At 37.8% G+C, this 72,089-nt stretch overlaps 2 protein-coding genes across 3 annotated transcripts; one reads left to right on the forward strand and one right to left on the reverse strand.

Moving 5' to 3' along the window:
* Positions 1-3,156: 3,156 nt before the first annotated feature.
* Positions 3,157-33,711, reverse strand: RDX (radixin). Of its 2 annotated transcripts, none has more exons than XM_081952461.1 (14): positions 33,436-33,711; positions 27,137-27,191; positions 21,869-21,952; positions 20,614-20,709; positions 17,229-17,503; positions 15,802-15,885; positions 15,225-15,371; positions 14,839-14,935; positions 12,789-12,952; positions 11,498-11,628; positions 8,702-8,862; positions 7,490-7,582; positions 6,892-7,134; positions 3,157-5,552 (listed from the first exon to the last, which is right to left on the reverse strand). In XM_081952461.1, exons 2-14 carry the CDS (start codon positions 27,146-27,148, stop codon positions 5,388-5,390), a joined length of 1,752 nt encoding a protein of 583 aa, XP_081808587.1. In that variant the 5' UTR covers positions 27,149-27,191; positions 33,436-33,711; the 3' UTR covers positions 3,157-5,387. The 2 variants fall into 2 exon arrangements, with proteins under 2 accessions (XP_081808587.1, XP_081808586.1); XM_081952460.1 differs by having other exon boundaries at positions 27,137-27,194.
* An 8,919-nt stretch (positions 33,712-42,630) lies between these two features.
* On the forward strand, positions 42,631-52,200 carry FDX1 (ferredoxin 1). Its single transcript, XM_081952463.1, has 4 exons — positions 42,631-42,984; positions 46,991-47,115; positions 49,522-49,651; positions 51,747-52,200. The coding sequence occupies exons 1-4, from the start codon at positions 42,701-42,703 to the stop codon at positions 51,859-51,861; spliced, it is 654 nt and encodes a 217-aa protein (XP_081808589.1). The 5' UTR covers positions 42,631-42,700; the 3' UTR covers positions 51,862-52,200.
* Positions 52,201-72,089: the final 19,889 nt, after the last annotated feature.

Raw genomic sequence — 72,089 nt, forward strand, 5'->3', positions numbered from 1 at the left:
GACAGAAGTTGTTGGCCTCGAGTCCCAACAGCCTTGATTAATTGTTAGGGAATAGTTGTAGATTGTTAAATTATAGGTCCCCTTCCCAAATGTAATAGTTAAAAGAATAAGAAAAGATGTTTCAGAAGACCTTTGAAATGGTATCTCTATAAATTTATCATAAGAATGAGGGGAGACATGGACATAATTTCTTCCTAAATTCGACTCATTTGGAAGTCACAATGAAATCAATATATATAATTGATTTGTCTGGTAATTCCAGGAATAGAGTCACTCTATGAATGAGATGGACAGTCTTTAAAGTGTGTGTGTATGGGGGAGGGATGGGGATGGGGAGAAAGACTAATTTCACTGGTACTGGTACATGCTGGCTCAATCTAGAATTGGATTGAATATAAGAACATAATCAAGTTTCTAGTCGAGAATCTTCAAGGGAATTGTAATCCCTTTTTTCCTGATCTGCCTTTCAACAGATTGAAGAGCTCTAAAGATGTTTCACCTTAATCCAGTTTTCTGCTCTCACAAGGCACTGCTTTCAAATAGCTTCCTCAGATTTTGTTGAGGTTTGACGCCATCAGCACACTGGTACCATTGAACTCCATACCACTTCTTCTAACAGTGTCACATATACAGTATGTTATATAGCATAGTCAACAAATCAAATCCTAAAGGATTATGGAGAGCAGTCTGAAAACTGCTTTGATCACTTCTATATGATTGTGTTAACAAAACACGCTTAAAATCTTTTTTATGCATCACATTTATATCCCACAATTGCATATTGACTCTCAGCAACCAACTGATATTAAGCAATATTAACCTTGAAACTGTATCCAGTAGCAAATAGGCACATTGTGCAAAGCCAACTCTCCCCCTCCCCCCCCCACTGCCAAATCTAATACTCACAGCTGTGGGTATGCAGTAACAGGATCCAGACTCTGGTGGCTGTCAGGATCTAAAATGAAACAAGCTGAGCCTGAACCCAAACAACTTTGTTCATTGAGTATTTCTGGTGTTGTCTGTGGAAAGACCTCTGAGAAATATAATGGCCATCATTTTGGAATTTGCCTGATTCCATCATTTTTTAGTAGACATGGGTAGATTTAATTTAATGATTTAAATCATACCATGGACATTTTATGATACTGATCTTTTTTATGGTTGTGAATTGCCAAGAATTGCCAATCTTTGGAAGCAGATTTAAATCCAATAACCTAACCTAAACCAAGGTATGGAAAAATGGAGAGGGAACATGAAATATACCTACAATGGGAAACTATTGAGATTTCAGGACAGAATCACAAAGTGGGGGCGTGTAAGGATGCATAATTATATAAATATAATGACAAGAATAGCTGGGAATTGTAACCAGGTCTACATCTCAGGCAAAATTAGGCTGGGGGGGGGGGTTAAAAGCACAATGACTATATATACATTTGTTTCCTCTCCTTTAAAAAAAGGAGGAAGATATATGTTAAAATTAAATATGTATATTGAAAAGGAATTATAAACACCATCAACATAAAATGGAGTTCACTCAGAAGCTGAAATACACCAAGTAAATGAAATGAAGAGTGTGAAGTAGAGCAGAGAGGTAAGGGGAAAAGAGAGGGATAGGAGAAAGGGCAAGGGGGGAAGAGGAGGAGAGAAAGAAGGAGTGGAAAGGGGAGAGAGGAGAAGGAGAGAGGAAGAGAAAGTAGAGAAGAGAAGGGTGACAGACGGAAGAAAGGAGGTAGGGAGGGGGAGGAGAGAGGGAGAAGAAAGTGATGGATAAGGTACAAATACGGTGTATGGAGAGCAGAAGAGCCAATAATTATTTTTGGGAGTTGATGGTAAGACGAATTGATGTAAATATTTAATAATACAATACGGTGTTGCCTATGTAATAGTATACATGTGGTTCTATGTTATGAAAATGAAAAAATAAATAAAAACATACACACACACACACACACACACACACACACATATACATACATACATAGTGTGTGTGTGGGGGTGTGTGTATTCGTAGATTTTCACGGGTTGTATTCGGGTCTTTTCCCGTGTAAGATTGAGATTGTCTTGGCAATGTTTCGGCAAGGTCTCACTCGCCATCTTCAGGCTGGTGTTTTGGCCCAAAACACCAGCCTGAAGATGGCGAGTGAGACCTTGCCGAAACGTTGCCAAGACAATCTCAATCTTACACGGGAAAAGACCCGAATACAACAAGACCAGCATATATATATATGTGTGTATGTATGTATGTATGTATGTGTGTGTGTGTGTGTGTGTGTATGTATGTGTATGTGTATATATGTATATGTATATGTGTGTGTGTGTATACCATATATACTGTGTGTGTGTGTGTGTGTGTATATATATATATATGTATACACACACACAAACACACACACACACTGTATATACTGTGTGGTGTGGTGTGTGTGTGTGTGTGTGTGTTCATACCCATATATTTGTTTTCATACTTTGCCTACCCAAAATAAATTTACTATGCAGGCACAACCTATCTGTGTGTGAAATCCTAACAAAAATGTCAACATTCCTTTGAAAAGCTCACAAGCTATTTAAGCCTTATAGTCATCCTGATTTAATTTCAACCTGTCTGCTTAAGATCATCCAAAATCTTCATAGTGTGATTTGTCCTGCTTGCCAACTTACAAAATTGGAATATAAGGTCAATTCATCTCATGGACTGTCTATAAATTATTTTAAGCAGGCTATACTGCTAAGCATATTGTCAGTTTCACAAAACTAGGAAGCTTTGAAATTAAAAAATTAAATTACTTTTTAGGTATAAATACTGAGATTGAAGTGAATTTCCTTTTAAATTGGCTCAAACATTGATATTTTACCCTATTTATATATGGCAAATCTGGATCAGATACCAATATGTCCCAAATTCAAACTTATCTACATACACCATCTTAGGTTAGGTCATGAAACTGAGAAAGAAAACAATTTAAAAACATTTATAATAGACTTTTGTCCATTCCAAAATGATTACTTTTCATTGCAATCCAATGCAATGTTCCTCTCCCTCCTTAATCTCATATTTTATTGTATTATCAAAGTGAATTGATCACATGTTTTCTTGCAATTTTTTCTTAGACCTAAGAACATTACAATTTTGTCAGGAATGATAAATTAAATAACCACAATGAACCTCACAAAAATTAGCTGTATTCTCTTTATTGTTAGCCAATGAATGTTATTCAAAATAATAGATGGTAAATAACTATAGCTTAATTTTACAACACAAAACATGATGCTAAAGAGAGGAGGAGGGAAAGCATACGAAAATATCTTCACCAAGTATTTCCTGAATGCCTCGACATGAATTAGTGTGTTCCCCCAACAGCAGGTAACAACCCATTACCACCAATTTAGACATGGTGAAAAGCCTTATTACAGATGTCAATTCCTAGAAAAATATTCACAGTTTTATAAATGGATTAGATCCATTTAAATACTAAACTATACACTGTAGATTATTGAACAGCAAATTTTACTGGTACTTCTCTTTCCCCTTCTTCCATAGTAATAGATTAACATGGCAATGCATGTGTATCTATTTCAGGGAAGAACCATACACAACATTCCACCTGTTATGGCAAAAGTATTGAACACTTTAGAAATCCATATCTCAGAATTCACTGCATGAAAAGATGCAAGGCATTTGCCCAATCCTGCAGGTGGAAGCAGAAGTATCCAGGGCAACCAGACGTTTGAGCACATGCACAATATTTGCACACCAGTCTATGCAAAATTGCTCAGCTATCATTCTTCCATAAAATAATGGGTATGTATGTAACTTTCACAGTGTCTTCCTTTTGATTCAGGGGAAAGCCCCTAACTTTCAGTGGGGTTTCTAAGGAACTTGTGCATGAATGATTAATAAAATGGCAATTTTCATAGATAAGTATAAAGTTGAGTGCATAATACCAAACATAACAGAGCTGAACCATCCTCAGAGAAAGCAGGACTTATTTCTGCCAACTCCTAAAGTTCACTAAATATGGTAAATAATTTCAGTGTCACTTCCACAAATATGGTATTCAAACACAAGGTGCCAATTAGCCATTCCATAGGTAAGAGTGATTCATATTGATTCCAACACACACGTTCAATATTCTTTGAGTGCATGTTGAACTTCAGCCTAAAGATCTGCTCATACCTCATTCTGCCACAATTCTTGTGACTACATTCTCTGAAAACACAAAGCATAGATATTCTCAGAATTAACATGGAAGAATGTGCAAGTGGGCCCTACAACTGAGCGCAAGAGAGCATTGTTTTATGCACTGATTTCATTAAATGTTTTGCAACAATGTTAATTCAGTACAAAGGTACTCAGAAAACATAACCAAACATTTCACACCTCTTATTGGATAATATACCAGTGACAGGTTAAAATTAAAAATACATGATTCAAAATTAAACTTGTCAAAAAGGCAGCTGAACACTTCTTGAATACTATAAATCTACATGTAATATAACAAAATATTAAAGAATAAAGGCTCCTAGATTCTTGTAGTGTTTAGCTATGCAGGACATAGTTTCACACTATTAGCATTTCAATGTGGTGTTTCAAGAACCAGTCATCATGTTTATTAGAGTGAGGTAGGCTTCTGTCCCCTTCTTGGGACTGATGTTTTCATATGCTCCCTTATCAGAAAGATCCAGGTTTCCCATACTACAATTTGTAATGACATCCAATGAATGCAAGGGAAGGACAAACTAAAGAATGTTCCCTGCTTTTATTTGAAGAACTAAAAACTTCGTTATAACAGACTTAACAAGCAAAAGACTAGAGGTCTTTACTTAACAAGGAGAAGGTTAAATGTTCATATATACATATGTAACATATATATGAATGAAAAAAGTACTGGAACAGCCACCTACCATCTAGACCTTTGTGAATAGGCAGGCAAAGAAAACCATCAATGATGACAGGACATGAAACACCAAAAAATCCTCCCCTACAAAGGAAAGCCCTTAAAAATTAGCAATATCAAAATCCTCACCAATTTGCTAAATGAAAACAAACAAGCCAAAGTGCACAAATGCCAAACTGAAGTCAGTTGTAAGGTAAATTATCAATATTTGAATTAACAGCTTTGCTACATGAGATTGCTGTTCCTTCAAAGGAGAAAGCATGAAAATATAAAAACATGGAAACCTCCTCATTCACCTCCAGAGAGCCACAGCTGATCGACTGCCTTATTGTTGAACTTTTTTTTTTTTTTTTTGAAATATGTTTTAACCACAAACTGGTATAAGTGCTTTGGCAAGGTGAGGTGTGATCCTTTCATCTGTGGAAATGCCTGTATTTCTCTGCTGGTGGTTCAACTTTAATGGAGAACATACATGCAAAGAAATGGCTCTCACATTGCTTCAAACTCATCAATCCGCTGCTTTGTATTGCCTTGGCGTATCTGTCGAAGAGTCTTGTATTTATCACGGCCTGCTTTAACGTTTTCAGCATGAAGTACGTCATTCTGGGTTTTCTTAGTTTCATCTCTGGCTTGCGCCAATTCAGAACTGAGAGCCTATTCAATACAATTATTGAAGGGTTAGATATCACCATAACATTTCTACCCATCAAATTCAACAATCATACAGGACTAACTTATTTTAGTCTTCTAATTAAACAAAGTTTATAGAAAAAGCAAGGAAGTGTCATTATATGGAAAGCTAAAAGTAGATGCATAGCCTTAGAGACAAATGACAAAATATTTTGTTACCAGTATTTTAAAAATACAGTATGACTCATTTATAGTCTGCATTTAGTCTAATGCAGGGGTGTCAAACTCGATTTCATTGAGAGCCACATCAGGGTTGTGTTTGACCTCGGGGGCCGGAGTGGGCGTGGCCAAATGGGCATGGCCAGCTTGATGTCACTTGTGTGAGGGGCGTCTGTGGTGGCCCGAGTGCTCTGCCAGCGAAAATGGACTCCCGAGCGCCATTTTCAGCTGACAGCCTCCTGCCTCCCTCTGCCAGTGAAAACGGAGCCTGGGAGGGTTACAAGCAGCAGAGGGACCACGGGTCGGTCCTTTGCTGCTTCTAGGACAACCCCCGCAGGCCAGATCTAAGCACCCCGAGGGGTGGATTCGGCCTCTGACCTTGAGTTTGACACCCCTGGTCTAATGTATTTGTTTGAAAATAGCTGGCAATGCACTGCAATGTTTGTTTTAACAGTATCCTTATTTGTTACTATTTTCAAATAATTGTCCAAAATTTATACATACAATTATAAAACTAAATGAGATTAGTTATTTACATGCCAAGAATTTGCCAAATCCATTGTTTAAACCATTAAAATACATACATGCTGGAAAGCAGAGGCATTTTATTTGTTCTTACTTTACCTGTTGAACTGCATTAAAATAATTTATTTGCCCATTTCAAAGATCCACTTCTCAGCACATTGTGTACATTTTTGTAGTTTAGAATGCTTATTCCTTGTACAATATTGTCAGGAATTCCACTTACCAGTTTTAATGTTTTTAAAAAGCAAACACTTCCTTTACCTCTATTACCTCTATTATAGATGTAAGGAGGAAGGAAGCTTAGCACAATAGGCTATTTCAACAGCATCAATAAAACTATAATCTAATTTTCAGAGTTTGTGGGAGTAGAAGAGTCAGGAGACTTCAACAGTCATTCTAGATGTTCCAGATTGGCTGCTGAGTATGGGAACTGAAATCAACACAACTATGTGTCCCATGTTGACCAAGAACATCTCATGCACGCTTAGATTTCGTATTCTAAGGGGGAGATTTCCAGAAGGACATCAATATAAAAGGCTCCTAATTGGAGGTTAAACTCAATTCCTAAGAAGTCTGTGGTTTTCAGCTTATATGACAGGTTTCTATCAGGCTTGTTTACCTGAAGTTGTTTCTTTACTCGTTCATTCTTCTGTGATTCTGTAATACGTTCTTCCTCACTTCTGTGATTCATGATACCTTCAGAAGCCAGTTCAGCACTTGCTTCAGCATTATTTTCATCTTGTTCATCATGTTCATTATCTGTGGGAGGAATTACTGGTGGGGGTGGAGGTGGGGGCGGAGCTGACATTACAGTTTTCAATTCTTCTTTGGTCTTTTCCAGATCTTCTTGAGCTGAAAAAGCCTAAAAAGTTGCAAATAAAAATAACTTTAATACTCATAAACTAGAGGCAGTGAAAACGTTTTTAATTAAGTTGGAGGGAAATTATTTGGGGATAAATGATAGACAGACCTATATACTGTATCAAATAATACTTGTTCTACCTGAGAAAAAGAAAATGGGCAAATATAAATGTGATATTGTTCTTCTGATGAGGATGGAATAGTATTAATACAAAATAAGGCTCCAGAATACTTAAAAATACATTTTTCAGTAGACCAAATTTGACAAACGATGTTAAAAATTGGGGGACTCCAACATAGAGTTTATAATCTTTTACTATCAAAAGAAATCTAGCAATAGTTTACAAAAGAATTACTTTATGTTGCCATTCTGAAGCTTCTTCTTCCTTCTTTTTCTTGGCTTCCTCCAAAAGTGCAATCTTTGCAGTAAACTCAGCAAGTTCTGCTGCCTATGAGGCAAGAAGAGGTTTTTTTAATTTTCTGAACAACTTCATAAAATTATCTAAAATACAAAAACATTCATAATTTTGGTATTACAATTTTATTCAACTTGTGAACTTAAACTTATTTAGACAACTTATTCTAAATGACAAAACTATATTCAAAGTAACACAGTATAATTCAGCAAAAATCCAGTAACAATTAAGAACATCCTTAAAAATAGTTTAAAATACAGAGAGCCGTTATATGAACACATACCAGAAACTAAAACAAATAATTCTGATAATTGTATTTTCTAAGACACAAATGCATATTAGTCATAAATAGTGAAGTAAAAGGCTCAAGATAATTAAAAAGGAATTTGCCTTGCACTGACTCACAAAATATTTGCCATGCAGTCCTTACATACGTTTTCTATAAATAAAGAGATGTTTTCTTCTTGGAGACATAATCCCAATTATGCTTCATACAAAGCAAAACAATCCCAATATAAAAATCACCATATTTTATTAAAATTTCCACTGATATACTAGTATAACGTAAGATAGCAGTTTATTCTCCTCATACAATTAGTCAGTCAACTAATTAATTAAATTATGGATTTTATTTCTCTTCGATGAGGTCTTGAATAAAAAGAGCCTTAGCATTGACCAACTTGGCATTCACCAGCAGAGGCTGAGAGTGAGCTCAAGGGGCTGGAACATAATGCTGCACATTGGATCATCTTTCCCTGTATCAGCCTGCTTGTTGGCTCCTGTGGCATCCCTTGCCTATCACCACTCTAATGCATTGTCCACTCTAGATTCCCCAAGGTGATCTTCCCTCTCCCGCTTTAACATTCCTATGATAACAGCAATAGTAATAGCACTTAGACTCATATACAGCTTCACAGTGCTTTGCAGCCCTCTCTAAGCGGTTTACAGAGTCAGCATATTGCCCCCAACAATCTGGGTCCTCATTTTACCAAAGTCGGAAGGCTGAGTCAACCTTGAGCTGGTCAGGATCGAACTCCTGGCAGTGCACAGAATCAGCCTGCAATACTGCATTCTAACCACTGTGCCACCATGGCATAACGACAACACCACATTTTAACCCAATCTAACACAGCTTTGTATGAGAAGTCTTACTAATTGTTCCTGATTCTTCATCTGATCTGCTGCCTGTTTTGCAAGAGCAGCTTTTGCCTCTTCAGCAACTCTTCGTTCTTTTTCCAAGCGCTCTGCTTCCTCTTTTGCTTTTTTTCGTTCCTGATCTAGCTCTAAAGCTCTTCTTGTTTGCTCTTCCAGTTCTGTATAAATATTCATTATGTCAAAGAAATAAAAATCAAGTTTTAGCAGTCCAGATTAGAAATACAGAATTAAATAATGCCTACAAAAACTACTGCTGGCAAATAAAGTTGTCTACGATGGCATGAAATCATCAGGTAGAATTTGTTTCCACTAGAAGTCCCATCAGTTTTACATTCAAAGAATCAATTCCAATGTTTTCTGAACTTTTCTCAATGAACTTGCTTTTTCTGAAATGAATAGGCATGTTTTAAATAAAATTTCAGAACTAGAAGAAGAAAAGCTATTTCACTATCTAGCCTGCAAACCATTTGCACCCATCCACTACGTATCTGAACATTCCACTGGAAAGGCAAACACTCCCAGTATTACAAGAAGTAAAAAACACTTCATCAATCTTTTCTTCACCATGGACCCCTTTTAAATATCTTTTGTTAGGTTTAGGTTTAGGTTTACTGGATTTATATGCCGCCCTTCTCCCAAAGGACTCAGGGCGGCATACAACATAAAAACACGTATTACAAAAGTTAAAAGAAAGATTAAATAGAATATCCAAAAAAAACCAATAGACATTTACAATGAGGTTTAGAAATTAAATTAAAATTAACAATTAAAATGAATAATTTATTTTATTCAGGCCAGGCCGGATTGCTGGAAAAGCCAACTTTTTAGGGCGCACCGGAAGGATCGGTGGTCGGGAATTATGTGAAGCTCTGGGGGCAGCTCATTCCAAAGGGAAGGTGCTCCCACAGAGAAGGCTCTCTCCCTGGGGCTCGCCAGCCAACACTGCCTGGCTGACAGCACCCTGAGGAGGCCAACTCTCTGGGATCGTACTGGACCGAGGGAGTCTACCGGTGGCAGTAGGTGGTCTCGCAAGTACCCTTGGCCTACGCCATGGAGCGCTTTAAAGATCATAATTAACACCTTGAATCGCACCTGGAAAACAACCGGCAACGAGTGCAGGCCTTCTAAAAGGGGTGTAACATGGGAACACCTAGGTACCCCCATGACAACCCACGCGGCCGCATTCTGGACCTCCGGGTGCTCTTTAAGGGCAGCCCCAATCCAGCTAACACATTTAGCAGCTCCGGCAGGGCCGATGAAACGTAGCAGGGAGACAGGTACGTAACAAAAAGGCCCACCTGCACTCCAAGGCCCCACTTCACAAAAAGGGACTCACACCCGCCTATCTGAGGGACAGTGACCTCCTGAGATCCAAGACTTTCCCTAATAACAACACACACCCCCTGCCCTGGGTTCTCGGCTGATGAAACGCCCGGAAGCCTGGTGGGCATAATTCAATGAGGGGAACACCCCCCTCATGGCCCAACCAGGTCTCCATAATACATCCAGGTCCACTCTCCCCTCTTGTATGAGGTCGTAAATGAGGGGAGCCTTATATACCACAGACCTGGCGTTAAGCGATACCAGCCGGAGACCTGGGTCCTGTAATCCCGAGCACCCAGGGGTGCGAGAGGGGCAATGAGGGTCGGAGCACGCTATTGCTCTTAAAACAGCAAACCCGCGTCCCCCGGACATAATTTGGCTCTAGGCCCCCACCGTATCTGCCCCTCCCACATACAGTAGAGATGGCAAACCCCCCAATGGAATGGTTTAATGTCTCGCCCGGAATCCCAACCCTTTCCAGCACTCCCGACCTGCACCCATTAGTTAGCTCTGGCCTGCATCCTGGCAGACTCCCCCCAAAGTCTGTCTGTGCCATCCAAATCAACCGCCCCCGCCCCCCCCTTAAAATTTGATTTAAAAAACCCTGTGGACTATGGCCACAGACCACCAAGACTTAACTCAATTTAAATAATGATGTTTCTTCAAACCTAGACCCTCTGATGTCACAGTCCCCCAGAGGTCCATGGACCACAGATTGAGAACCATTGCTCTATTGTAAAGTTTATGCTGTGCACACAGGCAGAATTCAGGCACAACATCCTGCACCTTCTGTTAACAACAATATATACTGTACTAAGTAATGAAAAACTCTTTGCCCAAATCCTGGCATGCCAAGCAAAAGTGGACAACCCTGGCCTAAATGGACAAGCTATCTGATTTGATATGCTTCAATGAATTGCAAAGGTATTTTAAATACTTCATCTAATTTTAAAGTCCTTCTGGTCATACTTGCAAATGAAAAATATATATATTTCAAAATTCCTTGGCAAGATTTTAAGAACGGGGAATTTTACCCATCTATACATTGTTAGATATTTAGCTCTTAATTATTATTCCAAGTATTCCAGTTTGATTTATGCAAAATATGTACTTTAGACTGATTCCCCAACTGGTTGGAACAAACCCAGAATTTGCCAATAAGTTACAAAGTATGGTTTGCATTTGTCTTCTGCGGGTGGGTACGCTGAGTTGCCAAGAGCCACTAATTATGCTGTTTATTTCTTGCAACACACTATCAGTTCTCATGCAGCAGTTAGGGGAATTGTTGCTTTCTAGTGTCTTAAGGCAAGCCATTAAAACAGATAAAAATTGCAAGAAAGCAGAATAAATATTTTTATAATAATTGGCTAATATTTTCTTCACTTGAATAATAAATGTTTTTAGAAGATGTGTAACAGCTTTTCAAATCATAACATAATGTCCTGTCATTAATATATAAAAGGTCTTCACCTTTTTGGGCCTTCATTGTCTGTTCTTCGATCTGTCTTAGTCGTTCTATCAATTCTTCTTTTTCACGCTCTATTCTTTCCTTTTCTTTTTCAGCTATTTCCCTTTTCTTTTTTTCATTCTCTAGTTGGGCTCTAAAGAAAATGAGATAGGTAAAAAGAAAGCATGTGAACAAACAGTATTCACCCCCCCCCCAATAAATCCATTTACTCAAACACACACAATTTATTCTAACATATGCTAAGTGATCTACTGATAAAATCCTACTTGCAGAAAAAAACAGGTTTTACAATGCTCATGTTGTTGCATTTAAAATGAATAATAATTGGCTGATATATCTCACAGTAGTGAGTAACCATGGCCTTCAACCATACTGGCTAGGAATTCATCAACCTGTGGTCCCATAATACCTGGATGACACCAGGCAGGCCTTTGCTGTTTTTTAAAAATAAGGTCCAAGTCGCAAACATTTCAGTCAGCTACCAAATGCAACAAAACATTTAGCTAACAATCACCATAATACAGTGAGTAGATGTTTTACTTCATTCCACTGAATAAGAGTTTACTATGCAATTAACACATGATTCTAGCATGCTGCACAAAAAACTTTTGAACTTGGACTAGAATATTACTGTACTGTATAGTACTGTTGCTGTATAATAGAACAATCACTGATCTCCCACGGGAAAACAGAAGTTTTACATTGTAATTGCTCAATCTGGCAACTTATGGTAGTAGCTAAGGCTAATATGAAAGTGACACTTACTGAAACTCCCCTTAATATCAGATCAATATATATTAAGATTCAGCCTACCTAGTACATAACAATCTGGTGTTACCTAAGAGAACATATAGTAAACAGGTCAGTACAAGCACTTTGTTTTTCCCAAAAGTATCAGGCTTCCAGAAGAGTCTAATTAAAATAAGCAAACTGTTTTCACTGTACTTTCTTGGAATTGGGCCACAATGCTGGAGAACCATATTTTTAGAGACATTAACAAAGTGTAAACCGTAGTACTATAAACACTTCTGCCTCAAGGACCAAGAATCACTCAGCACTGTACCCAGTCTGATAATATTGCTTAAAATGGTACAATGTGTAAGAGATCTCAGACACTACATTAATATGCTCTGTTTAATAAGTATTGTCCCCCATTGTTTTCAGATAATTCTGTCTCATACTCATTCTCATTCTTTGGTCATACTTTTCTTCAAGGAACTCTTCTAAAGATAGGACATGAAATTAATTTGCTACCAGAATCTCAACCTCCAAGATTAATTGCAAATATCCTACCTCTCCAATTGTTTTTGGTGTTTTTCTTCTCTAGCTTGGGCCTTCATTTGTTGCACTTCAATTGTATCTGGTTTTCTCCTTCTCATGTATAGCTCATGGTTTCCCATGCATAGTGCCAATATCCGCTTATTAATTCTCAGACGGGGTGCATAAAAAACAAAATCCTAATGAAAAATATTTAAGTTACCAAAATGGCCACGTTTTGAGTAACATAACTGTTTATTAATAAAAACAGTTTTCGCTTAAATCAGATTTCAGCACCAGTCTTTCACTAATTACTCTGTAACAGGACTAGTTAAAGCTGTTCTAAAACATATCAGTGATCTAGAATTAGCATGCTATTACTCAGAAACACAAACCCATTTACAGCAACGTAGTAAATTATAAGTGAAAAGTGTTTCAAAAAGAACTGGAATCATTATGCAACAAAATGGTGAAGAAAATTCAACTTGCACTTTAAAAATTATGAACAAAGAAAAAGAAAATATAATAACATACATAGATATAGGTCATCAGTTAAAACGTTTAGACAATAAGCTACAGCAATGAAAAAGTTTATTATTGAGAATAAAACATGAAGTTATCTATACTGTAGTTAAATTTTAAATCATTAATTGTGGGTCTAGTTAATTGCATTTTAGAAAAAATATTACAAAAGGTTACAATAGAAAAATTATGTAAAAATTAGGTAGTTGGGGCTTTTACTTAAGAAAGGCAAGAGAACCACAAATTCCCACGCACCCATACACAACTGAGTGTTTGACCATCATCAGATACCCAGAACTTTTTCCACAAATGTTGATTTCCATAAATCAGCAAGCTGCTAATATACGTATGTTATTTCCTGCTCTTTTTAGGCAGAAAACCAAATTAAAACTAGAGTATGCCATAATTTTGATTACGCACATGCAAATAATAGAAATATCTTAACTAGTAATTATTAGAGTTGACGTCAATCACATTTGGAGGTTATCAGATTAGGAAAGCTTCCCAAGAGCATCAGATGTTTCATATATAATATATTTCAAAGTTACTGTTATACTCCCAATACCATATTGATTGACTGAGCTAATTTATATACTTGGCCGAAGTCAATCATATGTTTATTATACCCTGAGGTTAGCACACTTAATATTAGTATTAATATTTGAGGCCTCAACTGATTAACTCTGATTTACAAGAATGCCATGTAAAATATACACATAGAAAAAAAGGAAAGCAGGGGGGAAAAGTTTTGATGCCAGTCAAGCATTCCTTAAAAAAAGGCTTTGAGTATTTTATGCAAGAGTCTTGTCTTCAAGACCTTCCTGAAACTTGCCAAGATTTGCTAAATCATTATGTGGGAAGACTATTTCACAACATATGGGCCATAATGGAAAAGCTCTGATTTTATATCTGTTGTGGGTGTGGAACAACCTAAGTCAAATGTTGTTATTTAGGCAGATGTTGCTATTTAGGCAGATGTTTTTGTTTAATAATATTAAAGGTATCATTGCAGGATGTAAACTGCTCCAAGTGTTGCCCTTTGCAATTGATGATGATTCTGTCAATGCTGACGGGGTTTCAAGGGTGCTCCAGATATTTTGGAATTGCACACAAAATACTTCTTAATATTGGTACTATTTTTGGTTTCTTTGTTCTTGTTCTACTTCTGTTTGCAGATCTTTTATATTTTGTGATAATTTTTTTAGTTCTTTTTCTTCTATTCTGCTGGCTCCCAATATTTAAATGTCCACTATCCAGATTTCTTTTGTCTTTCTTATAAATTCTTATCATTATTCTACTAGTCCAGTATTTACCATTCTAATGCATTAGTTTGTGATTAAAAACTCTGACTCAGAAAGAAATAAAAGGTAACAACATAGAATTAATTCCAACGTAACTAAAAAAGAATGGCATTGGCACCATAAATAAGTCAAACAGTAATTGAAAAACAAATCATGAATAAAGCAAAATAAATTTGTAAGTCAAAAAATACATTATTTGGAGATCTAAGAAACAGAAAGAAAAGAACAGATGTGCTGATTATACCTCAAGCACATTTACTTACAGGGGCCTTTTTGTCAATGGGCTTTATCACAAACTTTTTGTCATTAAATGATATATTCCTTATCTCACTCCAAGGAAAACCTATCTTCGGAGTCAACCTTTAGGAAAGAAGGAAAGAATCTTACTTATGGGAGAAAAACACAGAAACAGACATAGGTCTAGGCTTCAAAAGACAGACACAAAACACATCTGCATCTGTTAAAACAAAAGGATTTTTCCTTATTAGATTTCTCTGCTCCATCTTGCCTTCTGTAATAAGAAGTCTACTTCTGTCAGAAGAATTGTCTACTACAGTATTCTCAAGCATATTTTAAATATATATTAGAAAGCTATTGAAAATGTAATACTTGAAGCTGTACTACAACAGAATAGTATTATGCTACTTACTTGTCATCATGTTCATAAATATTCAAACCCAAAGCGTCAACACCAAGCCATAACTCAGTTCCTTTTTTGTTTTTAATTTCAAAATAGTTGACTCCATACATTTCCAAATCTTGTGCAATTTTGAGGTATTCCATCATAGAATCTTCCCTGACAATAAAAATAACATAATTTAAAACCATATAAAATGCATAATAATCATAGGCCTGCAAACATTAGTTTCTACTACCCTCCTTTATTCTCAATAGATGAAAAATACTTAAGTATTGTATTTACTAAATTCCATCTAACTTTAGTTGTAAATAAGTTCTAATTATTTCAGTAAGCACCAGTCCCAAAGATGATGTGGTCAAGGTTAATTATTGCCAGATTGAAAACATAAGAATATGCTGACTTAATATAAACAGGAACACTTATTAAAAATTAAATATTGTTCACCGGAGTAAATTAAAATAGCTCTCTGAATAACCTATTTCACGTATACACTCAAAAGTAACAGAGATTTTTTTAGGAGAAATATTACTATTAAACCAAAGGAAATTAATTTTCAAAAGATATACGAAAGTAATGTAGAAATTACCTTAACATCCCTCTGTGTTCTTCATGCCAATTTTGTATTCTTTCTTCCCACTGCTCTTTTGTCAGTTTATGTTGTTCTAAAACACTATCAAAACAAAATGCATTTATTTTTATTTCAAGTATTTGTAAGGCTGCCCCTCTCACAAAGAAACTTACCTGTTTGCAAAAGGATAGGAAAGACAGCAAAGACAATCTCCCTACCATTCTAGTTGGACTTCTCCACTATATCCCATAGCAAAAGATGTAAAAGATACAGTCAAATATGCCAGAAGAATATCAAGTAGCTTGCCAAACTTCCAGAAATCCCAACCTCCTATATTAGAAAGCCCTATACTTTCCCTCTAACTTCACAGCAATCAGGATGGGTTAAAGACAATCCAAATGAAAACAAACAGCAGAATCAAGCAATTCTTTGGATGAGGAGAGATAGCAGCACAATTACCCAAAAACTGATGTCTAATCATCAGTGGTATCTTACTCAATTTTAGAAATGCAATTTAATGGCACAGCTGTAATAAAGAGAATATTTAGCTGTGGAAACAGATAGCATCAGAAATTTGCTCCTAGCTCATTTTACCTTGATCTTATTTGTACTACAGCGTTTCAACTGTTCTATAAATAAAATATAAAGCAAAATCATACATTTTACTTTTCTTTATACTGTTGAATATTGCATATTCACACAAACATAAAGAGAGCACATTTAATAATTATCTGATGATGATGTTATCCACTCAATTATGTCTAACTCTTAGTGATTCTATGGACCAGGTCTCTCCACATCTTCTAATCCTATGCTAATTCTTTGAGGGCTATGCTCTGGATGATGCCAGCTTTGGTGGTGTCCAGGCACCATGTTCTTTAACAGCCTGGTTTCTTTTTATCACCAACTCCTCCTAACATAATTGCTTTTTCAGTGAATTCCACCGCATGACATGGTCAAAATAAGTGAGACACAGTTTCGTAATTTTGCCTTCTAGTGACATATCTGGTATTATACGCTCCGGTACTTGCTTATTGGTCATCTTTGCTGTCCAAAAAATACCCAGCAGCCTTCTCCAACAGCACAACTCAAATGAGAAGATTTTATTCCTGATTTGTTTTTTAGTTCGAACTTTCACAACCATAGATAGCTATGGGGAACCCAATAGATTGGTTACTGGCTGATCATGACCGGTCCAACCTACATTTGGTTGCCAGGTATCCTTGTTTTTCCATATTCAGCTTCTAATGATCTCCAAGCAATATATTATACGTGCAGCTACTTTACTTTAACACTGAGAAGATACATATTTAATAACACTGGCTTAATCACAAATTCAGATCACATTATGTGTTGCATTGTTCATAGTGTACATTACTTAAGACATATTATCAAACAGATATTCTAGATACAATTAAATTTTGATATAGCCAGAAATGTCTTACCGCTGAGGAAGAAGTCTGTCGTTGGCTAAATATCCTAGTTTATGTATTTCCTTATTGTAATCAGCATATTTTGCTTGAACAGCGTAGGAAGCTAGCAGAACTGCAGTTTCAGGTGGACAATAGATTTCATCATTCAAGATAGCTTCTTTGATTTGCAGAAAAAAGAGTCTCTGAGTTATTTCTTGAATCAATTCTTCGGAAACGTCCTCAGGAAAAAACTTTGCCCTAAATTTGAACTGAAATGGATTTTCTTTCCTTACATCTTGCTGTGTTACCTAAAATGAAATACATAAATTATAAAATATAAATATGTGCTATAATACAAAAATTCAAAGGATGAAGAGAACATTAAATATTGGGAAGAGTAATCTATCACCACTTGTCATGTTTTGCAATTTAATCTAAAAAATACAGCATTGAAGGACGCGTGATTTACAGAGAGACTTAAATAATTAGGGAAGCATGAGACCTTTCAGAATGTGTATTTCAAAAACATATTATAAGATCACAATAAGTAATGGAATTCTCCAACATTTATTAAAGAAACTGAACTCTGAGTTTATGTATAGATTGGCTATACATTTGATTTCAATAAATCAAACTTAAACATTGGAGAAATAGCTATATTTTTCCATCTCAACCGGTGGAAACTATATTTTGAATGCATCTCCCCTGTCCAATTGTGACCGACTCAAGGGAGTAGTACTCATCTCCAATTCTCAGCAGAGGGAGCCTGCATTATCTGAGAAAGGCTTCTGTCATCATGTGGCCAGCATGAAAATAAAGAACATTGTTTTCTTCTCACCAAAATACCTATTTATCTACTTGCATTTGCATACTTTCAAACTACTATGAGCCACGGTGGTGCAGTGGTTAGAGTACAGCACTGCTTCTGCTGACTGCCGGCTGACTGCAATTTGGCAGTTGAAATCTCATCAGGCTCAAGGTTGACTCAGTCTTCCATCCTTCCAAGGTGAGTAAAATGAGGACTCAGATTGTTGGGGGCAATATGCTGGCTCTGTAAACCGCTTATAAAGGGCTGTAAAGCACTATAAAGCAATATATAAGTGAAAGTGCTATTGCTATTGTTAGATTGGCAAGAACTGGGGCGAGTAATATGAACTAATTCAGTCATGTGACGCTTTGGTTTCAAGCCCAAGCTGTCAGTTTTCCAGCTTGACAAGCCGAGAGTTCTAACCACTGAGTCATTGTGCCGGCCCTAATAAGCATTATGCACATGAAATACCACTGAGAAGTTTAGCAAGAACTGAAATGAAAACATGTTTAAAAACCACTAAAGTAAAATATTGAGGAACATGAAATATTTTATTTATTTATTTTATTAGAACTTGTCAAATAAAAACGAGAACAAGAATAAAAGAAAAAAATACGATGACAGGGACGATAGGCACGTTAGTGCACGCCCCTATTTATACAGGTAGCTCTCGACTTACAATCATTTGTTTAGTGACAGCACTGGAAAAAGTGACAGGACTATTAACACTGACGACTGTTGCAGCATCCCATGATCAAAATTCGGATGCTTTGCAACTGGTTTATATTTATGACGGTTGCAGTATCCCAGGGTCATATGGACACTTTTTGTGACCTTCTGACAAACAAAGTCAATGGGAAAGCCAGATTCACTTAACAACCATGTTATTAACTTAATAACTGCAGCGATTCACTTAACTGTGGCAAGAAAGCTAAAAAAAATGGGGCAAAATTCACAAGTGTCTTGCTTAGCAACATAAATTTTGGGCTCAATTATGGTTGTAAGCTGAGGACTACCTGTAGTTAATATTGCCCAATTAAGACTACCCTAGGAAGAGTAAGTAATGCTGGCAGAAAAATGTTACGGCATATTATTCTCTTGTTTAAAGTCCTAGAAAATGTCCCATCCCTGATTTAATTATGTTTTGGTTTTTCTAATCCAGACAATCATGTTCTCAAGTTAGGAATAGTATGTCCTTACTTTTTTTCCCCTTACATACTTTTTATAGTTCTGTTATTCTTGAGAGTTTCCTGGAGCATACCAGTACAATCCTCTTGTTTCTCAATAGCCTCATTGTGCCACAATCTGATCAGCACTTACCAGCTTCCTTTACTACTAGGAGGAATGATTTATGATTCATGGGATGCAAGTATAATAATCTTCTCTTGCCTGTGTCTCAATGCCTCATCCCACAAAGAAATGTGAAAGCTAATAAGTTTAGTCAGCTGGAATGCTTGCCTTATAGTATATGAAAATAAAAACTCTACCACCCAGATGAGCCCAACAATTCTACTTACCCTACTTATTGAAACTTTAGCTCTCCTTAGATGCTGGATATTTATCAGGTATATATTAACCAAAAGCATCCCAATCCTCCCATGATTAGTTAGGAGTGGGAGAAAGAATTTTTTAAAAATGTAACAGGAGGAATATACATATCCATTTTATTATCTGCTTTCAGTGACATTCCATATTACCTGCTATCAGAGAACTGAATATGCCACAGCCTTTGAGAAACATGTCATTTAGATAGGAAGCAATTTTATTTTCTATAAAACTAGACTTACATGAAATAGGAAAAAAAAACCCTTAGAAATGGATTCACACATGCTCTAGAAATATATTTTACAGTTTACTCTTTTTTTCATTCATTAGGCAGCCATGTAGTATCAGCATTGGCTTGACTTTCAACATAATCTTCAGAATGTATCTTCTGTATTTTTTAGAGTATAAGACACACTTTCCCCCATCCCCAAAGAGGCTGAAAATTTGGGTACATCTTATACTCCAAATGCAGCCCTGCCGACCCCCACTCTTCGGACTCCGTGCATCCTCTTTCTGGCTGCAGATTGCCACAGGCAATGGCTTGCATTTTTGGGCTCCGTGTCTTGCGTTTTCAGCCTCTAAATGCTCCGTTTGAGACCCATTCAAAGATCTGTGATTGCTAGAGCACATCTCCATCGATCACCGCCTCTGCATGTCATGTTTTCAGGTGGTGATCAGTGTTTGGAGGCTGAAAATGTGAGGCGTGGAGCCCAAAATGGCAACCCAGAGCAGCTGCTGCCTTCTCTTATCTCTTCTGCACTTGGCCTGCTTTACTAATTGCAGCTCCCTGCAACGATCAGCTGTGCTTTAGAAGCTGCTATTCAGCCCCAACGAGGCGCATACGAGCGCACTCGCAACCAGCGAACTAATGTGCTGAAGCTGTGCTAAAGGATGCTAGCCAGATGAATACCTGGTAGGCAGAAATCCCCCCCCCCTATTTTCCTCTACAAAAACTAAGGTGCATCTTATAGTTCAGAGCATCTTATTCTCCGAAAAATACTACCTTTGATACTTTTGCTACACCAAACATATGAGTTATTTTAATTTTTTAAAGTAAAAAATTACCTTTTTGTTTAATTTCAACCAAGTTGAGTACCCTTTGCTGTCCACATACTGCAATCCGAAAAACCAGACTTCTCGTAAGCCAACTGTTTTTACTACCTAAAAAAGAAAATCATATCAATATCAAAGAATCACCTTGCCATGGATGTTTTGCTGCTACCTTTAACTGTTAGAAGTCCTTCCTTGATTTAGTGATATACAAATGCAATAAATAAATATGTATTCCCTCAAGAAAAACAGCAATCTGTATCAGCCTATCAAGAGAGAACTTTGAAATATTATAAACTACAATGAAAAAGAAGAGTACTGAAATAAAGATGGCCAGGTAGTTACAGAGCAATGCAGTTATTATTGAAAAAAATGCCAACCCATTTAAAATAAAGTCACATCAGCTGTGACTTTGTTTAAATTCACACCAAAATTACTATAGAAAATCTTCTCATATGGGATAATTTTGAAATGACAACTATTTTATTGGGTTATCAGAATCTAAGTGTGTCCTGCTAGCAGTTAAAACAGAGGTTAAGTATATAATGTGCTGCAGACTAATTTTGTGCCTGTGGTCACTGGTAAGCTGATTTAATTGAGAGAGATGCTAATCTCCCCCCCATCCCCACCCCAGCACACTCCTATGGAGCAAATAAAAATCAGTTCATGCTTCCCAAAGACAAATCATACATCTACAAGAAACGCACAAATAAGACAAGAATAGAAACTTCATCTTGCTATTATTTCTGAGCCTTTGGCATTCTAAGCATGTTGCTTCTATTTCTGGCATAACTAGGTATTCTGGTAAACTTCCCACAACATGAATCACAATGAAGTTATTCTTTGAACAGTTTCCTTTTTTTATGGGAAACTTTACACAATTATAGTGGATGTTGCCCTTTTTGGAATAAATACAAGAAAAACCACAGATCAAATCTTTCTCTTTGTTATCATGTTTTGCAATATAATTCCAATGCTAAATAGGATCTAAACAACTTAACTTTGCACAAATGCTATCTTTTTCACCTATGAGAAGAAAAGAGGAGCTTAAAATATTGCTTATATCTCATAACAGTTGTATGGATTTTTTAGAGTTTATTTTTTTACTTTATTTTTTTAGAATATAAAAAACTATATTCTATAGAATCAGGCTACTATTCCTAGATGTGTTAATAGATTTTTCCCCCAAAAAATATACCATATTATCATTTACACAAAATGTAAAATAAAAATTAAAAGATGGAGACATACATAAACTCAACATTTATACCTGATCAAAAAGCTGTTTCCCTGTTGTGTTTGGCTGAATGGCAAACTCTAGCTCTGCATCCATGGTGGTAACCCTTACATTAATCTGCAGATAACAAAAATATGTAATATAAAAACAACATTTTACTATATTAATTTAAACAATAATATAATCCCAAATGATATTGATATGGTCAGCTTCTCACAAACTCTAAAGAATATTAAAATTTAGAAGAATTTTTCTTATATATTAATATTTTATTCATCGTAACTAAAACTTTCGGGCAATGATTAAACACACAAACATTACATTTATTAAAAACATGTTGAATTTAAGATAATTAACCTTTCTCCAAAAGACATATATTTAGACAGCATTAAAGAGTTATAAATATGCAAGTCTTACTTCTCTACTTTCTCAATTATTATTGCCAGTGCCCACTGAAACTAGTCATGGAGATTTGCCCAAATGTGTGCATATGCAGTACATATACACACAAATTTTACCTAATTAATTAAATCACTGTAAAAATAATGCACTCAATGTGTACAATTATTTGATTCTTCCAGCTTCTCACACACACACACACACACATAGCTTACTTGCATATTTAATCTCTTATATATGGTCAAAGGGGTGAGGGGGCAAGATACAAAAATGTTCCCCCTGCAGAAAGTCCCACTATGCTGTATGACACTTACTACCAGGCTAAGTGTGCATAGGCTCTTGCCATGTCTATTTACCTCAGCATACTTATTTTTAAGATGGGATAGAAACTAGGGGGGGAGGGGGATCCTTGAGGTACTTTTCCCTTCTGATTCCAAAAAGGGTATATGTTGGTAAATGGCTTTCAGCTGAGCTGCATGCACAAGGAAAATGATGCAGTTTATTCCATAGCATGTTCCAAAGAGCTCTTAGTCCCAGATAAATTATGTTCAAGACGGTTGCTTTATTCAGTTAGTTTACTACTGGTATCATTACTTTTCCCTTGGCATCCACATCCAGTAAGATGCAATGGAGTCTCTCTCCCTCTTTTTTTCATCTTGTAAATCATCTTGTAAGTCAACCCTCCCCTTACCAAGAGGAGAGAGGGCAGAAAGAAAGAATTCATCTTTTTGAATAAATTCAGTAAGTAAATAGATAGCTAAACACTAATACTGAATGGAAAATTCTTCAGCTGGAGCATTCTACTTTCAGAATAGCTCTCTTCCTAATGACTGACATTTGCACTCAGAACTGTAGCATGCTGTATTTGTCAGCAACCTTGTGACAAATCCTCTTATAAAAACTACATTAGTAACAAATCTTAACTCTATAAATGCCAAATAAAACTGAAATCACCCCCTATAACATAATTTTAAAATGCTAACTTTACTAATCCTAATTAGTCCATGAAAAATCAATCCACTGCAAGATGAAGGAGCTTCACTGAAAGTTTGGAGTACAATTTACATAATTTCCATAAAACAAATTGTTTTCTTATATGTATGTATCTATATATTTTCCAAATTATTTTGTTCTAATGGTTGAAGTTCCTGTAGTTCTGTAGACATTGCTATAATTTGTTATTTAAATACGATTGTAAGAGCCCCTAAACAGTAATTAAGATAACATTCTAACAACCAAGTTTAGGAATAATATAATTAATAGTTGAATCATTGCACCTGTCCTGCAAGTCAATACAAAACACTCTTTGCCTTGAATCTCAATGTAACTTATGGAAATTTGTAGAAATTTTTCCACCTGCTACCTCAAGGCACTGTGGCACGCCTTGAATTATACTGAGACACATCCATGAGCAATATAAGAGAGGCTGCTGAGGAAAAATAATCCTTCCAAAATAAATTTCATATTTGTCAGTAGCCTCTATACATGATTCCCATACTGTATAGTAATCAGAAGGATTTTTCAACCTCCAAGGATACATTCTGAGACAATACTGTGATTATGGGGGTGAGAGAGACAGTATGAAAAAATTTCCTTCCATGAGATTTGTTAAATTAATTTATGACAGCATCCATGACTTTGTCTCTAGTCTCCAAAGAAGTTAGAAATGTGGATCAAGGGAAAAATGATGATACAATTGTGAGTTTTTCATATGAAGATTAAAGTCTGTACTGTAATCCACTGATTTTTCTTAATATAATGTGTATGTATTAATGCATTGGCACAGGGCAAAATTAATTCAAACTACTAAAAATGCATCACAGGTAGTCCTTGAATTACAACTAGTTATTTAACAACCATTCAAACCTACAACAGCATCAGATCTTTATGGCCTAAACCACTTCTGCCAAGCATAGAATGTCATGACAACTCCCCCAGTCACTTTGCAACCAGCTCACATTTATGACCAGTTACAGCATCTTACAACTGCAATTTGTGACATTTTTCCTGGTTTCTGGCAAAAAATGCCCATTTGTGGGAGTAAATTCAGACATACATCCATATGATTTGCTTAATAATTGACATAAAAAACAGTAAAAATGTTGAGTCTGGCCCCATGGTGCCTTACCTTACGATCTCAACAACTTACCGTCCCAGTTGTAGTTTTAAGTCAAGGACTATTTGTATAATACAATGCCTAATAATGATAATACTCTAATGATAAATTATACTGAACATGAAAGTTAACCCTCTGAATCAGCAAACCACACATTACCGTGTTTTTCAGAGTATAAGACACACCTTTTTCCCTCAAAAAAGAATCTGAAAATCTGGGTGCGTCTTATACACTGAATACAGCATTTGTTGCCTCCTGAAACCCTGCCCCTTTCACCAAAATGGCTGTGCATAGCTTGTAGGAAGCTTTCAGAGAGCTCCTGGAGGCTGGGAAGGGCAGAAATGAGCAAAAAAATGGGCTGTTTTTTGCTCAATTTTGTCCCTCCAGCCCCCATAATCACTCTATAAGCTTCCTAATGCCCTTTTTTTTTGACAAAAAACGGGCCATTTTTTGCTCACTTTTGCCCTTCCCACCCTCCCCAGGAACACTCTACAAGCCTCCTAAGGGATATTCATGCCCTTTTTTTGAAAAGAAAATGGGCCCGTTTTCGCAAAAAACAGGCCTTTTTTGGGTGGTTTGCAGAGTGCAAAACCTTTTTTTTTTTAATTTGCCTCTTCAAAACCTTGGTACGCCTTATACTCTGGTGCGTCTTATACTCCGAAAAATATGGTATATGCAGGCTATAAGGAGACATGTATGTTGCTGCATATCCACCATGCTCATGAAAGATGCAAATTCTAATGCCTTCTTAAAATACTAAAAATCTTTCTCTAACATATATTTTTAAAGCAAAAAACAAAAATCTGCATTATAGAGCCATGCATAAATATTAGATTTTATCAGCAAAATATATTATGTTACTTATTACCAAGTCTATATTCTAGTTTATTATTTTTGTACAGTATTTGTATTTAAACAAGATAAACACAACTGGATCACCTTTTTTCCTACCACAAAACTTATTTATTTCTAATTGACTTATATATACTATATTGCCAAAGGTATTCGCTCACAACTGATTCTGATTGGGTGGATGGGTGAGCGAATACTTTTGGCAATAAAGTGTATCTAAGCAACAATGTTCAATTGTTTTTTTAAAAATAATACAGAAAATGAAGGTACAGGTAACTGAATAATTCACGACAGTGATTAGTTCTTCAAAACAGACATAGTATTTGGAAGGATAAATACAAGTAACTAAAAAAAAATCAGAAACCCAAATATGTGGTGGAATCTAGAGTTTTGTCCAGGGGAAAAGTAAAAAGGCTGGCTAACCTTGAGTTGCAGATGGGAACAAAGTAGTTGAAAGGAGATCCTCCCTAAAACTTGTATCTGTAGTGTATATGTAGTACTTGTCTGGTGGGTGCTTTAGTCTGGCAAAATTAATGTCAGACGCAAGCAATCAAAAATGACACAAGAAGCTGATAAGAGTGGTATGTTTATTGTTACTCGCCTACGGATAGAAATCTTTTTACTCCTCCCCTCAACTAAGCTCCAAATTCTACCACAATCAGTGCAACAGAGAGAAACAAATCATACTAAGAATGGGAGAGTTAGAATTCTGTTTTTCATTAAGTTTTTTAAAAAATAAAGAAAACTGAAATTTATCTGAGGAAAATTTGATTTCCATTCCATAGAAAAAATTTTCATAAATTAATCAGTTTCCAAACAAGAATCCATATTTTTATTTTTGTTAAAGACTGCTGGGGATTGTAAAAGTTTCATACTCCAAAATCACTAGGTCTCAACTCTGCCTTCTACCGTTCCCCCACATAGACATTGAAACACTATAGGTAAAGCTCACTTACCAACCAAAAATGGGACTGCCAACTGTTGTTAAGCAACATAGCATCAAGTGACTAAGGCAGATTTAGCTCAGTCCCTTTTGGTCATTAAGGAAATCATCCATAATCATTGTGTGATATCACTGGACCACAACTAGCAACTTACTGCCAGTGTCTCAATTGACTTTGTCAGAATCTGACTGTGAAGCTTGCAAATGGTGATCATGTGACTGCAGGACGCTGAGAGGGTCATGAAAACCTGTTGGCAGCTGCAAAGCACCCAAATAGCAACTAGGTGATTGCAGGGACGTTGGGACAGTCATAAGTTCAAAGACTGTCACAAAGCTACTTTTTCAGCACTACTGCGAATTTGAACAGTTGCTAAGAAGAGCCATCATTAATAAAAAAATACCTGTATTAAATACTTTTAGAAAAATCCCCCAAATATTCAAAAATTTGTCAGGCCCAAGTCCAAAGATAACACAATGAAATTTAATCAAATCCGATCCTTACACCTAATGGACAGAATCTTAGCAAACTAAATCTATAATTCTCTACCCTAATATAGATCCTGAGAAATTTTAAGGTGCGGCTATCCTGAACCTCTTACCCCTCCTACAACCAGCTTGGGACTGCAGTCTCTTAATTTGTGCTTTTCTTTAGAATATACTGCTTTCTCCCTGGGAAAGTTCTGTGCTGCCAAACTCCCTCTACTGCCTCTGTAGGTGCACATTCCAACACAGAAATAGCTTTTTTTTTGAGGAGGAGGAGGAGACAAAAGAAACAGCACTAAACACACGGGAAAACACTATTCTATTTTATTTTAGCTGCTTTACCACTATTTGGGATCAAGGGAAGAATAGATCATTTGGGTATACTGAAATAGGAAAATATTCCTTCACTTTGTAAACTGTATTCCTTAGCGATTATTAGGGATAATTTACAGATTTTAGGAATTAAAAGTCTACCAAATACTAATAAGGTTCCATATGGATTACTTACTGGTTTCGGCATTTTCCTTTTCTTCTCTTTTTCTTGCTCACTCTTGTCTTTTTTTCTACTAAAACAAAATAATTATATATAGTTTATATTATATTACTCTATTGTGAAATATTCATACAGTAATTTTCCAAACTACAATAGTTCCTGTGAGTAAAAGAATATATATTCTTTTACTCACGTAAAACTATTTTCATCTAGTTCCTATGTTTTAATTGAAGAATAAGCTGAAAAGCAATATGACAGATTTCATACTGTAAGATGAATTTGAATTTTTAGAAGTTTTAATTATAAAAAGCTGGACTTTACAATTGCATTTTGATCATATATTTTTGCTTCATAGTTCCCGTTTTCGGGCAGTTCCAGGCGGCAGGGATCGGCAGCAGTGCCTGGAACTATCCAAAAACGCAATGTGCAGAGGCCAAAAATTGGGCATATGGAGGCCGAAACGCGACATGCGGAGGCCAAAAATGCAACGCGGAGAGGCAGCAATGTGTAGCCTTGAATGGGTCTAAAATGGAGCATTCAAGGGCCAAAAACACAATGCATGGAGGCCAAAAACACGAGGCACCGAGGCCAAAATCATGAAGCACCGAGGCTGCGATAGTCTGTGGCAATCCTGCAGCCTGGAACAGCTGATTGGAGGTATTCTGGGAGGCCGATCCACCCGCCAATCAGCTGCTCGTGCTGAATCAGGCTGCAATAATATTCTGAAGCTGATCAGGCTGTTTGCTATTTGCTGCAAGGACGCAGATGAATACCGATGGATGCTGGTAGGCAGAGGCAGAATTTTTTTATGGTAAGAAAGTTTGTAAAATGGGTGCAAAACTCAATTAAAAATTGTTTCACTTAGCAACAGAAATTTTGGGCTCAATTATGGTTGTAAGTCGAGGACTACCTGCATTTTCTTGGAAGTTTTTAACTTAATTCAGATTACTGTTCCCCAACCAACATGGTTCCCAGAACCATGGGAAGATCCTCTAAGCAGTCTTAATCTGTAATCAAAAAAAAATATTTGACCACCATTTTCAAGCCTAGTACATTATAGTGATTTCTTATCAAAAATATGTGTTATGCTACTTGTTGATCAGCTGTCTCATATACTTAGCAACTTGGATGGCAAAAACATCTAGTTATACTTTTGGAATTTATATTAAAATACCTAGTTTAAAAATTCAATATGCCTTATTCTTAAAAATCAATATTTATATAGATGAAAAAGAATCATTTGACCATCATTTTTACCTTTATCTATCACATGAAGTTTACCGAAAACATTAAGATATTTTTAAATATATAGTGTCATTCTCCAGATGTGATCTTCATGTAATCAAAGAGTAGCACTTATTTTATTTTCCATTATGTATTAATCATTATATTTTATTCCCAACTCTCCTTCAAACAAGTATCTTATAAGCCATAATTAGAAAAATGTTTTGCAATCCGCAATGTGAATTATAAACAAGGCTGAGAGTTCCAAATTCCAAAACACAGTCCTACGCCAATCTTTTAGATGTTAAAATGACACACATTTTCAACATCATAATAAACCATATAACAGAATTAGTAACTCACTACTCTCAGACACCACAAAATGCTATTAATGTTAAATTTACTATGTCACATTTTTACAAAAAAATAAAACTTGTGTAAATTAATCTGCATATCCATTTTTTTAGAGTACTTTAAAAGTGTGAATCTGTAATTAGAATAAGGGTTTTTAAAAAGTAATTCAGATATTCTAAACATACATCCCTAAATATGGGACAAGAACAGGCTTTGGGAGACAAACTGGTTAAAATTATGAATCATATATCTACAATGTGACTGAAAGAGGGGGAGGGGATTAACATATTTTTTTAAAAGACAGGTTAAAAATCTCATGGATTATCAAAAAGATATATACAAATTTGGATGATTAATCTATTCAGTATCAAATGAAATCCAATGAAAAATATAAAGTGATCAACTTTAGGATAAATCATCTCAAATATTTTAGTTCATTCACAAAGGGCCTAAACTGCAATCTTTGTGGGTAAATAAGTGAAAAAAAACCCAATAAAAAACAAAGATTCTTAATTTCATGTCTTAAAACAAATTGATGAACAAATTTGAAAATAATTGTGTAAAAATATTTGCCTTACCACAATACCATTGAGTTTGTCTTAACGTTAATACAGTATTAGTAATTTGTTTTTTATAAAGAAAAACCTGTTTTCTTCATTATTAGGCTCAAAGGCGTTCAGGGCAGATATCCACAACTTTTTCTGAGTTAGTAGATCAATTTTTACAGCATATTATATTGATTGCTACAAAAAGATTGCAACGGTGAATAGTTAGTTACAAAGCATGTACATGAAGAGGTGAGGTTACCTTCAACCTCACCTCAGGATGTAACTCAGGATGTTCCTATAAATACTAGTTTTCCTTGGATTTTTTTTTTTAGAAAGGAAAATAGCCTTCCAAAATAAGAATTGGGGTATAGTCATTACTGATGGCTTACACGCATTCTTCATGTATCAGGAGGCTGATACTTTGCTTTACAGCATTGTTCATATATTCATTTTTAAACATTTTAAATAGATATTAGAAAGTCAGGAGAGACAAGGATGCTGGCAGGTACAGTATCTGTTATACTATTATTTATAGTCAACATACTAGAAATCCGGATTCAGGGATGGAGAAAGTAACCCGCATATATCAAGATTTTATCAATATGATAAAAGAGTCAACAGATCCTTCATTCATACTAATATTAAAATACAAAGCTATCTCACCCCAAAAGGGAATAGTATTTTCAGTATATTTGTAAAGGAATCGCTTCTTCACAGACTGTATAATTAATTTTTTTTTTTAGCTTTTTAAAAATTATGTTCTTTTTTATGAATAACTCAAGATGGCAAACACACCAAATATTCCTTCCTTCTCCTATTTTTTCTGTAACAATCACCCTATGAGGTCAGTTGGGCTGAGACCTTAAACCTAATTATCAAAGGATAGTTTTAAAACATTATATCAGCATATTTAGGAAGACTATGCCTTGAATATCAATTGCCAGAACCAAATGTGAAGAGTATTGTTTTTATTTTCACCTTGTGATTTTCCTAAAGTAGGCATTTGATTGAAATCAATTAATTCTCGGGCTAAAGTAGAAGGTATATTGAATAAATTAGTGAAGTCAACATTATCTAAACATTACATTTAGTAACAGGCATGAGAAAAAGTAATTCCTCCTGTGATGAAGTCCACCCCTCAAAAATAACCTCTCTAGGAGCTACTATCTGCACTTTCTTTGACTTTCCCTCAAAGAAATAAAATATATGGGAAGTAATATAGATTTTTGTTAGGGGAATTGAACAAGAGAAAGTTTAAACATAGTCTTCATACCCATAAGTCCCCCTTCTACTATTTTACAAAAAATAAAGCAAGAGAGATATTTTTTAAATGCATTTCACAGACTATATTGTCATCCACTGCAGGTGCTCTTCTGTTCTTAAACCACAAAAGAATTATGGACTTAAAATACAATTATCTATGAAAGTTGCCTATATTACACATAGGTCAATGGGACTTGAACAAAAGGTATTGCAACCAATTTTTTCAATAAAATACTGTTTGTTTTCCACAACAGGCCATCTGTTTGGAACAGTTTCATACAAGGTTATCTTTATTAAACTATTTTTTCTGGTTTTAGCATGAACCCACAAGTGGACGCTCCTTGCCAAACTAAATGGAGCACTAACATTTTGTAAATGTAGAATTCTGCAAAACTATAGTTTTCACATCTGTGTCTATCTGTTATATGATTAGGACACCTGATTCAATTCTTGTAGTACTCCTGATGTTTTATTGAGGGGTAAAATTAAGATTTACTTTGGAATAAAAATTAGGGGTATGGTGGCCTAGCGGTTAAGATGTTAGGCTGGTCAACAGAAGGTTGGCATTTGAGACCAAGCACCAGGTGACAGGGTAAGTTCCTGTTCTTGCCCCAGTTCCTGCCAATCTAGCAGTTTGAAAGCATACAAATGCAATTAGATAAATAGGTACCACTTCAGTGGGAAGATAAGTGTATAATCATGCTGGCCACATGACCACAGAAGTGGCTTGCTTCCTTGGCTAGGAAAAGGAGATAAGCACCATCCCCTAGAGCCAAACACAACTGTGGATCAGTGGAAACCTAGACCTTTACTTTAAAATTCAGAACTCTTCATCTTTTTAATGCTGGATTGAAATAACTGAATCTAGTAAAACCAAGTAAGACAAAGGAAGTCAATTAGAACCTAGAGAAACATTTCTCTCTCCAATATTCTTGTTAGCAAATCTTCTAGACTTCTCCCTGGCTCCTAATATAGTGAATGACAGGAAACTGAGTACAGCTTTGGCAGAGTTGACCACAGGGATGCAACACAGTTTAACTGAAACATTTCAAACTCAAAAACGTAAAAGTGTTCCCAAGTTCAAAATAGGTTGCCCCAAATATACTGATGTCATTCTCACCATTCCATAAAAGTTCTAAGTTCAAATGTCCTTTTTTGAATGCAAAACATGGCTCTTTCAGGTAAGAAACACTTTCAGAATGCTTTAAAAAAATGTCAGAATACTTTTAGTAAGAAAGAAGTTTCTCAGATTTTTAAAATGTTTCCTTCAAGTTTGAAATGAGAGCATTGTAAACGCAGAATGTTTGAACTCTGAAACATTTGTTAATATGTTAATGTACTTGTCCCCATTTACAACTAGTCAAGGTATACGTGGGAAATATTTTAGCTCCCTTTTCTTTTTTATTAACCAGTTATGATTTTACTAGCAGCATGAAAAAAAAGAAAGAGTATCTAAACAATATATAGATCTTCCATGGGAACACAGATAAAATTGTTTGATGTAGATACTGTATATCCCAACTCCTTTCTTGTATAGAAACTTCAGTGCTAGAAATCTGGCAACTTCACTCCTTTGGTATTTATTCAGAAGTAATATGCAATGTGCTTCCTCATGGAGCTATCTAGAATTGCTGCCTTTACTAGATGTAATGGTGAATACACACTCCCAAGTAAGCACATATACGATTAATAATCAGAAGCTCTTCTTTTAGGAGCAAAACCTGCTATGTCTCAGAGCACTTATTCCATCTAACCTTGCCTTATAGGATTCATATTTAGCCCATTTCTTCTAACTTCAGGTACCCCCCCCCCAATCCACATCTATCTGCAAGAAAATAAGAAACAAGAAACAGTTAGAACAATTAATCAGTGGAACAGCTTGCCTCCAGAAGTTGTGAATGCCCCAACACTGGAAGTCTTTAAGAAGATGTTGGATAGCTATTTGTCTGAAACAGTATAGGGTTTCCTGCCTAGGCAGGGGATTGGACTAGAAGACCTCCAAGGTCCCTTCCAACTCTACTATTGTATTATTGTATTAAATTTACGGGGACCACCAGCGAAGAGCGAACAACACTGTGGTGGTTGTTGCTGTCCAGAAACCGAGTGGTCAATGCCTGGAATGCACTGCCCGACTCTGTTGTTACATCTTCAAATCCCCATAACTTTAACCTTAAACTGTCTCCTATTGACTCAGCACCATTCCTAAGAGGTCTGGAAGGGGCATGCATAAGCGCAGCATCCTGCCTACCGTCCCTGTCCTACTGTCCCCATTTATAGGTACCCATTTCATTCACACTCATGTTTATTCTTATACCCGTTATCTTGTAAACGGCTGACAAATCAAGTAAATAAGTGAAAATAAAATAAAGGAAAACCTACGATTTGAATATCCGTACTTTATTCGAGTTATGGATAAGTGATGCAAAATCTGCAGCGAACATATTAACCGCTCACACCCCCTTTTTTCTTTTAACCTGAGGGGCTAAAGGGAAAATGCGGGGAAGGGGAAGGGAGGGCGGGGGAAAATCCGGCGAAAGGAAGCTCTGGAATATGCTTCGCTGTCAGGTAAAGAGGAGGAGAAATCGCGGTAGGCAAAGGAAAAAGCAACGCTTCGCCGTCCTTCATAAATCGCCGGAGACAGCTAGCGCCGCTTTTTACACATCCCACTGCGACCTGCATGGCGGGAAGCCGCCTGCCCCAGAGCGGATTGGGGACCTCAGCTCCCCCTGAGCAAGCTGGCGTTGAGAACAGCCCTCAGTCCGCCACTTCTGGAGAGCGCCTGGTTCCAAGGCTTTTAGGGATACCGGCGGTAGAGAAACGTAGGGACAAGGCGAAGAGCGGCCTAGTGGTCGCCACGATAAACAAAAAAACAAAAAAAAACCACGAGCGCTTAACTTCTCTCCCCGCTCCGACTCGCCTCCTCACCTGCCGAACTGAGGCGCCGGGGGCGGCCAGCTCTCGTCGGATGCTTTGCTCCCGAAGGTCTCGACAACTGACTTAGAGTCGACCTGAAAGGGGGGACAAAGGCGGACGGGACACGTCGATTACACAGCTTGCCCGGCAGCGTTGCGGAAACTCTCCGAGGGCCGCGGCGGCGAGCTGTTGTTTCCCTCAGGGGGGCTCGCTAGATTTGCGGCAGCGCCGCGTCCGCTGACAGATCCGCAATATGGCGGCACCCTTTGAGATTTTTTTTTCTCCCTATCACAGCGGTTGGTGCCTCCGTCTCGCTACAGAGCATGCGCGGACAGAGAGGGAAGCATGCGTGCTTCGGCGGGATGAAGCTGCTTCTCCGAAGTATCTCTGGGGAAACGAGAATTGGAAAGTTGGGATGGGGGGGGGAGAGAAAGAGAGACGAGGCGGCGGGGTCGAGCGGCTTCAGAATCAAATGCGGGACCGACGCGGTCGGTTGTGTTGGTAACGGTCTCCGGTTAGCATTTTTGAATAAGCAGGGGATGCGATGAGCGCCAAGTCCCCGCTCCCTTTTGAGACTTTATTTTGGGCTGGCCAACAACAAGGCGTCGGTCCCGTTCGTTTTAGAGCGAGTTTTAAGAAAAAGAATCGTAAAGTCTCCCTTAACAGAGGCTTGGTTATCTACGCTTGTGCACGAAATCTTATGCATCTTTTCATGTATCTTATAATTTCTAATTAATGAGGTCAAAGGAAAATGAAATGCAGAAGCTACTGGTAATGGTTTTTTTCATTAACTTTTTTTTGGGAGGTCCTGAGTTTGTAATTTCTCTTATCACTAATAATAATTTTATATATAAGAATTATATATATAGACTAATATATAGCCTAAATCTAAGAAAGAACAATATATATAGTATACTATGAATTCCATAAACAGGACTTGTCTACACAGATATCATCTCTGATCTATCACCTGAGGACAGGCTGATACCTTTAAAAGAAAAAGAAAAAAAAGGAAACTAGTGAGTGTCTTCCTTCCATACAAGGAAGACAAGTTTTTTAAAATATATATCGATTTACAGTTCTCATTTCACTATATAGGTGGCATTGCTTGGGGCAAAGTTACCGTATTTTTTGGAGTATAAGATGCTCCGAAGTATAAGACATGCCTAGATTTTGGGGAGGAAAAAAAGGGAAAAATATCTGCCTCCCAGCAATTTGCCTTCTTACAGCAAACAGTATACACTGTTTGTAGTGTTATATTTCAGACTATACTTGCACAGATGGTGTTAAAATTGATGTGCTTTCTGAAAGTATAGTTATTTTCTGCTATTTAAAAGAATAGCACTTTTTAAAACAATATCACTTGGCCTCTTAACATCAAGCATTTATTTTAAAAAGTTCTTCATTTTGTTAAGTTGTTTAGAATAATAAAGCAGTCTTTAAAAAAGAAGTCTACTAATTTGAACATTCTATAGGCATTTATAGTTGTTGACTTACCTCCTTGTAGCAAACAGCCTGATTAGCACAAGAAAAAAAATCTGCCTCTGCCTCCCAGCAATTTGCCTTGTGGAGCAAACAGCTGACAATTTCTCCCGATCATCAGCTGTTTCAGGCTGCAGGGATTGCTTTAGCCTATTGCAGCCGCTGCAAGCCCCCAATTGCTGCAAAGGTAAATTGCTGGGAGGCAGAGGCCAAAGGGTTGGGGCCGATGGGTGGGGGGTTGGGGGGAAGTGGGGGGGGGGCTACATTCAGTGTATAAGATGCACCCAAATTTTCACCCTCTTAGGGGAAGGGGGAAGAGGCGTCTTATAGTCAGAAAAATACAGTAAGTGTATCATCAGTTTAGAGACATTACATTCCCACAAGCAGTCCAAGTCCAATCCCTCCTGAATTCTGTTGGCACCTATTTAGTGCTGAACTTTAGTTGGTCAGATTTTTGTACATAGGCTTGAATGAATATGTGCTTTATAAATGGACCTGATTCTTTGCACCTGATAATATATACTCTTTTGGAATAGAATGATACTAAAATATTTCCAAGTCACTGATCTGGTAAATGTTCCCAGACTTCTGTTTGTTCTCAATTTCTTTTAAATCAATATGGACTTTTAAGCAATTCTCTTGTTCAAAATAATAAGAACATTTTGTCTTTTGTTTATTATACATCATCATTTTCTAGACAGGTTTACAAGGTAATGCAACATATCAAAAAGTACCATTCATTTGTCATATAACTTTGGCTAGCCTGCTATTTAAAACAATATTTATCTACTCTCTCAGGCTAATCTAATCTCATAAATCAATATAACAGATTTACAACTGTGGAAATAGTAGATAATATAAATTGTCTTGTATGTTTCATAGGACTTTAAAATTACGGCCATATAAACACAATAATCTAAAGTCAATAAATGGTTGGGATAAGGAAATAAGTGGCACAACTGCAGCAGCAGTTTCATTCGCTATATGAACTAACATTGGCTGTGAAATGTAGAACATGTTCTAAAGTTAAAATGGGCAGATAGGATGACTGAAGAGAGCAAAGTTTTGTCCCTTTCCCTGTAAAACAGATGATTTTATTAGCTTGTTGTGAGCGTAAAACAATCCTACCTTGATTTCTGGATTCCTCCAAATATACACAAAAATAAGCAGATGATTCGTTTCTGTAGATATGTCAGAACAGCTCATGCTGTTTCGGAAATATAGGGGGATCAATATTTTCTAGCTCATAATGCTGAGTTTCTGGCATACATCATTTCCAGTGTCTAACCAATTACTTTCTTCAGAAAAAAATATTTGGTGATTTCTCTCATTCGGTGTAGGGATTTCAAATTAGGGGAATTCTGAAGAGCAGGGGTGAGAATTGACAAAAAGATGCCAATGTATTAGTTTTGAGGAGGGGGATTTCATCTGTCCTTAGGCCAGTGCTTCTCAAATAGTGGGGCGGGCTCCCCAGGGGGGGCGTGAGGCTCCGTAAACATGTCTTGACCTTCATTGGAAGCTTCTGGATGAAACATTCATTTTACTATAATTATGCCTGATTCAAAGAATTGTATAGTGGGCACTCAAAAACACTTTCCATTTCTAATACTCTTGTGTGTTTTTTTCCCCACAGGATGCAAGGGAAGTGGGAAGAATTGCCACAAGAAGGTAGACATAGAGAAGGTACAGAATGCTTTTGGATTGATAGAAGTCATCTATCTGGAAGCATTCCTAGTGCAGGTTCACTGGATATTGTAGTTGCTCACATGCAAACCATTTGACCAATAGGCACTGGTGTTAATTTTTTCCAACAAATAAAATCTCAAAAATTAACATAATAAGGCCTTTGCACGTCAGGAGCTGGATTCAAGGGTTAACCTAAATCACAGTTTTTATGAATCTTGGCTTTTACTCAGTCATGGAATTAACTCTGGTTTACAAGTCACTCTGGTTAAGTTCAAATGTTATATACTAAGTGCAAACCAAACAGACGGCATTATGTCTTAGCACAATGTTTCTACTAGCTTTAGCAAGCTGGAGAATTGTACAACTGCTAGCGCTGATATATTTAGCTAGGGCAAGATTGGGAAAGACTGGCTTACCCATTTTTTAAATTGTTGCTATTGTTGGCTTAATGCAATATATGGATACACACACACACAGAGCCATCAATTTTAAGGCACTTTGTATTATTTGTTTCTGTTTCTATTCTTCACAGCCAATTTTGGCTCCACTTCCATCAATAATTAGATTGATCTATTTTCACTTTCCCTTGCCTTTCTTCATTTGTTTGCCTGCTTAAATATCTTGGTTGAGGATGCCCACGTTTGTCTGGGGTCAGGCATTCTTCAACAAAACGTAGTTTCCTTTCTCTCAGCAGCAGACAGAAGGAAAATGGGGGGGGGGGGGGGTTCATTAGCTAACAATAACATCTCAGAAGATAGCAAATGGTGGACACTTGGCAACTGATTCTAAGTGCAAATAGGTTGTCAAGTATCTACCTCATGATTATGTGGAGGGGGTGAGGTCAGTGCAATGTTTTAAACAGGAAGTGCTTTACAGACCATAAAAAAACACTACCTGTATCTCCAAATAGTAGTTGTTGAAGAATGGTGGCCTTGTTTTATATTTGTGGATTTTCCTTCGGTAGTTGATTGTGAAGTAAACTGCCTTAAACTGAGATTTTGGACAGATTCTACAAGACATTTCTCAGTTAGGTATGAATGTATTGAACTGGGGGATGTATTTAATGTTTTAATGCTACCACAAAATAACTTTTATCCTGCTTCCAAGTAAATGCCAGTTGGAGAATAGTCAGTCACAAAATATTTTTCCAGAAATTTTAGCTCTTTCCTAGCTATCCGCCTTATTAGCCTTTGAGATATTATCACCCCAGTCTATCTTTGTGGAAGACAGAGCAAACAAATTAAGATGCAATCTAAAATATCCTAAAAACAATGCATAATTTGGTAGTCGCCCATGAAGGTATCTTAGGCATTTGGATGTTCATAAGCATCCCGTTTTTAAACATGATCTGCATGCCCCCCCCAATGTCCTTGGCAGTTGCTGAGTAAAATTGTGTGAAAATGTGGCACTAAAAGCTTTGCTTAGCCAAGCCCATAACTTGATTCCAAATCTACAAAGCAAAATGCAATGGTTCTGTCAGCTAGCCAGAGAAAAAGCTTTTGTAATCATGTTATATACATAATAGAGATTGTTGCAAAATAATGAACTGATAAATAGACCTCCCATGCACAAATAAAGTTAAGATATGTTAGCTAAACATACCAGCCTACTACTCACTAGTTCTTGACTTTTATTATTTGAATATGTATCAAGAATTTTATTACACCAAGTCAATAGGAAAACTGCAGATAGAAGCGAGACACACAATTGCTCTAATCTAGTGTGTAAGCTCACCCTAAATTGCATAGATTATGACAAATGCATTTGAATGTCCAAGCAATCTCTTTAGATATCTCTATTTGAAAAGGAGAGTTCTTGCACTCCTTCTGGATTGAGGTCTTCCACCTCACCCAATTTAGACAAGCTTCCCCTTCCAAAGTAAAAGACCACTTGCATATAAATTATGTATATAGACGCAAATTGGAAATTCTTGCCATAATTCAGTAATGAATTTTACTGAACTCCACCTCTAAGTAGCCCAGATAGCATGATTTCTTGTGAGGGATAATGGGTATTGCAGCACACCATCTGGAGTTGTTGCTAAATGTTCATGTAATTAAATACAATACTTGCTTGCGTCAGAATGGGAAAGATTGTTTCCAGATAACCTGTTCTGTTTGTTTCCCAAATTTGGATGAGCAAGTACGCTTTGTCTTTGAAACAGACTTGGACCGAATGGCTTTTTGAGCACGTGCTGCTAGTAACAGAGGACTGTCTTCAATTAAGCAGAACATAATCATTCATCAACAATGTAAGGATGTCAATGGAGATTCTCAGTCACCCAGGTCACAGTTGCCCCAAAGGTGCTTTTTTTCAAGAGGCAACTAGACTTTTTTTTCTTTGAAGATGTGTCACTTCTCATCCAAGAACCTTCTTCGGCTCTGACTGGATGGTGGGGAATGGAAGGATTTATTTTCCTTGCAGACAGCTGGTCATTTGCATTTGTTTAGAGCAGGGGTGGGTTGCTCTTACCGTCACTACCAGTACGCTGATCGTGGTCTGTTCGTGCACGTGCCTGATGTGCGCTGTACAAATCCACTGCCCCTGCGACAACCAGCTGCTTGTTGGGGCTCACGCAGGCACCGCACTCTGTGCGTGCATGCACACTTTGCCGTTTGCCATAAAAAAACCTAGAGCGCGGGCAAGCGGGTGGGCCAAATGAGCCACCGTACCGGTACGCTCTCAGCTGCTCCCAGCCACTACCGGTATGGCCGTACCGAGCTGTACCCGCAGCTACCCACCTCTGGTTTAGAGCATATCAAACTCACTTAGTCATGTTGCTGTCATATGATGTTTCACATTTTTCCCATTCATGAAGCTGGGGCGGGCATGGCCTGCACATGACACATCCGGCCCGCGGACCACCAGTTTGATACCCCTGGTTTGGAGAGTTGTTGATGCTACTTGATGGTTTGTCTGTGTCCTCAAGTTCACCTAAGTGATGCAAATGGGTGTGGAGCCTTCTTGGCTGCAGTCTGTGTCCACCAAGAAAACAGCCAAATTCCTTTAATTGAAATTGAGCTGGTAGCTCACAGAAACATCTGGAAGCCTACCAAGCAAGTTTGGTGGTTGATAGTCCTGAGAAGCAACATAGAATATGGACAGTGGCCATCATGTCATCATAATCCTATATCTACTGGATTATATGAAACCATACATTAGATTTTCTTTGGCTGATTGTCCTACCATAGGGGTCACGGTAGGCTATTAAAATGTTACTTCTGTTGAATTTTGTATATGTCTTGCCACCATTTTTTGAAATAAATAATTAGCTGGCTTAGGCTGAGTTAGGAGCACTAGTCAGGTCAATGGTTTATAGGCCTCCTTGAGCATTAGCAGAAAAATTTGACATTCCAATTTCCAGTAATTATTTTATCTATGACTAGCTGGATACCCGTGCTTCGCAACGAAACTATGTAATCGGCCATTGCAAGAGAAATCCGGTTCAATCCATTGGCTCAGTGGTGGTCGGCGATTGAAACACATAAGGGAATATCGCTCCTGCCGCCTTGAGTACGGAAGTAGTTCCATAGGTGGAAAACGTAGACATTGTGGTGACATTTAGTACTGTAAGGAGCCCCAGACAGCTCCTGAGTGAAAGAGTGGAACATCTGCAAGTTTGAACTGAGGTAATGGAATATGAAGCAACTGGCAGTTGGAACAGATTATTTTCAGGTGGGGAGGGGGAGTAGAATGTCTAACTCCTTAGCATCAGAGCGTGTTGATATACAGGTAGTCCTCAACTTACAACAGTTCATTTAGTAACTGTTCAAAGTTACAATGGCAATTGGCAGTTGTGGCAGAGTTTTTTTCAGGTGGGGAGGGAGAGTAGAACTTCTCAGCATCAGAGCGTATTAATTACAAGAAATACAAATGATCTGATAGTCATTTTGAAAAATTCTTCCTTAGCGAACACCTGGAAGCCAAGAGGAACATACATGCCAAATTTCAAGTTTGTAGGCTTTGGAGATTTCGTGATGAGTGAGTGATATTTGGCTTTTATATATATATAGATTTATTATCTTCAGAAAAAAAAGCCTATGAACTAATTGTGCATGGATCTGAATAGGGAAAAGCTGGTGTTTCCAAAATTCTGTTCTACACATCCCAAAAGCAGTCCTCAGCATAGATTGCTGGGTGGGCTGACCGTTGTGCCTTTTCATCAGAGGCCTTAATACAGGTCATAATTGCATTCTTCTATCACAGTATAGTGGGGTTCCTGAACCACAGGTTGAAAAGCTTCTCCTTCCCAAGTAGCAGTGGTACTGATCCAGGATACATAGATTCTAAAGAGCATACCCTCCTTGCCACTTGACAGGTATAGACATTCATACATCTCAGTCATCCTCAATAAACATGACAAATATCAAACAGATGCAGATAAATACCTATAGCTGCTTTGCTGAAAACAGGGAAATTAAGAATATTTTAAAAATCAAGCAAAAATTGCTGGAAGGAGACTGGAAAATAAGCACGGTCTATTATCTTCCCCATTCTCTGATATACAGCTGGGAGCTTCAGAATTCTGTGGGGAAGTGAAAATATGAAAAGCAGAGGGAGTATCTATTTAAGAGTCCTCTATTTCTGTAGAGATAGGTAAAGACAAATTTGATCTAGTGGTCAAGGCACCAAGCTTAGAAACTCAGAGACCACAAGTTCTAGTACAGGTAGTCCTCAACTTACAACACTTTGTTTAGTAACTGTTCAAAGTTACAATGGCACTAAAAAAAAATGACCTATGACCATTTTTCACAATGAATTACCTTTGTAGCACCCTAGGATCATGTGATCAAAATTCAACTGCTTGGCAACTGGTTCATACTTACGACTGTTGCTGTGTCCCGAGATCATGTGATCCCCTTTTGCAACCTTCTGACAAGCAAAGTCAATGGGGAAGCCAGATTCACTTAACTCTGTTACTAACTTATCAAGTGCATTGATTCACTTAACAACTGTGGCAAGAAAGGTCGTAAAATGAGGCAAAATGCACTTAACAAATGTCTCACTTAACATAAAAGTTTGGGCTCAATTGGCTCGTAAGTCGAGGACTACCTGTACTGCCTTAGCCATGAAAGCCATCTGGGTGACTCTCAGCGCAACTCGCCTCACAGGATTGTTGTGGGGGAAATAGAAGGAGAAAGACCCGCCGTGTCAGATATATTTGCCACTTTGAGTTATTTATAAAAATAATAAAGGCCGAATATAAGTAAACACTTACCCAGGAACTAACTTAGTTATGAAATTTATTTTTCCATAATTAACACAAGTTCCTGGCTAAATGCAAGTCTAATACTCTCTCTATATCCACACTTATTAATTTAAGCTAATGTAATTTAGCTTTTTACACGTCGTGCATGAGGTTTTTACTTTTCATAGGGTCTCTAGAATTAAACTTGTTATTCTCTCTCATTTGTGGAGGCATCAGGGTAGTAAATAAGGTAATTTTATGCTAGCATACGATGGTGAATTCACTGATGGGGAGAAGGGATTGTTGGGGCAATGTTGGAAAGGTATCTCTTTTTATATGACAAACGTTGAAGCAGGAGCATTTCACATTAAGTATTATGCATATACTTACACATCAACAACCCACATAATGTTGCTCCCTTCCTTGATTTGCTCTGCCCTCTACTGGTGTAAAATAGCCTATGCTAATTTTACGGAGATTTCAAAATGAAAAAAGTCCCTGCATTAAAATAGGTTGTTTAAATATCCAAAGCTACGAAGCAATGGACCTCGAACGGAAAACCAAATCTGTTAATCATTGCATTTAGACCACCTTTAGAAATTAAAAAAAACACCATATAAAATCCATTAAGTACCTAAGTTACACCTTTAAGACATGATTAGACATTTGCTTAAATATACTTAATAAAACAAGCCACTGTTGCGCTGTTATACATTCCGCAAATCCCTAAAAGGGAGCCGAGGATCAGCCGGGTAAGCAGAGCATGCGCGATTCCCAGCCCGGCCGCTCGCCCTCTCCGCATTCTTCCGGGCATGCGTGCGCCCGAAAGCTTCATTTCCGTAATTCGCGTAAGCCGTCTCCCAGGCGAGGGAACTCTTGCGCATTTCGCGCCCCCCCCTGACGTCGGCAGCGTAAACACCTATGAGAATAGCCTCCGTGCATTCCGGTTGGATAAACGGAGCGACCTTTGGATTTCGGGAAGTAATAAGCGGAAGTCGCTCGCGCTCGCCTTTTCTGCTGGCTGTGGGGATTCGGCGTCGCCCGCCGTTACAGATGGCCACCTCGGGCAGCTTCCGCCTTCTCTTTCGAGCCGCACCGTCTTCTTGCTGGCGGCTCCTGGAGGCTTCTTTCCGAGCCGGCAGTCGCTGGAACAACGCAGCCCGCCTTGGCTCTTGCCGGTCCTTCCACGCGGCGACGGGGCTCAGGTAGGAGCGTCGTCCTGTCTTCGCCAAATCAACCTTCCCGGCCTGAGTTTGGAAGTGGGGCGACGGGCAGCTCTCAGCTCGCTCGCCTCTCCTCTCGTTCCAAGGGAGTTTTAACAGCGCCAAGTGAGGGGTGAATACCTGGGCTGGGTGGCGGAAGAAAGGCGTAGAGCAGTACCTGGGCTAGGCTAGGTCAGCTCGGAGGTCACAGAATATGCCAGCCGTGACTTTGGTCACGGTCGCCGACCCACGCAATACTGTTGTACCTGGGCTGCGACAACGGCTTTTTGTAATATGACCCTGGTGTTGTGTGAATGCCGCGTTATAGTTAAGTGTATTGTTCGAGCCCAGAAGAACCTATAAACCGTGGTTCTATTAACCGTACAACTACTCTGTCAACTGTACTGTCTAATCTGGAAGAGGATCTTACCTGTTTGTGACTTTGGCTTTCCATAACATCCTTTCACTTAGATTTGTTAGTTTATGACTTAGCAAACTCTATAAGCATATAATATGAAAGCCTACTAACTCTGATGGTCAATCAGCTGTGATTAACTATGCCATAGCCTAAAGTTTCATAGGTGAAGACTTTTCATCTTAGGAAGTGCCCGCTACTTTCACAAGTTATGTGAAAGTTGATCATGTAAACCAAATAATTGCTTGTGTAAGACTGCTCCCCTTTATTTTTTGAGAGTTAAAGGGGGAAACGAAGCAATCCATGGTTTGAAGGGTCCTTGGTGCTCTCTGAGTTTGCTTATTTTTTTGGCTTGTTTCATTACCCAAACTAGGTAACATCATTGGTGCTAGTCACTGCTTCTGCGGGAAACAAGCAAGCTCAGAGAACACCTGAGCTACAAATATTCTCCTTATTGGTAATTATGGTTTCTCCATGTAAACACAATTCAATCAACAAATAGGAATCTCACATACACACACATACACAGACATACACACACGATATGAAACAAGCCTAGAAGTCTTCTGCTTACATGGGCGCAAGATCCATCTTGTTCTTTTAAACTAGATTGCTGAAATTGGACTTCAAATGAAAAAAGAGAAGATCAAGTAAGAACCTGTCACTATTGCAAAATAACTCCTATGCTTGTGTTATCATTCTCTGGCAGTTGTATTTTCTTTTTGCAAAGTAGAGAAAAACATTCTCTAAGCATTCCAGATCTGCTCTGGAATTTCCCACAGTCCTATACACATGGAAAGAATAACTCATACAAGTTTTGCATATTGGATTCTATCCATGTTGATATAGTAGTGCATATTTGTATTTGTGCAAGATTTCTGCTTCATTCAGCTTAGTTGGACTTAAAAAGAGCCTTGGTAGTTAGAATGCAGTATTGCAGGCTAACTAACTGCTCAGTACCAGGAGTTTGATTCTGACCTGCTCAAGGTTGACTCGGCCTTCCATCCTTCTGAGGTTGGTAAAATGAGGACCCAGATTGTAGGGGGCAATACGCTGACTCCGTAAACTGCTTAGAGAGGGTTGTAAAGTACTCTCAAGTGGTATATAAGTCTAAGTGCTATTGCTGTTATAGTTGTTTGATTATTTGAAGCGTCAAAACAGCAATAAGAAGGCAAAGGCCGGCATTCCAGAGAGCTTTAGTTCTCCCAGTTAGGTAGCTATTTAATCAACTGCTGGCATGATGCTGGGATACACTATTCACAATTTGACAATCAACCAATGACTGCTACTCTTCTGCCACTAATAATGACCTGGAAAGATGATGGGGAATTATCTGTCCACAGTCATGAATTTGAGATGGCTATCTGTCTACAATAACAAATTAAACATTATCAGCATATGCATTTGTGTGCACTTATCATATTTGAGATCAGAAAGGCTAAGTAAAATAAAGTATCCTTCAAGTTAAAACTTGAGCCTTGTTAACAGTGGAGGTGTATCTATGTGCTCCTGGGAACAACGCTATTGCTGTCTAAACTTTTTTTTCTTTTATTTTCTGATTTAGTCTTCATCCCTGAGATTTCTCATTTTTTCATTCAAATAGCATTCAATTTTCAGGCTATCTTGTCCTTTTCATGATGAGTCATTGTAAGCAGTTAAGTTCTTGTACATTCTATGAGCAAAAAAAAAAAGTTATCTAAATAGGCATTCAATAGCCTGAATCCAACATATCCAGAAAGAAAATCCAACCATTACTGGTCAAACTGGTTAGTTCAAACTAAGAGAAATGATCCCACATGAGATCATTATTCTTAGAGATTAGAGATTGTTTTCAGGAGATTAAAGAACTGAAGGAAGAACATGCAGCTTTTCATTGGCAGCAGAGATACTGTGGAACAAACTCCCAGGAATGATCACTCTAGCCCCTCCTTGTTGATGTTCTGAAAATTACTAAAAATAACCTTATGGATGTTCTAGAAATTATTAAAAGTTTCAAAGAAACACCTCCATCTCTAACTTCTGTTTTGTATTGTTTGTATTATGTCTTGTTTATGCTGTTTTTATTTTTAATAGTAGTTTGTACCAAGGATGTTTTAAATGGTTTTTATATTATGTAAATGCCTTTGATTGCTATAAGGATGAATATGAAAAATACATGATTATAGGTGCTTTGGAAATATTCAGTCTCTAACCTCTGAGCTGAGTGGTTTTTCTGATAGAGATTGTAGCAGAGAATTTAAATGATTCAACCATTTTAATGTTCACAATTGTGATATTTTCATTTTTGTTATTTTGCCTTATTGTTTCTTCAACTTAGTCCACCTACACAATAAATGCAGATATATAAATCTTGGCATTTCTGTGCCACTCTAAATGGTCATAGTGCATATCAATCTGTATCTAACATAAATTATATTTGTTATTGTGATGAGATGAAATCCGGAGTGACATCTTGGCAATTATGATTGCCATCTTAGTTACATAAACAAGGAATCTATAGAGATATAGATTCTGTAGCAGCCGTGGTGCATAGTGGTTAGAATGCAGTATTGCAGACTGATTCTGACCACTGCCAGGAGTTCGATCCTGAGTGGCTCAAGGTTAAATCAGAGTCCCATCCTTTTGAGGTTGGTAAAATGAGAAGTCAGATTGTTGGGGGCAATATGCTGACTTGTAAACTGCTTAGTGATTTAAAGCACTATGAAGCGGTGCATAAATCTAAGTGTTATTGCTCAGTGCTCTATATACACAAACACACACACACACACACACAAACACACTGCATAGGAATAATAAGGAATAAATGCAGTTTTGTCTTTAATCAATGTTCCACAGCATTCTCTCTTAAGAATGAATGTACAAGGCAGGCTAATTCTGATTGGGAAACTGGTCCTGCAAGTACACAGACATGAAGTCTTTAGAGGGCTTTAAGATTAAAAACCAGCACCTAAAAATGGCCCTTTATACTGTAATCAAAAAGACTCTTAAGCAGCTTACATAGAATTTAATAGAAGAACTCAAACATTCATAGCAGCATATGAAATCACATAAGAATTTAACAAACGACAGCAAGAACAACAGCAAACAGTACCAGACCAAAATTAGAGTGGGGGCAGGGACAAAAAGAAATAAAGGTATCATCATAAAATCATGGGAAGGTTCTCTGAAACAATTTCATCTTTCAACTATTTTTATCAAGACGATGTTTTGAAAGTAGTTGAAGACAAAGTTGTTTCAGAAAGCCTTTCCCTGATTGTATGGTGCTGTCTTTATTTCCCCTCCTCTCTCTTTCTCCTCCTGCCCTAATTCCTCTTATATGAGGAATTATATGAGTGTATTGGAATTATGGGTTTTGGAGTTGGGTTTATTGTTATTGGTATCTTAAGTCTGAGGACGGTTCCATGATAGTATTTGTTGGGAGATTTTATTTTGTTTCTATGGAATGTCATTGAGAGTATAAGACAGGAAGCCATGTAAGTTTTCTAAATAAATCTATTTAGTCTCCGTAAACCAATATTTACTGTATTGAAAAACAATGTTGTAAAAAAATTGGATTAAAAAAGAACAATAAGGTACTGATTTTTTTCCCCCAAGCTCGGAAGAAAAAGTTACAGTGCACTTTGTAAATCGTGACGGTGATAAATTAACAGCCAAAGGAAAGGTTGGAGATTCCCTTCTAGATGTTGTGATAGATAGTAATCTAGACATAGATGGATTTGGTAAGTAAATATATTTCCTTTCCTATAAGAAATTTAAGTTGATTTAAAAAAAAAAAAAAGAATTGAAACTGTGACTTTTGATTCAAAATTAACAACAACTAAGCAAAAGCACTAGTATAAGGGTTTGGGTTTTTTTTCCTAAAATTAAGAAAAAGAATAATCTTGTTGGTTTGTGTAACTCTTTCACAGCTATGTGTTTGTTCTGACATCAGTCAGTATTAGTGAATTGTAGTTTATTCTTCTACAGGTACTCCTCGATTTATAACCACAACTGAGCCTGCAATATTGGTTTTAAATCGTTGCAGTCTTTAAGCAAGATACCCACATGAGCACCTTGCTCAACAACCACAACACCATCTCTCCCCTTTGTAGTGGTTAAGTGGATGGAGTGAAAGAGCTCCCTGCCAAAGGGGGGCAGGCAGCTCCCCTCTGTGTGCAGAACTGCTGCATGTGGCCAGATGGATTTTAGTCACATGAGGCAAAATCAGGCTGACAGGCTGGCTCCAAATACCCATACTGTAAGCACCCTGTGCCCAAATCCCACTTGGCTCTCCCCACAGACTTTTTCAGCCAGCATCTTTTGAGAGCAACCAAAATGCTTAGTGGGAGAGGAGGAACTCTGCCCCGCACGGGATAAAATCAATCTGGCAGGCAGCCCTTTTGCCCCCAAATTGATGGTTGAAAAAGTTCCATCCCCCAAACGGACATTTTCCCATTGACTATCTGGAAAAACTGACAGGAAAGATGGCAAATGATGATCATGGAAGCTTGGCAAACTGTCATAATTGCAAATGGGCTGCTAAAAGGTCACAGTGCAAGTCACGTAACTGCAGGGGTGCTGCAATAGCAGTAACTTCGGGCATCAGTTCTTAGTCTCTTTGTTCAGCTTTGTCATAATTTTGAATGGTCATTGAATGAATGATCATTGAGCTGGATTTATACGTTGTGTTAAACCATATTATCATAATTTTCAGACAGGACATGGAAGCAAATTTTAAAATAATTGTTAACACATCAGCAAACATTTACAGATGTAATCATAGGGATTCCACAGGTAACCATAAGCCAAAAGCAAACAAACTGGATTATGGCTTAAATAAAATATGTGACTCACATATAGTTAGGGAGTATTATCTTTGCTATACTGTTTAACCTGCCGCTTTCTTTGGCGTCAGATATGTGACCCTTCTGGTTTTGCTTTCTTTGAAGCCATAGAATTATCTAATGCAGTGTTTCTCAAACTTGGCGACTTTAAGTCTTGTGGACTTCAACTCCCAGAATTCCCCAGCCAGCTATGCTGGCTGGGGGATTCTGGGAGTTGAAGTCCACAGGACTTAAAGTCGCCAAGTTTGAGAAACACTGATCTAATGCATTGCACTGAACCTAGTATCACTTTCTGAAATATGTTTATTCCAAAATATTTTAATACAGCCTTTTTGAGTGAGTTATGGAAGTTTGCAACATATAGGCAGTACAACAGTAAACTTTTTAAAAGGTAGATAAATTATGATTAACAGAACTAAAAATGTCAGGATTAAGGAATAGCCAACTTAGTATTTCCCAGAAAGCAAAAAATTAGCCTCAAAGACTAATTTGCATATGTTAACACAGTGGAATGATATGGCATCTTGAAACAGACCTCATATTTTTTTAATATTCCAGATATAGAAAATAAAATTGAAAAGTCTAGTATTGTCCATATTTAAAATTCTTAGTCCTCTAAAAAAAAACCGATCAATTACAGAAAAGCAAATGTCTGTTTCAGCTTTTTTATGTCACTAGGGGGCATAGCAGGCATACAAACAACATGTTGACATTTAAGGCTTTAAATATTTGCCTGCTTGATGAAATCCTTCTCATGTTTAAGCATAATTCTTGTTCAATTAAAAGATGATATTGCTGTTACAACACTATTGCTCAAGTTGTATTTTTTAATTTTGATTTTATAGCTGTAGTTTATCTGTATTATAGGCATAGATAAATCTCCTGCCTACATTATCCTGATCTGTCATTACTAATTGAGGATGCCTCTGATGTTGCATACTATATATTTAAACTATATGGTACAAATATTGTAACTACCTTCTTCAACCTTATGTCCTCAGATATTTAAGTCCTTTAATTCAGATGTGTTGAATTAAAATTGTCCTGATTTGTGTTGCAACTTTCATAGCACTTTAAGCTTATTTCATAAATTGTTTGCCATAATGGCTGTGAAATGTTAATTGTCAGGAAGAGATAGCACCAGTCCTTCCACTCACTCTCCCCACTTTATATACTGCCAGGTTTCTGTACAGAGGTGATTATCTCACATTAATGTATGGGATTATGTTGTTGATGTTGAATGATGAACACAAAGTGATGTTGAAAGGTAATGAATTAAGTGTGTACCTAATTTAATTTTAGGTGCATGTGAAGGAACACTTGCCTGCTCTACATGTCACTTAATCTTTGAAGACCACATATTTGAAAAATTAGATGCCATCACAGATGAAGAAATGGATATGCTGGACCTTGCCTATGGCTTGACAGAGAGGTAAGGTGAAATCAACATAAAATTGTTGAGAATATCTTCGCTGTTTTTATTCAATTGACTATGTGCTGCTTAGATCAAGGACAAGCAGTGTCTATCTGCCCATGGAAATTACTCTTGACAGACATGCTCGTTTTTTCACCTTCTCTTTAATGTTTTTTTTAGATTTTAAAAGAGATTTATTTATTTATACATCAGATTTGGAGACCATCTTCCTCAGTCGCAAAATGATTCTGGATGGCATACAATTAAATATATAAAAAAACATAAATACAGTATTGTTTTATTTTTTAAAATATTCCTGCACTGCATATAGGTTTATGAGCATTCTTAGAGAATAGTGTACAGCTGCAGTCCAAAGTTCTGTTTAAATGTGCTCCCTGTTTAGAAAACTGAGATGCCCTGAGATAATAAGGAGCAGATAGGGGAGTGCTATAGAATGTGGTAAGAATTAACTTCATTAACACTTTGTGATTGAACATACTCACTGTACCTGTCATAAATGGACATTGTGCTAGAATATTTACTACCACTTTCAAAATTCAAATTTTCAAATGTGCCCAGTTGTTAGTGTGTTTGTTATCCTTGCTGATGTTACTATCTACTTTTTATCTGCAAAGTATTATCAGTTATCAAATCAGGAGAGGACTGAACATGATTTGTCTAATGGTGGTTTACGAGTTTAATCCAAACCTATTTGCAAAGTTGACTTATGTTGTCCATACCTAGGCTTTGAACTTTGGCCTTTAAAAGCAGGAATGTTTCTTGTCCAATGTTGGTATATCCCTATTTTCTTTATCTTTCCAAGCTTTGCTTAATGTCTTCTCAAAATTAATATCTAAAACAATGTTAGATTTTCACAGAACAAAGAAATTCATTTATTTAAATTAGTCTTCCATGAAATTTGCGTAAGTTTTGTAAACTTTTTTTTGCCATATTCTTATGTAACCTGAAAGAAAATATTTCTCTATTACAAATCCTTGGTTCTTATGTCAAAAAGTTAATGGAATAAAGAGTTAATCATAATATATGTTAGTGATGGCTAACCTTTTCTCGTCCGAGTGCCCAAAGCGTGCATGCGTGCGTGGCCAAAACCCCAAAATGCAATGTGTGCGCCACCTGAGCATACGTGCATGACCCCACACGCATACGACCCGCCCTCTGCGCATGTGTGTGTGTGACCCCCCCGCATGCACGACCCCCCCCCCCCGCACGTGCCCTGTGCATGCACAGCAGAAACCTGAAAACCAGCTGGTCGTCAGGAGGCGCATGGCGGAGCTGAACTGGGGCGATGGCACCTCTGGCATGCATGCCGTAGGTTCGCCATCACAGATATATGTTATACAGATTGGATATAGGGAATTTAAAATTAGCCTTTCTCCCCTAGCTAGAAAATACGCAAAGAAGTGAATTTGCAAAGCAAACCGAACTATCTAAATTAGTCTTCCCCAGTCAAGGCCTTTTCCAGATATAGATGCCACAGCTCCCAGTCAATGTGATTACTCTTGGAATTTTGGGTCTTTAAGTGCATACAGCTGGAGGGTGCCAAGTTGGGAAAGACTGGCTTAAGGCTAAATATATGTAATCCATAGTCTCTTCAGTTTTTTGTCCTTGCATATAACATTGAGTAGACTTTAGCTTCTTATCCTCCATCAATATATTTTGTGCTTGTAATTTTGTACTGGTAGTCCTCCATTTACAACCATAACTAAGCCCAAAATTTCTGTTGCTGAGCAAGACAGTCGTTACTTGAGTTCTTCCCCATTTTATGCTCTTTCTTGCCACAGTTGTTAAGTGAAATCACTGCACTTGTTAAATTAGTCACATAGTTTTTGAGTAAATCTGGCTTCCCCATTGACTTTGCTTGTCAGGTTGCAAAAGTTGATCACGTGACCTGGGACACTGCGACCATCATAAATATGATTCAGTTGCCAAATCTGAATTTTGATCACGTGACCATGGGATGCTACAACATAAGTGTGAAAAACAAACATCAGACACATTTTTCAGTGCCATTGAAACTTCAAACATTGTAATATTACAGTAGTAGAATGTTATAATATTGTCATTCATACAACGTGCTTTTTCCCTTCTATAGATCACGTTTGGGCTGTCAAATTTGCTTGAAGAAATATATGAACAATATGACTGTCCGAGTGCCTGAAGCTGTTGCTGATGCCCGCCAGTGTGTAGATATGAGCAAGAACCCATAAAATAATGTTTTAGGGTGTATTTCATGATATTAAAAATATTTTACTACTTATTTCTAATTTTTAAAGAAAGTGCAATACTCATCTTTGATTATCTATGTTAAGGTATGAATTTTTTAAAATTACAGTCAGCCTTATTTTGAGAGGATAAAAGAAGAAGGTATTTAGAAGAGACCTGTGGAGTGATAGAAACATGATAAAATACAGTTAAAGAGCAGGAAATCACTCCTTTTATTTTCCTTTAATAATGCATCATTACTCCTGCTGCACTCATGTTTTCCCAAAGTAATAATTACATGCTGGATTTGCGGTAGCTGAGAATAAAAGTCACTTTTTAAATTACATGTTTCACATTGAACTACTGAAAATACATTTACCAGAGAGTAAATCACTAGTGATATTATTCGCTATTAGCTGATCAATTTTGGTGCAAATTAATTGTAAGATTGTCTAATTGTACAAAATCTTATTGAATCTCCTAGGAATTGTATATTCATAGTTGTATGCCATGTTGTAGCCAATATGTTGGAAGCATTTCCAGAGGTTTTTAAAATCAGAAATACTGCATGAGTACCATGTTATTTTAAAGATATTGCATCAGCAAAGATGCATTTCTGGTTTTGTGATATGCTTCATTTCATGAACAGGTGTCTTATTCCCAGAATGATAGAAATATTCTCCCTAATAGAAAAAAAAAGGAGCCGTATATTCCATTGTGATGGGGCTTTAAATCAAATGTTCAACTTCTAACCCACTTCCTCTTCTATCCACAGATTAAAACTGGCAGCAAAATAGACAGTACAATTAAAATTTTGAAATAAAAATGTCTTCTTCTAGGACAGGGGTCTCCAACCTTGGCAACTTTAAGCCTTGTGGACTTCAACTCCCAGAATTCCTCAGCCAGTTGGTTGGAGACCCCTGTTCTAGTACAAATAGCAACATTCAAGTGGGCTTCTCTGGTGAGAGAACATCAGAAGCTTAGAAGGGGCTTTTTTCAGTTACCGCCCATCTCATATCTGTCAGACCCCTAAATGAGGGGCTCAGATTACCTCAGAATGTAGACAACTGAGAGATGCAACAGGCATTCACCGCCCCGAGTCCTTTCCGGGAGAGGGGGCGGTCTATAAATGTGAATAATAAATAAATAAAATAAATTCCTTAGGATACCCTGGTCCAAAGTGATGTAGGAAATTTCTTACATAGAAATACCAAAGCCATGGTATTTCTTACATGGAACATTTGAGTCTCTTCCATCTTTTGAAGTTTTTCATATATGCTGAAGCATGGGCCTTCAGACTACATAGAATATTAATTTGTAGTGTTTCGTATGTTATATAAAAGAATATGATTAAATTATTTCCAGTATGCACTTAAGCCATTGAAAATTAAATGAGCTAAGGAAAAAATATACACTGTCATGTTCCTCTTGTCAGTCTTTAAGAGCTAAATAGTCATATGGATTACAATTTGTCCATTGGAAATAGAAGAAAGGGAGGGAGGTATGATTTCAGTCCTCTGTTCCTGTTCCATTTTGAAAATAGAGAAGAAATGTAAATGTCTTAGATTTTGTTGTAAAAAAATCTTCATGGACACTGGATATTTTGATTTATCTTCATGAACTATTGAAAACAACAGTGCTATGAAACGACAAGTGCAAGCAAACTTCACTGTCAAGGTGATCTGTGCTTTCTTTTTAAAAATGTTTCTTGAAAAAGCTGGTATGAAAAACTAGGTCAGGGGTGTCCAAACTTGGGAACTTTAAGACTTGTGGACTTCAACTCCCAGAATTCCCCAGCCAGCACTGGCTGGGGAATTCTGGGAGTTGAAGTCCACAAGTCTTAAAGTTCCCAAGTTTGGACACCCCTGAACTAGGTAGAGTCAACACTTAGTATCAGTTTTGTACCTATCTTATAAATATAGATTATTTAAACTGCTAATGCAGTACTTAGCATTTTTTCAGAATCTGAAAATAAACCTTGTATCTAGTTTTCTCCTTCTTTGTGAGCAGATGTTTTTCATTTTCTGAGTATTAACAATTGTCAGGAAATCATCTTTGACTGGAAGGAAGAGTTTTTCTTGAAACAAATATAAATGGTTAAAGCAACGGATGTCTTCCTAGCCTTCAGGCTTTTATTTTTCCCATAATAATATTCATGGGAGATCGGTTGGGTTGCAAAAGAATGGTTGGTCCAGAATAACCTGGAGAACTTTCAGGACTAACAGCTGGTTGAGCCTTAGTCTTAGTCTCCTATATTTGAAATAAATGTATTTTGGTGCATAATATTTGAACAATAAAATATAAACAGTTTATAATAACCCTTTCGCACACAACAAAGTCATATTATGTTCGTCCTTGCTACGCTGGTATAGCAAAAAATAATAATACTCTGTACTGAGTATAACTGGCAGAGGAAGACAATCACTCATTAACTTTTTCTGTGAATGTGCTTTGATTTTTCAGTTGTGAAGTTTTTGCAAAATAGATTTGAGAGCACCATTGTGTCTTCTACCCCGGCTTAGTACATCTGGCTTTAATAGAAAAGCCAAAGCTGCATTCCAGGACTGTTGGCCATGCTTTATGTTTCTTTTATCAATTGTAGATTTAAAGTGGAAGAAAAAAATCACTCATAGATTCAAGAGTCCATAGGACAGCTTAGAACTTTTTCCATTACTGATAACTTTACCCGCATGAGGTGGGAGATAGAAATGGTTAACATTTCAATTCTAATGCCTGTTTGCTCTGTGTATTGTGACAATAGTTTAGATCTTAAAAGAGTTACTCCATCAGTTTTTTTAGGCTCTGGCTGTTGCCAAAGACCCTTGCATCTAATTCTGGGAACAGTGGGAGATCATATATGGATAGACTGTCATTTGGAAAAATGCCATTTGAATAATAGGAAGAAATGTTTGTTTTAAAAATCTAATGTTTTTTTGTAAAAAAAATACAGTTTTTGATTTTTTTTAAAAAAAAATCTATCAGCCAAATTTGCACCACATTTTATATAACTGTTTTGGTGGATTCTCATATTTTTAAATTAATGATGCTTCCTGTTTTGACAATTGTCTTTTGAATTAGTTTGTAATAAGTGCATAATTTGAAGGATCACAGATTCATTTTGGAAAAACAAAGTATTAGCTTGAGCAGGTTTAAATGCCAAAATGTGTACCAGCTGTTAAATCTGGCTGACAGCAAATTCAGGATGTTATTCTTGGTTAATTTTGCAGGGATTATACGACTTCTTTTATTAGACAGATTTAAGGATTTATCTTCTGCTCTGGTTTATACTGAAAACAGTCAACGGAAGTTAATATATGAATAAAGTACGATTAAAGTTAAATATTAAAATCATCTAAGGAAAGATTAGTGAGATTTACCAAATGTGTCTCTAAAGGGAATGCATATACCGAAACAGCAGAGGAGATGGTTCTCTCTTGTATGCCAGAAAAATTGGTCTTTGACAATGGGGTCAAATTCAGAAGGCCCTCTTCTGTAGGCAGTAATAAATTTGATCTTTTGAGAACAGTTCTGTGATCCCATTAGGTTAACAACAACACTTGGTTAAATACAGTTGGTTGATTGGATTGTGCAAACTTAATCATTATCAATGAACCCATTCTCTGAATACCTTGCTAGTTGGCACTCTGAAGAGCATGCCACAAACTGCAATATTTTGTTGCAATTTCCACTAATCGCAACGGAGGGGAAAACTTGCTTTTAGGAGGGAAGTTTCTTTTTTTTAAAGAATGAAATATCTCTTGTTTGTAAAGCATGTTTTTAAAAAAGTTTTTTTTTCATATCAGGAATTTTAGATCTTAAAGATTATCATGTGTGCTGGGAAAGAGAAAAAGTTACTTTATGTTCTCAAAACGCAGCGATTTTCATTTTGTTTCTCGCTGGCTTATCTCTTGCAGAGGGAAAGCTCATCTGGGAATTTCTGTTTGAAAGGACTGCATGAAGCTAACTATCTTGGTGTTCTCCTGAAACCTGGGGTATTGATAAGGAAATTTCATCAGGTCAAATTGGGTTGTGTACCAAGAATGGCAAGATTATTAATAAAAGTATATAACTTCTAGAACAATTCCTTAGCGATAGCTCCATGCTATATAGGATCTATTGAACTTTGCCACAGTCTGCCAAAACAATGAAATAATCTAAACTTTCATTTTAAATGCTTCTAACTACAATTCTTATTATCCTGCAAAGAATGAGGATAATAACAGCTAAAATACATACAGCATATTAGACTGGGAAAATTGTTATACTTAGTACTGAGATACTCTTTTGTCAATTTTCTTCTGCCTTTTTTTGTTTTTTTGGCAAATTGGACATAAATCCTCCAAAAGGGAGTAGATTTTTTCTTTCTTTCCAGCTGCCTTCAGTTCCAGGTTGAGTACAGTTCTCTTGTGTTTAAAATTTCTCCAAAAACCTGGGCTGTTCTTGCAAAATAAGATATATTAATATGTATCACCAATATTTATTTTTATATGTACAGTACTGTAAAACTCACTACAGAAGAGCCTAATGCTGGGAAAGATTGAGGGCAAACGAAGAAGGAGACGACAAAGAATGAGGTGGCTGGATGGAGTCACCGAAGCAGTCGGCGGCATGAACTTAAATGGACTCCAGAGGATGGTAGAGGACAGGAAGGCCTGGAGGAACGTTGTCCATGGGGTCGCGATGGGTCGGACACGACTTCGCAACTAACAACCTGTAAAATGGAAGGGATGATAACATAAATACCTTCTGGCCTATCCCTTTTTCCAAGAGTTCCCCAGGAAATGGTAGCTATGATTCCTGGCATCCTGGTCTGTCCAGTTGAAAAGTTCTTAACCCTCTTACCCAGATTATATCCCTTCAGCCCAATTCAAGGAAAATAAAAAGGGAGAGAATTTGAATCTTTCTGCCTAAACCCCCAAATACAGAAACTATTGGGCCTGCCCTGAAACTCAAAACTATGGAACTCTGCAGTTTGGGGAACTTTTAATGAAAATTTCCCTTCTAAAATTAATAAAGCCAGTTTTCTAGATAAAAAGAAAGGGTTTATTGGGAGGTTTCCTGCACTGGGTCATGGAAGTGACTTCCGCAGCTTTTTATACTTCATGGGGTCTTTAATAACCTGAGGGTTTGTTTTCAGGGTGTCCGTGAACTTGGATGTATATAAAATTACGACTTTATTTTCAGTAACCTTTAGCTACAATTTAGCTGCAATTTAGTTTTTTCATTCAATAATAACATAGGCAACAAAGTAATTGATGGGCCTCCAGCCTGCAAAAATAGGATTTAATTTCAATACTATGTTAAAGTATTATACCCTTATAAAGTGGGAACAGAATACATTTTATTGTGCACAGTACCCTTTTCTCCAAAACTATGTAAATAATAATGATCAATACAATTGTTAGTTCCAAGGTTCTTTTGTGCCTAAATATCCATACATGCCAGTAATATTTTGATATTAGTATTTGAGCATAATAGGTTTCCTTTGTTACACAATTTATGCGTTTTATGCATTTGAGTAATTAATTATGAGAAGGTGTCCGTTGGTTTCATTAGATGGTGAAAGGGAATCAGTCTCCCCAAAAGGTAAGAACCCCTTCTTTGAGTCTTTTTTTTTCTTCTAAATAAGGTCCTGGTAAAGCTTTCCCAGAGAGACAAAATCAAGTTAGTCAGAATACTACTAATCCTTATGGAAGAGTGAGGTACTGTACTTCGTGAGATAAACATATCTAAAGATAGCCCATTAGTTGATCCAGATATCTGGTGACAGTTGTGAAGATGAGATTAAAAAATGGGAGATTTCAACCTTTCATTCCTAAAGATTTCACATACACACATCTTAATACCATCTTCTGTCCTCAGTGTAAGTTCAATGTTTTTCAGCCTCAACAACTTTTAAAATGTAAAGACACAATTCTGAGAGTTGAAGTCCACGCATCTTAGGTTTCCAAATTTGAAAAACACTGGCGTAGATGCTTGATAGTTTTTATTGCCACCACTTATCTGTTTTGGGGTTACCTTTAACTGACATGTTGCCACCCCCCTTAAACCTGTTGCAAGAGAACTACACAGCCTAAGACAGTGATGGCGAACCTATGGCACGCGTGCCACAAGTGGCACGCGGAGCCATTTGTCAGGGCACGCGAGGCACTGCCCTGTCAGCTGGCCAGTACGCATGCGCGCACTGCCCAGCTGAGTTGACTTTTTTAAAAGCTATTTTTGCCTTCCCCAGGCTCCAGAGGCTTTATAGGAGCCTGGGGAGGGCGAAAAGAGCCTCCCCCGCCCCCCCGGAGGCTTCAGGGACCGTCCGGAGGCTTCCCTGAAGCCTACGGAGCGTTTAAAACGACCCTACGAGCAAACCGGAAGTCACTTCCAGGTTGCTCAGAGGGTCGTTTTAAGCGTTCCGAAGGCATCAGGGAAGCCTCCGGACGGTCCCTGAAGCCTCCGGAGGGCCTCCGGGGGAGGTGGGGGAGGCTCTTTTCACCCTCCACAGGCTCCTATAAAGCCTCTGGAGCCTGGGGAGGGCGAAAAAAGCATGTAAAAATGGGGGGTCACACGTTGTGCGCACATGCGCACTGGGGGGTCGCGCATTGCATTATGGGTGCGGCATGCCTGCACACGACCCCCCTGCGCTCCCCCCACTTCTGGCACGCGAGCCAAAAAAGGTTCGCCATCGCTGGCCTAAGACCTGACTTGTAATCAAAAAAATGAAAAAAACAATACTAAAACAGAGATGTTAGATAAAGTGCTTCTTGACCTTTGTAGATTTAAGGCACATAGCTAGGGAAATTAGCTTCCCTGTCCCTCCATCCTTTGGGAAGTTAGATCAATGATACAGGATATAAAATACATTTTATTTAAAAAAGTACATTTTAACTTTGGGCAGTTATGTGCAAAAACAAGTTTTTGAAATAAGGAACACATTGCTGATAAAATTGCAACCAGCATTCTAAAGGAATGTTCCATAAAAATCTGCTGGATGGAAAACGATATACTTGGAATATATCTGGTGGTGGTGGAGAATCCACTGTATAAAGAGTCCAAAGTGTAACAAATTCAAATCATTGAGCTGCGCAAACACAATGAACTTTTACCACAATTGCTACAAAGAGAAATAGATTATTGTAGAAGCAGCACAAGAAATAATGAGTAACCGTGGTATAATCTTGTGTAGACATTTACAACTCTTTCTACGAAGCAACAGTTCTTCTGAATCTGAAATTCCTTCCTGGTTCAGTTTTACTTGCACTTGATTTTTAGTTTTGCAGTTCGAAGCTTAAGTTTGAGTGGAGATTATTTCCACCTTGTCACCCTTACTGCAGTGTCCTTACAGTACTCCCTTTTCTCTCCTCAACAGGGAGCAATTCGTTATTTATTTATTACATTTATTTGTAGGCCACCTACTCAAATAACTCTAGGCAGCTTACAACTTGTTTTAGTTTTGTTTAGAACATCAGTGAAAATCAGGAAAATATTTACATAGTTCACTACAGTATCTGCTTCATTTAGACTCTAGAATCTTCATCCATTTAACATTATTTATTCAAAAAATTATAAATAAAAGCAGGGGGAGGTTAAACAACTTTGATGCTAATAGGAGTAGACTTCCATATGGAAAACTCTGTCAACTGTATATAACATTTAGGAAGTATGATGAACTACCCATTAGGGAATTACAGATCAACTGAAGTCACATCAAAGTACTCTGGGATTGAATCAGATTTCCCAACTAGAGAATTTAGTTTCAGAGCCTATCTGGAAAAATAATGTTTAAAACAAATACCTCAGAAAAGTATTGTTAAACCTTCTTGGCGAGCTTCCGATGTCAGTCCTATCTGCAAATACTGCCTCTAAAATAATGGAATTTTTACTCAACTGCATATTGAGGTTTTTTGTAAACATTTTTCCACTAGAACAGATGGATTTCTACTTCTTTGTCTCTTTCCTCACCACCAACCATCTAGATCAGGGTCTCCAACCTTGGCAACTTTAAGCCTGGAGGGCTGAATTCTGTAAGTTGCCAAGGTTAGAGACTCCTGATCTAGATAGCCAACTGCTTATTATCTTCATTCCCTACATAACTCCAAGGAGTCAATCGCTTTCAGGCTCTCCCAGGTAAGGAAAAAAGTATAGAAATCCTCACTGAGGACCAGTTGTTTTTATGATGACAAATGGCAAGGGAATAAGGTGAGTCACAGATCAATAGATTCAGAGGCTATGAATTTGCAATGACTTTGCAATCCTACTTTACAAAGATCCTGCCTACTGTACCTCATTCATAGGTACAATTAGGATCCCATCCCAAAGATTTTCTAAACTCTTATGGGCCATGCAGGACTCCTATGCTTTGCAAAAGCTTCCATCTAAGAAAAAAATCCAATGAATCAATTTTTATTATTTTTATTGAGTTTAAAATTCAGCTCATGTTTTATTACAAAGAATCTGAAAATAGGAACAATGGAAGAAAACTGTGTGACCCAAGGGACATTTCTTTCTTTTTTCTTGCAGCATATGGCCTGGCTTATTTGCATATCCTCTTAATATTCAAAACGCTTCCGTTGTCATTTTCTGTTCCTGCTTGCTCAGTATCTCTTGTTCATTACGGCTCTTGTCGATAATTGACAAAAGGTTGACGGGGTGGGGGCTAGATTTGCTGGCAACAGTTGCCAAATTTGATTTAAGAGAAGGAGCTGGAGGAGGAGAGTAATCTAGTTTCAATTTCTCAGCAAAGCATGGAAGAGAAACGCAACTGTTGGGCACATTTTGCAGAAATGCAATCTTATCCTTCGATAGGCAATAGCCAAATAAATAATATAACATAATTCATGTTCTCTTGCATCATCATGCTGACAACTCAAGGTTGTATTTAATTCCACTTCCACTAATTGCGCATCCCAGCCCATGACCGCTTCGTGATTCAAACTCTGCCAAAGGGCTTGGGAATCAGGAAGTTAATGTCTAATTATAGATGAGTTGCCCAACTGTGCTGCTGTTTATAGCTGGGCAATCATTAGTTGTGCTAGATTTAAACAATTCAATTTCTAAGTCCTTGAGGCATTGTGCCCAGTGCCCCAACTGCAATTGACACCAGTGTCAACTAAATCCAAACTGGAATCCTTGGTGTCCTCTGAGCTTACAGTCACTTCATTACCAGCCCAGGTAAAACCTTCACCAAGGTTGCTGAAGGTGCACTGAAGATGCTAATCCGGGGGTGGGATTCTACGGGTTCAGGTGAACCGGTAGCTTCGACGATCAGCTGGGAGCAAACCATTTCGCCCGACGATCAAATGGGCCCGCCTGCGCTATTTTCCTACCTTTATCTTCTCAACTGATTCGCGCGGGAGAGCAGATTGCTGCATGAATCAGCTGTGTTATTCCTCTGAGGAAACCTGGAAGTGAAGATTTCTTCAAACTGCGCATGCACGTGCAGCAAATTGTGCGATCACCGAACCGGTTGTTAAACCGGGAGGATCCCACCCAGTGGTGGGTTTCAAACATTTTTAGAACCTCATCTGTAGGTGTGGCCTGCTTTGTGGGAGTGGCTTGCTGGCCATGTGACTGGGTGGGAGTGGCTTGCCAGCCATGTGACCAAGTGGGAGTGGCTTGGCAGTCATGTGACTGGATGGGCGTGGTCAACTTGTAAAATGTGGTGAAACTCACTTAATGCTCTTGCTTAGCAACCCAAATGTTGGCTCAGGAACTCTAGCATTGAAGCACGCAAGTCTTAAAGCTGTCAAGTTACAAGACCCTTGCACCCCTAACTCTTTAGAAAAACACCCCCCAGGGGTGTTCAAACTTGACAGCTTTAAGACTTGTGGGCTTCAACTCCCAGAATTCCTCCTCTCGCTCTTCATCTTGATAATGTGCGGACGGGTGGGGGAGAGGGAGCTGGAACCGCTTCTAAACGGCACTGTAGATTTGTGGAACCTCTTCTATAGAAGAAGTTAGAACTGGCAGGAACCCACCCCTGATCCCACCACTGTGGTACCATCAGTCTGGTAACAAAATGTCTGCAAGCAAACAACCAAGCTCAGAGAGCACCAAGAACTCCACACTTCAACCCTGAACCACACCTATATTCTCTTCTAATAGTACTTCCAAAGTTTTGCAATCTCTTATTTCCAAATCTCAGTATTTTGTAATCTTTTTCAATTCTTTGTTTGCAACATCAGTGCCTCTTGAAATGGTTGCATCAATAAGCCAAACATGATTCTTTTCCAGCACTGATGATGTTAGCTAGTTTATGTAATGTAATGTCTTCAAGGAAACAAGCAAACTCAGAGAGCATGAAGGATCCTGAGCTACAAATATTCTCCTTTATTGGTATGATATTTTTCAATGAGAATAATGTCTGGTGTGTTCAGTCTGAATTTTAAACTCCCATAAAATGTTTAATGATTTTGTGATGTCATTATTCCAGTAATTCTTGTTGATTGTGAATCCATATGTTTTATGTAAATACCAGTCTAATATCTTTCCAACTCAATCCTGCTTTTCTTCCCCATTATGTGTGGGTAATTTTCCTGCTTCTAGTTATATGGTCAACTATTTAAACCTTAACTCAGCACAATTGACATTTATTATCCAAACTAATCTCTTAGTTTTCCTTTGATAATTTTGTTCTTGGTCAATAGAAAAACATTCATTTTATTTCCTTTTAATGTACTTTTCTCAGGCTACTGCCATGTTCTGCTGTTATACAATTTTTCTTTCTTTTGGTTTTTCAATTTACTAATCTCCTTTCAAGCCATTGCTTTTTATAGTCCTGTTTAGATTCCATTTCTGCAAATAACTCTTCCTTCTGAGATTCTTCCAAAGTTTTGTTTTTGCTTTTTTGTTTCGTTTTGTTTTTTCATCTAGACCTCAATTAAGGGATTACAGGATCGTAAAAAAAAAGAGAGTTTATATAATCACTAAAGGGACATGGTGGCTCAGTGGCTAAGACGCTGAGCTTGTTGATCAGAAAGGTTGGCAGTTCGGCGGTTCAAATCCCTAGTGCCACCTAATGGAATGAGCTCCCGTTACTTGTCCCAGCTACTGCCAACCTAGTAGTTCGAAATCATGTAAAAATGCAAGTAGAAAAATAGGGACCAGTTTGGTGGGAAGGTAACAGTGTTCTGTGCGACTTCGGCGTTTAGTCATGCACGGCGACATCTTCAGACCGTGCTGGCTTTTCAGCTTTGAAACAGAGATGAGCACCGCCCCCTAGAGTTGGGAACAACTAGCACATATGTGTAATGGGAGCCTTTACCTTGATAATCACTAAGGCCCTATTGTTTTTCCCCTTCTCACTGTTTGCCCATGAGTTGATGGCCATATTTTCCCATCATTTAGACTAGGATTTTCCCTAACTACTTGCAGCGTTTTTACCTGGCTCTACAAAAGATTCCCAAATACCTATAAATTTGCTAGATTTTGCACGGTTGTTCTACTTATGAATTCATGAGTTGAATATCTTCTTGGTAGTACCTTCCCCTTTATTTTAATTATCACACATTTATCAACTCTAATTGGCATTGCAATATCACCACTAAGTATCTGAACAGTGTTTACTAATGATTCCCACATGGCTTTTGACTTAATGTGTAATTTTAAATCATCCATGTTTTAAAACTGAATATTATTTTAAACGGTTGCAAAACTGATGGTTATGTTTTGCGTTACTTAGCACTCCTATCAATGGTATCATTGCCAAATTGAAATATTCTTCTTTTTTTATTCTGAGTAGACATAATCTATCATTATTAGGCATTTACTTTGTCTTCCATGCTTTTATTATTGTTTCTATAAAATCTCAGATATTTTGATTGATACCAAGCATTTCCAAATTTTTTAGGATCCAGCTATCTAGAAGGGAATCATATCTTCTGTTTCAATTCTTCTGGATCTTTGATTCCAATATTATATTGTGGGTTTTTTTTTTATAGCTATAGCTTCACTTGTTCCTCTTTTCCATTTTTCTAAGTTTTACATTTTTCAAAATGCTAAGGTTTTCCTGCAGATTGTTTACTGTCAATTCTAAATTAGTTTTCCATTTGGGTTTACCATCCCTAATTTGCTTTTGTTTCTTAATTTCATGTCCACATTCTTTGGGTGATAATATAAGCAGCAGCATATATCAAGCTGTTCTATTTTATCAGGTGTTCATAATGAAATGGTTTCCAATACTTTGTTTATGAAGACTCTTCAATAAGGTTCTTCTAGTTGTTGGCAAGAAATCTCATTCTTGTTATTAGTTCCAATATTTTAATGACTTTTTCAGCTTTCCAGTTTGTTCTGGCTTCTTGTGCCTGTGAATTGTTACATTTTCTTTCCTAATTTTTTTTTTTCTATTTCCACTCATAGATTGAAGTACCCACTATCATGCATCTGTAGCTCTTCTGGTGTCAGTCTTCAAAAACCATGAAAAACACATTGTGATTCTTCCAAACAGATTTCTTTATTGTTCCTCAGACATAGACAGAATCTTGCCAAACTAAAGCAAACTATCACCCCCAATAAACCATAATGTATAATGTGGGAAGTATCAGGAAGGAGCCATCTTCAGCCTTTTTCTCTCACACAAACTATCTGAACTGAATTGTCTCTTGCTCTTTCTGGAATGCACTCCCTTCCTCTTGGGAATCCAGACTACATTCCATCACATCAGGTTTTTCCAACTACCTTTTGATTCACATCCCAATCCTTCTAAATCAGCTTTTGCTAAGAGTTGTTGAACTCATACCCTCTTTCCCTGAAAATAAGACCTCCCTGGATAATAAGCCCAATCGGGCTTTTGAGTGCATGCGCTAAAATAATTCCTCCCAAAAAAATAAGCCCTCCCCAAAAATATTGCAACACAGCAGCAGCCACAAGGTGACCACACTTGCTGCCTCCTACACCTCAAAAATAATAAGACCTCCCCGAAAATAAGGCTAAGTGCTTTTTTGGGGGGTCCAAAGAAAATAAGACCCTGTCTTATTTTCGGGGAAACACAATAGTTTGTCAGTGCACTCTTCAATGATGACTGAATCAAGGTTTTTTTTCCATTCCAAATCTAGAACATCCATTTTTGAAATCCCCTTGCTGAGTGGTTGGATTCAAAATAGTATTGCTCCAAACAGGATTGTTTCATCCTCTTTTGAACAATAAGATTTCCATTTTTGCTTGTTTTCCAGATGCTTTGCAGTTCCTTGCCCTAATTGATTAGAGGAAATCATGTCCTGTATCCCATTTATGACCTGATGCCCAATAGCTATCATATCAGATGCAGTCCTGGTTGACCAGTAAAAAGCAATCACATTTGCAAGATTCTGTTACTATAGCCAATATCAATAAGTTTGGGCCTTCTTTGGTTTGGTCTACCAAAGAATAGCTCTCAACATAAATGGGACACAAAAACTTCTCACCTAACTAGATGGCATCCCCTCACAAGTGAATTTGATGATGATGATGATGATGATGATGATGATGATCATCATCATCATCATCATCATCATCATCATCAAGATCATCAAGATCACGTGAAGTGTTAATACCACTTTATAATGCCCTGGTAAGGCCACACTTGGAATTCTGCATTCAGTTTTGGCAGGGGGTTGGACTAGAAGACCTCCAAGGTCCCTTCCAACTCTGCTATTGTATTGTATTGTATTGTATCATCATCCTACACTTCAGGGAAACATGTGCTTTGGAAATGGAACCCAGAAACACATTCCAAGATTGCTTTGAATGTGGTTATATAATGAATAGTGGGTGAAATTATCTGTTTCTGAACTTCAGAAAGAATTGCCTGCCCATTCTAGTGACAATGCAACTGGACAGAGTAGATAAGTCCTAAAAGATCTGTTATTACACACTGGTGTAATGGGACTGGGTGTTTGTTAATATGATTTATTGTGTTAGGGATTCTCCCCCCCTTTTTTTGTGTCTTCACTGAGTTGTGTTGGGGGATGCACTGAGGGAGCTCATCCAATCTCATTGTACATATGTTGTGCACTGACAATAAAGAATTATTATTATTATTGTCAGTAAATAATAACTTCCATTTTGCCACATGCCTGTTTCAAACATCTGATTAGAAAATGCATTTCGTAAGCTTGTCTATTATCTTGGAGGTTCATAGGAGACAGCAAGAAGGTACAAATGACCTCATATATGTTATGGCACCATGGTGGTTTGTAAGTGATACATAGCTCAGGTTTCATTATTCTTGGAGAAACAAAAGTCAGGAACCATCATGAATTTATCATATAGATTAGATTTAACACATACTTCCCTAGTCTCCTGGCTGTGCTTGGAGTGTCCTAATCAGATTGCAACCCAGCAGTGATGAAGACCAGCAGGCTGGTTGATTTAGAGGTTAAATTAAGATGGCAAGGATGAGCTGGGAATCACATGCGCTGGCCTTGAGAAATTACTTCTGACTTTCAAATTGCTTTCTTCCTCAAACACTTTGACCCCCTGCTACCATGTCCTAATGCAGGAAATATTTCCATATTAGAACATCAACTAACGCAATGTATTATTTTAGATCTATGTTTTAAAATATGAAATTAAAAGTGGAGGCATTTTCAAAGATTTTGTCCACATACTTGTTTGGGAAGTAATTCTATTCATTTTGGTTGTATCATTCCCCCTCCCATCTATTGAATAGAAAAAGAATTGCACTTGCAACCAAAATTAAGCTTTAAAAAAAGGTTCATGCGATATGCAGCTGTAAACATCTGCTATGGCCAAAAATGCGTACCAGTTTGTTTAGTCTCCCTTCATTTCATAATGCAACACAATTTCATATTATTTTACATTCCTTCATCTACCACACTTGGCCACTAGCAATGTGCAACCATAGAACTTTGTGACAGCAGAACACAAGGCAAGATCTACAAGCAGTTATGGAAATAACTCTTCTGCCTCATTTCAGCTCCAGCTGAGTTGGAATAATTGCCCTCTAAGTAGGGATTTCTAATGCTTAGGAGATAAATTTCCCTCCTTTGGCTAGAATTTCTGTCCCCCCCCCCCCCCACTGTGCAATCACTATGTATGAAAGCCATGCATAAAACCAGAAGGCTGACAAGTTATGATACATAGTTAAAACCTAAAAACTCAATATCGCAACTTACTGAATCTCTATTAAAATAATATATGGATTTAATTATTCAAAGATTAATAACTGTAAATTAACGTTGACAATGTAGCTTCATTGCAAGAAGAAATCAAAAAAAGAAAGTGGACCAAGGGATAAGCTACTGGAGTAGAACCATTGAAATACTGTAGGAAATTTGAATGACATTTCAGAAGACTATTTGCATGGCATGTCTTCTCATTGTTCTTTCCCATAGTATGTCACTATGTTTTATTCAATGAATCCATTTTTTAAATGTTCACACAGCTCACTAAACACTAAATAATTAGATTGGTTTGCATAACACACTTGATTTCTGTGTCCTGCCAGTATAGTCCAAAGCATTCTGACATTATGCTAAGACTCGCTCACTGTACCTTAGCCATTACCATAAAACATAGCATGGCACAGCAAATCACAACACAACACAACAACATATCATCATTTAGGATTTGCCTTATGTCAAGGCAAGGTATATGAGTTCTGTATATTAGCCCTGTTCATACAGCACTTATTTAATTAATGGTATGGGGAGTTAGCAAATAACCAAGTATAACTAATGGGGTAGGGAGGGGAGTTAAGAGGATCTGGTTACTCAATTTGAGTGGAAACGAAGAACTAGAACATATGAAAAACGGTTGCAGGAACTGGGTATGTCTAGTTTAATAGAAAGAAGGACTAGGGGAGACATGATAGCAGTCTTCCAATATCTCAGGGGTTGCCACAAAGAAAAGGGAGTCAAACTATTTTCCAAGGCACCTGAGGGTAGAACAAGAAGCAATGGGTGGAAACTACTCAAGGAGAAAAGCAACTTAGAACTGAGGAGAAACTTCCTGACAGTTAGAACAATTAATCAGTGGAACAGCTTGCCTCCAGAAGATGTGAATGCCCCAACACTGGAAGTCTTTAAGAAGATGTTGGATAGCCATTTGTCTGAAACGGTATAGGGTTTCCTGCCTAGGCAGGAGGTTGGACTAGAAGACCTCCAAGTCCCTTCCAACTCTGCTATTGTATTGTATTGTATTGTAACTATGCAAACAGGCAAAAGTGGATTGATGGAGCTTAATTCTCTCATCCAGCTGCATAAACGTAGATGAAGTTGTATGGAGTCACTCCAACTCTTATGTTCTTTTTATGCCCTCTACTTTTGGGAACCTGGGAATCTGAATGTGGATGTGACATCCTAACTACAACTGGGGTGATGCTTGATGGCAACTAGGTCAACACAAATTATTTTTTTGCTCCAGAGGGGGGGGGGGAGTGACACTTTCCCAGCTTCCTTTCCCTCATCACTATGCTTGCAGTGATGAGGGGAAAATGCCTTCAGTTTTTCTATCCTGTACAGCAAGTCATGGATGATGCGATCAGTTATGTTATGAGAACATGGCCGAAAGATTGTAGGTTCAGTAGAGGTAGTGCTCAACTTGTTTAGTGAATGTTTGAAGTTACAACGGCATTGAAAAAAATGACTTATGACCATTTTCATGCATATGACCTTTACAGCATCTCCAGGGTCATATGATTAAAATTCCGACACTTGGCAACTGAGTCATGTTTATGATGGTTGCGATCAGTGGTGAAATTCAATTTTTTTAATTACCAGTTCTGTGGGCATGGCTTGGTGGGCGTAGCAGGGGAAGGATACTGCAAAATCTCCATTCCCATCCCACTCTGGGGCCAGCCAGAGGTGGCATTTGCCGGTTCTCCAAACTACTCAACATTTCCGCTACCGGTTCTCCAGTACCTGTCAGAACCTGCTGGATTTCACCCCTGGTTGTGATCTTCTGACAGGCCATGTCAATAGGGAAGCCAGATTCACTTACCAACTGTGTTACTAACTTAGGAACTGCAGTGGTTCACTTAACAACTGTAGCAAGAAAGGTCGTTAAATGGGTCGAAACGTGCATCTCTGGAATGCCATATGGTATTAATAATTCTCCTTAAGGCAAATGGTACAAAGGGGAAAAAATTATCTGGATAAAATGGATTAATCACATCTAAATGAAGTCAGTTTGCCATTTATTTTAATACCGCATCCTAATTCACCGATGAAATGCAGCCTTCTTGTCTTTAAATGTTTTCATTTGCTAAATTGAAAAGTCTGCACATATGGACCTAATTTCCAGTAGAAGACATATGTGTGGTCTACACCGTTGGAAAAAAAAAGTGGTGGTTATAAAAATACTGGGCAAAAAGTGCATATTCTCCCCCCCCCTCTCCCTCCCTCTCTTTCTCTCTCTCCCTCTCCTTAGTTTTAGGTTGGATCTCTATTTAATGATCATCCACTCTACGTCTGTCCTGCCCTCAGATGCTTTGGAGAATAAATAGATAATAGGAGAAAATTAAAAACCCTACAGTGTGGCATACCCTGAATGCATTTAGATCAATAAAGAGTGGTGGAAATAGAAAACTTTCCTTGGTTAATAAGGGCACAGGGGATCATTCTATGTGGTAACCCCACATAGAATGTACTGCCTAGAATAAATGTAATTTTGGTATTTCCATATACTGAGCTGCTCCAAACACCCAAGCTTTTATTGGCAGAAAAATCTACAAAAGCTTTTCTCCTTGAAGCAAGAATGTTCTTCAGTGTGAAATCTTGGCTCTTGAGAGCTTTTTGCTTCTGATTTCCAGGCTGTTGGTTTCTGGGTCTGTGACTGGCACAAGGATGCCCTCTTCCCTTAGGCAGCCATTGGGGAGCAGCAAATTGGGATTTATTATCACTCTGTCCCACAAAAGGAAATCAGAAGTGTCTGGGGTCAAAGTGAAAAGGCAACAGTTCATCTTTTCCCTTTGTAGCCACCAAGTCATTGGAATTCTAGCTGGTAACTCCCGAGAAACTGATCATCCAGAAGCTGTTGGCATACAACTGCTAGCATCTCTGTCAGTAGGTTTACTTTAATGCTCTGTAAACTAGAACTTGTGATCACAAGCATACTACGGTAGTTCAGTCCCTACAATGGGTTTCAGATTGAGAAAGAATGCTCTTAAAAAGCCACCAATCTCTTTGGGGCAGGGATATAGCCATCTGTTCCTAATCATAGTGGTGCCGGAATGATGACATGTGATGTCATGACACATACTGTGCCCTTTTGTATTTGCATTGACACATCACACGCAAAGAAAAGAGCTCACATGCCATTTGCATTGCATGCATTTGATCACTTTGCCTCCCTTTAGATACCCAAGGACTGAGGATTGCTTGATGCTGTGTGATGTTGTAAAATTCCTCTTGGTAAGTTTCAGCGATTTGACTTTTGTTGATTCAAAACATCTGCCAGTTGCAGCTCATGTGCAGTGGTAGGATTCAACATTTTTTACTACCGGATCTGTGGGCGGGGCTTTGTGGGTGTGGTGTGGCTTTGTGGGCGTGGCAGGGGAAGGATACTGCAAAATCCCCATTCCCTCCCCATCCCACTAACCTGCTTTCCAGCTCCGTCCTCCTGTTCAGGGCAACAAAAGAAGATCAACGGGGAGGCTGGGAGTCAGCGGGGGTGGGGCCAGCCTATTTGGCGGTTCTCCAAACTACTCAAAATTTCCGCTACCGGTTCTCCAGAACCTGTCAGAACTGACTGAATATCACCTCAGCTCCTGAGGCTATACCACAGGCATTCTCTGGGTGGAAGAAAACCTTTCAGATGTCTGAGAAAGGATGGCTTAGCTACCTTCCCACTTACGTACACGTTCCATATATTTCACACTGTCGTGATTGAGATAACATGTTGCACTGCCGCATGATTTATTTACAAAACTTTAGTTAAATCATGGCTTAGCGCAATGTGTGAGTGCAGTCATTCTCTTTTAGCATCATCTGAAATGTCACAAATTCTCTAGAGATCCAGGATGGATTGGGGAATGGGGGGGGGGGGTTCCTTGTAAAAAAAATCTGTTAATTAATTCCAAACAAGGCTTTTATTGTCTCATCCTTTCATCTCCACAATTTTTTTTTCCTAGTAGAGAGATAATTGTGTCTTTTATTTGTAACCTTCCTGTCAGTTCCTTCCATTTTTCAGTTTAGGAAAAAATATATTAAATTGGAAGAGATGAAACAGCTGCATGGGGTCTTTTGATTCCTGGGACTAAGCCTTCTTCTCTGGAAGTACTCAGTCTAAAATTTAAAAAAATGTAATTTAAGGACTCTGACATCCCGGCAAATGCCTGAGTTTCTGGAAAAACAAGCAAAGTAGCACAAATGTGTGTGTGCTTTTGTGACATAACAGAACACTTATCTTTGGAAGTCTGTCCCAGGCTTCCTCAATCCCTTAGGTCAGTGATGGCTAGCCTTTTTGTGGTTGCGTGCCGAAAGCGTGTGTGTCCGCCTGCACCCATAATGCAATGCATGTGTGACATCCACCACCCCCGGCCCATTACACACACACTCCGCGCTCACCCCATTGATGTGTGTACGACCCCCCCCCTCCAATGTCCCATTCTGGGTCTGTAGGCCTCCCTGCAACCTCCTGGGACTGAAAACAGGCCACAAGGGTGCACTGCACCCCCTGCTCCCCCCAACCCCGTGCATGCATGCGTGACCACCCACTCCCCATCCATGCATGTGTGACCCCTCCACCCCCACACATCCACACGCATCTCCCGCATGTGCCCCACCACCCATGCATGCGCTGCAGTGACCCAAAAATCAGCTGGCTAGCGGCAGAGCTAGGCCAATGTTGGCTCATGTGCCCCCAGAGGGGCCTCTGCATGCCACCTGTGGCCCGCTTGCCGTAAGTTTACCATCACGGCCTTAGGTGATACTAGCATTGGTACATTAACATAAAGATCTGTAGTGTGTACTGAATTCAACAATATTTTCTTGATCTAGTTTTTCGGGCGGCATTTTCAGGAATATGCGTTAGCTTAAAAGCAGAGAAACAATTAATCTCTGCTAATGTATGAAGTTCTTGAACAACACTGCAAATATTCTGCTTTCTGAATGAAGTCCTTTGCCTGAACTCATTAAAAAAAATGGAAGAATAAAGTCTGTTATTTTTGGATTTCCATTCTGTGAAACATTTTGTAATGTTCAATGTTTTCTGTGTTTGAATTATTTTTGAAAGAGTAGAAATTCACAAAGGATCCAGTTTGAGTTTGTTGAATTCCCTCCTGAAATAAGGAGCTTATGACATTTGA

This window comes from Natrix helvetica (genome assembly GCF_964273705.1).
Source record: "Natrix helvetica genome assembly, chromosome: 4".
Taxonomy (NCBI): domain Eukaryota; kingdom Metazoa; phylum Chordata; class Lepidosauria; order Squamata; family Natricidae; genus Natrix; species Natrix helvetica.

Bases quoted from the DNA above. Each gene is read 5' to 3' on its own strand.
- RDX (XM_081952461.1), bottom strand. The intron at 20,710-21,868 runs GTATAAATGTTG...TTTCTTTTTTAG, and splicing joins GGAAACAGCTTTTTGATCAG to GTAGTAAAAACAGTTGGCTT. The intron at 7,135-7,489 runs GTAATTCTTTTG...GCAACTTTTTAG, and splicing joins CTTCAGAATGGCAACATAAA to GCTTTTTCAGCTCAAGAAGA.
- FDX1 (XM_081952463.1), top strand. From the start codon at position 42,701: ATGAGAATAGCCTCCGTGCATTCCGGTTGGATAAACGGAGCGACCTTT. The intron at 42,985-46,990 runs GTAGGAGCGTCG...TTTTCCCCCAAG, and splicing joins CACGCGGCGACGGGGCTCAG to CTCGGAAGAAAAAGTTACAG. The intron at 47,116-49,521 runs GTAAGTAAATAT...ATTTAATTTTAG, and splicing joins TCTAGACATAGATGGATTTG to GTGCATGTGAAGGAACACTT.